This window comes from Chenopodium quinoa, unplaced genomic scaffold (assembly GCF_001683475.1).
Source record: "Chenopodium quinoa cultivar QQ74 unplaced genomic scaffold, ASM168347v1, whole genome shotgun sequence".
Classification (NCBI taxonomy): domain Eukaryota; kingdom Viridiplantae; phylum Streptophyta; class Magnoliopsida; order Caryophyllales; family Amaranthaceae; genus Chenopodium; species Chenopodium quinoa.
The window spans coordinates 5,210,330-5,276,126 of record NW_018743175.1 but is presented as its reverse complement, the minus strand read 5'-3'; the positions used below and the strand labels follow the sequence as shown (position 1 = coordinate 5,276,126).

Sequence of the window (65,797 nt, the reverse complement as noted above, 5' to 3'; positions counted from 1 at the left end):
ATATATATTCTTCACTTGTGAATGAGAAAGTCAAGCCGTTCAATCTAATTTGACATGGTATCAAGAGCCTAGGTTGAAAAAAAATATAAATAAAAAACAAAATAAAATTTACGTGAGGAAACACAAAGGGCCGTGAGAGATGGCGAAGGATGACGATCAATCTCCACCTCCACCACCGGTTGACTTAGACTATTATTTAGGGTCAAGTGATCACCTGGGAGTGGTTATAACCCCTATGAAATTGATGGGACCAAACTATGATGAGTAGCCTAAAGCGGTTCGACGTTCGATGATCGCAAAGTTCAAGTTTGGCTTCATTGATGGCTCCATATTAGAGCCGACTGATATGGTGAAGAAGAAGCATTGGGTTGCTGTAAACTCCATGCTTGTTTCGTGGATTACAAACACACTTGAGGATGGCATACGTTCACAGGTTGAAGACTTTGATATTGCTAGTGAATTGTGGAAGCATCTCAAGCAAAGATATTGTGTGGTGAGCAATCGTTAGGAGAATGTAAACAGGCTTCTTCCGAGTCTGTGACTGATTATGTTGGTCGTTTGTCAAAATTTTGGAAAGAGTTGGTGCAATATTGTCGTGTTCCGCAATGCTGCTGTGGTTTATGTAAGTGTAACATTGCAAGGCAGGTTACGGAGATTCGTGAGGAGGATTATCTCTATTATTTTTTTGATGGGACTTGATGATCCCTATGAAGCAATCCGTGCTCAATTATTAGCACAATCACCATTGCCCCTAGTTGACAATGCATATCAAATGGTGATTAACACCAAGAGAATGCGGGTTCGAGATGGGAAACCAAAAGAAAATGTCATGGCGTTAAAGGTGGAGTCTCGCGCTAAAGAAGAATTTGGGGATGGTGACCGACCTTTTTGCACTCATTGTTATCGTATGGGGCATTGGAAGAAGGGGTGTTATCAGATCATCGGTTTTCCGGAAGGATGGGATGAGAATCGGAAAGGAGGAAGGGGTTGTGGTACTCGTGGAGGTAAAGGAGGCTATGGTCGTGGGAATACTTCGTCAAGTGGATCCTCTGCTGCTGCTCGTGCTAATGCAGTCCAAGGGGGGATGAATTCCAACTCTGGGAGTGCATCATCCTCACAAACAAATCCCACTAAAGGCCTTGTAGGAGTTTCAACAGAACAAGCACAGCAAATCATTGATATTCTTAAGCCACGGTTGGAAGGTAATGCCTGAGTATTATGGATTGTGGATACGGGAGCTTCTAATCATGTCACTAATGACATATCTCTCATGAGAAATGTCAAGACAATACAGAATTGTCCGGTTGGTTTACCGGATGGTCAAACGGTGAATGCGAATCAATTGGGTTCGGTCACCTTAGACGGTGGTTTGGTGATTGACAATGTTTTATTTGTGCCAAATTTGAATTGTAACCTGATTTCTGTTACTCAACTTAGCGATGAGTTACAATGTGCAATTTAATTTACTAACAAAATTTGTGTTATTCAGGACTAGTTAATGGACGGTGATTTGCGTGGGTGAGAGACAAGATGGACTTTATTTTTTTTGAGGTGTGCCGCAAGTGAAGGTGCTAGCAGTGGATTGTGAGGTAGACCTTTGGCATCAACGTATGGGACATCCGTCGGAAAAAGTGTTAAAGTTACTTCCCCTTGTTAAAAACTTAGTTAGAAAAAATAAAAGTGTTTGTGATGTATACCCACGTGCAAAACAAACTAGAGATAGCTTTCCTCTTAGTGAAAATAATGCTAGTAGTTTATTTGATTTAGTTCATATTGATTTATGGGGTCCATACAAGGTGCCTTCATCGTGTGGGGCGAGGTATTTTTTAACAATTGTTGATGATTATTCCAGAGGTGTATGGATTTATTTAATTCACAATAAAACAGAGGTTGAATCTACATTTCTTAATTTTATTGCTTTAATTAAGCGTCAATTTGATAGACTTATTAAGATTGTTCGGAGTGATAATGGTACCGAGTTTAGTCATCTTCAAGCCTATTTTGTTCGAAATGGGATTATTTTTTAGTCTTCTTGTGTGGGTACCCCACAACAAAATGGGAGAGTAGAGAGGAAACATCAACATATTCTCATTGTTTCTCGTGCTTTGCGGTTTCAGGGACGATTACCTATAAAATTTTGGGGGGAATGTGCTTTGACTGCTTGTTATTTGATTAATCAAACTCCGAGTTCGGTTATCCAAAATAAAACTCCGTATGAGATATTGTTTGGGAAGATTCCATCGTATAACTCGATTAGAGTATTTGGTTGTTTATGTTATGCTCACAGTCAACGAAGTAAGGGAGATAAATTTGAGTCTCGGAGTAGGAAATGTGTGTTTCTTGGATATCCGTTTGGCAAAAAGGGGTGGCAACTATTTGATTTAGTGACAAAGGAGTACTTCGTGTCTCAAGATGTGCAATTTCATGAACGGGTGTACCCATTTGGGGAGTTTGTAGAAGATAATAGTGGGAATTCGACAATTGTGAATATGGATGAATTTGTAGTAGGGGACGAGTTTGATGCGTGGCATGGTGGAGACTTAGTAGGAGGGTATGAGAAGATTCAAGGAGAGCAGGCTGGTGGGGATGAACCAGAGCCCGCAGGCAGCCCGCAGCATCCCACGGCTGGTGCGTCTGGTCAGCCCGCTGGAAAACCAGTGCCCACAGGCCGACCAGCGCCCGCAGCCACCCCGCAGGACATCACAACTGCTGCGTCTGGTTTAGACGCTGGATTTCCAGCGGGAGCATAGCAGGATACGACCCCATGCAGTCCCGCAAGGCAGGCCACGACCTTAGGGAGTCAGCACCAGCCCACTGCAAGTGGTCAACCGCATTTCAACTCCGAACAGCAGGCCTCACAGCTCAAGGATAGGGGGGACGAAGGAATGAGAATAAGTACGGGTGAAGAGGAATATAATTGGGTCGGGGGAAGAGAGTGAAATTTCCTTCGACGAAATTGCGAGATTGCGTCACACATACCATTCGGAAAAATAAAGTCTCATCTTCATCCACGACATCACCGTTCTCAGGTACTCCCTATCTAATAACATATTTTGTTAATTATGATCGTTTTTCCGAAAAACACATAAATTACATTGCTGCAGTGACAGAGGCACAAATTCCTAGATCATACAAGGAAGCAATGCAACATACAAGATGGAGAGATGCTATGGCGTTTGAAATCAAAGCACTCGAGGATCAAGGAACATGGAGTTTAGAAAAACTTCCAGAAGGAAAGAAAGCACTTAGTAGTAAGTGGGTATATACTGAGAAGAGAGATGAGGAAGGAAGTTGCTCAAATTAAACTTGTGGTGTTTGGTAATCATCAGGAAGAAGGATCGATTACAATGAAACATTTGCTCCGGTGGCAAAAATGTCTACGGTACGTACTTTCTTAGCAGTTGCAGCGATTAAAAATTGGGATTTACATCAAATGGATGAACATAATGCTTTCTTGCACGACGATTTAGAGGAGGAGATTTATATGAAAGTACCACCGGGATTTCAAAAAGGCAACTCAAATAAAGTCTGCAAGATGAAGAAATCCTTATACGGATTGAAGCAAGCTCCTAGATGTTGGTTTAAAAATTGTCCACAACTTTGAAGAAATATGGATTTAAACAGTCATACTCCGACTATTCTTTATTCACTCTTTCGAAGGGTGGAATGCAGATGAGTGTCTTGATTTATGTGGATGATATGATTATTGCAGGAAATAATACATTTGCATTGGAAAGTTTTAAAGCATACTTGAGTGAATGTTTTAAAATGAAAGATTTGGGAGCCTTGAAATATTTTTTGGGGCTAGAAGTGGCACATAGTAAACATGGTTTCTATGTGTGTCAACGTAAATATGCTTTGGATATTATTTCTGAGATAGGGTTACTAGGAGCAAAGCCGGCAGACTTTCCGATGGAGTAAAATCATAAACTTGCTTTAGCAGAGGGGAAGGAGTTTGCAGATGGTGAACAATATAGGCGGTTGATTGGCCGTCTGATATACTTGGCAGTCACAAGGCCGAATTTGTCTTATTCGGTTCATATTTTGTCACAATTTATGCAATGTCCAAAAGAGGCACATTGGGAGGCAGCATTGAGAGTAGTAAGATATTTGAAGAAATGTCCGGGTCAAGGCATCCTACTGAGGTCTGATAGTAGTCTCCAGTTGGAAGGATGGTGTGACTCGGATTGGGCAAGTTGTCCCTTGACTCGTAGATCGTTGACTGGTTGGTTCATATTACTTGGGATGTCTCATGTGTCCTGGAAGACTAAGAAGCAACACACAGTTTCTACAAGCTCCACCGAGGCAGAGTATAGGTCAATGGCAGGGTTGACATGTGAGTTGAAATGGTTGAAACAATTAGTTCGAGCTTTGGGTGTGGAACATAAGCAAGGTATGAACATGTATTGTGATAGTCAATCAGCACTCCATATTGCTAATAATCCGGTGTTCCATGAGAGGACAAAACATATAGAAGTAGATTGTCATCTTATTCGAGATGTTATTAAAGAAGGTGTGATAAAGCCATCATATGTTTCCACGAAAATTCAATTGGCGGATATTTTTACAAAAGCCTTGGGAAAGGCGCAATTCGAGTTTTTTCTTGACAAGATGGGCATTCGAGATCTACATGCTCCATCTTGAGGGGGGATGTTAAGATAATAATTAGGTATATTGTATAATATCTTTAGATTTTCCAGTTATGTTAATATTCTATCTTATTCCTAATCTTGTTAGGGTTAAGAATATCTCTTGTAACTATATATATTCGTCACTTGTGAATGAGAAAGTCAAGTCGTTCAATCTAATTTGACATATCTCATTTTTATCTATGTACCACCATAACTCAATCAAGTTGTAAATTAAACTACCACCTAACTCGATAAATGATGTCACCACCAAAAAATTAAGCTGAAATCGGTACGTTTTTAATATAGATGCATTAAATGTAACCAATTAAATACCCCATGAAGTGTTGGATGGGATGGATAGTCTCTACTGTTATAGCAAGGCATTTATGGCAAATAAGCCCCAAGACTTAAGTCTCATGTGCAAATTAACCCCCTTACTATTAATTGTTGCAAATTAAACCTATATCTTTTGTAATATGTGCAATCAACACCTATAGACGTTTTTCCGGCCACATCTTACCTGTAATTTTTAATTCAACTGGATTACAATTATATGTTTTCAACTTTATCGGAATACAACTATATATTTACCACTATACAATACAACTCTTATACATTTGAACTACGAAGAATTTATATACTTAGTACATACATGTAAAACTTCATTATAAATAGAACATCATTGAATACAAATCAGTTTATACCTACATAAAATAAAATTTTGCAAGAGTAGCCACGCAGCAGTCGCAGTACCGTTATAGTCTAAGATCTCCATCCTCTTAATTTGTGTAAGATGAATACCTCATAATTACAATAACACAATTGGGTTTCTTCCCCTCTTCTTTAATCTCTCAGTCTACTACTTGATTTATTCTTCTATTAAACATTAATTTGAGCTTGTTTTAATGGTGGAAGATGGAGAAGTAATTTTTATTATGAATTGAGACATAGATGGTGAGATGAGAGAGAAAATGGTGTGAGATTGAGAAGACCATAAGGTTGATGGAATATTTTATTTTAAAGAAGTAGATGGATTATTTCTAGACAGCAATATTAGATAGTTCTCGAGCCATGCTCAATTTTTAAAATTAATGGTAATTGAAATTTAAATATAGTACCTAAAAAATGTAATTTAAAAATCCATTTTAACAATTAATAATTAAATGTTAAAGTTCTTAGGCAGATTAATACTTCTACAAAAATCTTTAAAAAAAAATAAAAAAAAAAAGGAGTAGAGTTAGACCCTGTTTTTTGAGCTTCTGGGCAGAGCAGAGCAAATTTATTGCTAATTAAAATGATGGTTGTTTCCCCTCAAAAAAAAGTCTACTTTGATATGTAGAGACATTATAATCTATTTGTGTATAATTTATTTATTGCTAATTAAAATGATGGTTATTTTCCGATGGAATTTGCATTTAGATTACATAACTGTTACCGGTAATTAAGTTGCACAATTACATAGTACTTAAGTCTTGGGGCTCATTTGCCGCATATTCCGTTATGGCAAGGAATAACATAGACCTTCGTAATCATACACTTTTTTGTTACAAAATTAGTCATCCAGAATAAAAATGAAAATGAAAGAGACAACAATTTGGGTCAGTTTTGTTAAGATATTTTTAGAGGATAAGATCAAGAGTGACGCTTGACGAGTGTACAAATTAATCGTGGTTCCTACTCCACTATTTATCCTTAATTATGCACCTATAGCTTCTAAAGCGTCAACCTTAGTTGGTGGCTTTTTAAGGTCTCATTATTCTCAACTTTGTTAGTAGTAAATTTTAATTGTTGTGTAGTACTTGATTTGGTGGTCTTTTATATATGTTACTATGTTAGGGGTAAACAGAGTCATAAAAGGTAAATAAATCGTTTGCATTATTCGTGGTACATTCATCTATTAATATTTTGTGACTATAATTGGTTGAAATTTTTTACATTGAAGTCAACCAATATATTATCATGTTTATTGTGGTTGACATAAAGGCGGGTAGGTAATTAGGTATGTAATTTGTTTCGTCGTCAACCTATCACATATTCAATTTATTCGCTTCTTCAATCCATTTACAACATAGTTATGGTGATGATGATGATGATAAAGTGATTTGTACTAACAATGTGAAATCTAGCTAAATTCAAACACAAAAGAAAAAGATTTAATAATTACTTTCACTTTCTCTTTTACATACACCAGAAAATTACTTTCGCTTTGATATATTGTCATATTGGTAACGTTACTTTCGCTTTTACATACACCAGAAAATTTTAATTTGTCGCGAGCTTTGGACAAGGTCTTTTTCTTTTAGAATTTTAATTATATTTTTTTCTTAGTTTGAAAAACCCATTAGACCCAATCTTAATTTATGAGTTTGGGACTTTCGGACACAAATCTTGGCCCAGCCAACAAAGTGAGCTGCTTTTTAAACTTCAGCACGACCTGAACACAATTCGTCTCGGCCTAGGATTACCTCTAGGTTGTGTGCCATCTTGGTAGATGGAGTAATGACTAATGAGTCAAGGTACTACTCGTAACTAATTACTTCCCCGATCCTCTTTTATTTGTACCATAAACTTATTACTTTATGTAAGAGCTTTTTAAATTACATGATGCAAATATTAATCGCCTTATTGCCAAGGGAAGGAACAACACCACAATGGTCATTTGACATTTTGACAATACACGAAGGGTGTGTTCGTGTTCTATTAACTTGATTTCACTTAGGTAAAATTATACTATATGTGAGCTTATTTTTATCTAAATTTAATTTATTTGTACTTATTATTCCTTTATAAAGCTTATTATTCATGTAATTTTGTTTTTATATGTGATTAGCCGACTAATAACAAAAATAATATAGGTTTCGTCCAATTTGATCTATTTTGACCTAATTTCTATATTTGAACATATTTTTTTTCTACTCCTAAGATAATTTGTCCTCATCCAATAAGTAAATGATTTGGACATAAAGCTAAATTAACTCATTCCAAATATAACTCCATAATCTTATACTTCGTATAATACTCTCTCAAATCACAATATATATAGTTTTTGTAGGTAAGATGAAGGGTCTAACAGGTCGGAGTTCCTCACAGGTCAACCCACCTCGGGTAAGCGGACTAGACAATTTGGGAGAGTGGGGGGGGGGGGAGGGGAGGAGATAAGGGAATTTCATCCCCAAATTGTCATTAGTAGGGATTGAACTTCTAACCTCATGGTTGGAAGGTGTTCTCCTTTCCAATGTTTAACCTGGTTCTCAAATCACAATCTATCTATTAATCTATACTAAAATCAAATCCTTCCATGACACTTGTCATTACCTTTTGAAAAAAATTCCCGCCTTTTTCAGGGGTTTTTTTTTTCAAAATCTTTAAGTAAACTATATATATGTTATGATATTTTCTTTCCAGTTTGACAATCATATTCCATATATACCCAAATAAAATATTTCTGAATATCTTTTATATACTTTATATTTTGTAATATTATTATCAAAAATATTTAACAATCGTGCATTGTACGGGATTTTAACCTAATATACTTATAAGAAGAAAAAAAACACACACACATGTACAATATATTTCGTATGTATAATGTTATCCTGTATTTTGAAGTGCAGTTTCATTTTTTAATTTTTGGGTAAGGAGATTTCCCTTACAAGTTGGGGGGAGAGGAGGGGGAATTAGGGATCCCACTTTTTTGGGGTGAAAATCAACCCCCTTTCACAAGGAAGGAAGGAGGACCTCTAATCACTAAGCCAACCTTGATTCTCAAGTGCAGTTTCATAATATCAACTTTCTTAATGGAAGAATGCATAAATTGCTACTCCATAATATAATACTTCATACAGAATAATAAACAATAAATTTTCTGTGCGACTAGCCACACCGTGTGGTTGCAAAAAAATAAAAATAAAATACAGAGCAACCCTTATAACACCAACCCCAATTATATAGGTAAAGTAATCCCTTATAATATTTATTGAATAACTTTAAATAACCCCAACAACATTGACAAGTAACTCTTATAATTTTAAAAGAGTAGCGTCTATAACATTTACATAACAACTCATCGTGACCGGTTATACGATGTGGCCTACCACCTACTTCCTCCGTTCCTATATGTTTAATATGTTTCCATTTTAGATGTTCCTTTTTATTCTTTACATTTAGTAATTTTCCTTTTTTAGTCATAAATTTTGGACAAAATTACCCTTGTTTTACAATTTTAATACTCAAAAGTCCTTACTTTTCCATGTGCTATTGTACTTTTTGTACTATTTTAATGGTTTTCCAATACTTATTGTTACTTTCTCTCTCCTCTACTTTCTTTGCCCCACATGTAAAATATTGTTTTTTTCAATAGAATTGTACTTTAATCATTGAAATATTCCAATATACCTCTACTTTACATAATTTGTTAATAACCGCGCATAATTCCAAATGTAAGTAGTATAAGCAGGACTAATCAAAGCCAAAAAGGGTGTCAAATTTTTAAAAGGGCCCATTTGGACCACAAAAATAACATGACCTTATGCCTAATTAGACTTTAGACCTCATTGAGATTCAACATTTAATCCTAATTTTAATTTTAAATTCTCCAAAAACTTTGTTAAATCATCGTCATCATATTTTTCATATATTAACTGACATTATCTTGATTTCAGAATCACAGATACTTCATCACTTCACGACTCATTGACTACACACTCTTTGAGATCATGACGTTTTCACCGAGGTATGTTTATACTTTACAGATTAATTCAATGTGAAATGTTATGTATTTATGAGTATTTTCGATCCAATTTTTTTGGGTTTTTATTGAACATTATCAATGTTGTTTGCAGTAATTTTTCAGTGTAATTTTTGTGGGTAATTTGATAATCCAACTGGAAACTTTGTATCAATCATTTCTTATATGAATTAATTAAACTAGGATTGTATTCGTAGAAAGAGTCTTGCTTAATTTGCCTGCATTAATTCATTGACTCATTTCCAGGCATTAACAGCTTATTTACAGGTCATAGTGTTATGCTGTTATCTCTCTGTCTTACCCATTGCTTCTCATATTATTAAGCTAAAATCAACTAGGAGCAAAATTTAAAGCTTGACTCTCAAGTTTGCACAAAATTTAGTTTAAGGTATGAATTTTGGGTTTTTCCGTTATGTGACATTACATTGTTTCGATTTCGAAATTTCGGAATGATAATGCACTCAAATTGCATTTTTTTTTTTTTTCGGAGTAAACTTTAACTATATCACTTGGCTATCTTTGTATCCATAAATGTGAACTAATTACATTTTTTTTTTTCCCTATATAATACTGTGTTCACTTTTTTAGAACTGCATAATAAAGAAAATATATTAGGTTATAGAATATATCTTGAAGATACTCCCTTGCACTCTTATCTTCATCATAGTCCTTTGATTTTTTTACTTTCAGAATTTTGTACTTCATAAAAATTGAATCTATATATTCGCATTGGAATTTTTTTCCATTAATCTGTATTTCCTTTGATATTTCCAAAACTAATGTTAGACTAAATGGTTGAGACATACCATTTATGGCAGTATATGAGCACAGGCGGTTGTTATTAAAGCCCATTAAGGTAGCCCTGCTGGAGTGCTGGGGGGGGGGTGGTGGCATTTGCTGCATATGATCTATGCAAACTTTAGCTGCTGGGTTGCACTATCTATTTAATCACATAGAATTACAACTAAATATCAATTTTCACCAAGTTCTCTTCTCCTTCATTTCTACTTTTCTGAACTTCCAGTCTATGACATCATGCTAGAATTCTTTGCCAGTAAGCTGAAACCAAGAATCCATTCGAAGAACTAGCTTACATATGGAACATGGTTTGGGGTCCTAGGATTGATCGCAGCTGGAAAGAACTATGACAATTGCCCCAGCATTCGTAAAGCCTGTGACTATTTGTTATCTAAACAGCTTTCTTCAGGTGGCTGGGGAGAGAGCTATTAGTCATGTCAGAACAAGGTTAGGTTCAAAATAGCGTAGAGAACATAAGTTCAATGGCAAATGGCATCCAGAAGTTCAACTCACATGATATCTGCAATATCTAGTCAAACGTTTTATAAATGTGTGCTGTTCTGCATTCCTCTGATTAAATTCAGAGAGACAATGGCACAGATTTGACAAGATTCAGGATTGTTTTCAAGTTTTAATACATCCACATAGGCAAACTCTAGCTTGCCATCATTCCTTGTCACTAATATTAGTGTTGTGCCACCATAACTTCAAGAGCTTCAGGATAGAGATGGCATCTTTGTTTTGAAAAATAGATTTTCTGCACATTGACTATCCGATCATCACTTTACCAATGTATTGTCAGGTCCCTGTCATCACAACTTTAACAATATATGTTTGCGTGACAAGCTGAACTGTTCCAGGAAGCAAATCAAGCAACTTGAGTTAGTTAATGATTTGAGCATCTAAACGCTGTTGCAGGACCTTTCTAGCTCAGTGGCATTCATAAAAATCATTTATGTTAATCTCCTCTTGCCCATACTTGGCCACACCAATGAATGACCTATCCACTAGGATTGACCTGGCATGCCCCAATCATTCTTGTTACAGTTTCTTCAACCCTCCTAAGGTTGAAGAATACTCAAGGAATTCCTTCAAAGGCAGGTGCTGCCTTTTGGGAAAGTGAAAAATTTCCAACTTAAGCTCCACACTACCTTTTCATACATTATATTTTTTTTTATTGACTCCACTGAGTTTCTAGAACTAACACAATTTGTTCTATTTCTAACCGTCTTTTGTTATTCAATTCACTGACATGCCTTACAAATCTCTTTTGGTAGCCTTTTCCACCACATGCAAACTCCTTGTCTATATATATCTCTCAACAAGCCTCCAAATCTCTCTTGATTACCAAAGCTGTATGTTTTACATTACTCTTCCTTCACAATACCACCATCTTCATTTTATTTGCATGAGGTTTGCTGGTCTTGTTTTTCAGGTTTTCATGTTTCCCACAGATTTGTGTATGATTTAAACAAATTAAAACTTGTAGCTTCTTTTGAATTCAATTCATGAAGGAATATACACCAAATGCTCATTATAGTACTAAATCTACTAATTTCACTTGAATATATGAAATAGAGGTCTGGAATGATCATATCAATGATCTGCAAATATTCTTCAGTGGTCAAGGAGGTTTATCTGGACTAAAATTTATATATGTTATGTTCTTGTAAGTTCCAAGGATTTTCCTTTTCATTGTAAACTGCTACTTGGGTGCAGGCTGAGAGAGTTCCAGTGCCATTGCATCGAGCAGCTAAAGTGTTGATCAATTCTCAAATGCCAAATGGAGATTTTCCACAGCAGGTAATCTTTTGCATTTGTTATTCGTGTAGCAAAGTATCATCATATGGTGAACCCAAGCTGATTCTTCTTTAGAATTTGGATTTGTATTTCTTCTTTTGGACACGCCCTCTCCATTAGTTATGGTAAGGGTAAGATTGCATATACTTCCTCAAACCCTTCTAAAATGGATCGATGTTAGGAAATTTGGAGGTTGTATTTATGTCTTGCCTATTTTATTTTGTGTGATTTCAGTTATTATTGTTCCTAATTTTGACATTTCTGTATATTTTCATATTATACAGGAGATCATGGGTGTTTTCAACAGGAACTGCATGATTACTTACGCCGCATACAGAAATATCTTCCTGATTTGGGCACTTGTTGAATATCGCACTAAGGTGCTTAAGATCTTATGACAGTATGCCCATTTGATCAAATAATGTTCTTCCGAATGTTTTGTATCGTTTAAAACTTGAAAGTCTGAATGAAGGTTCCCTTGCACTTAAATTAGAAGCTGCCAATATTTCATAAAATCATGTAAATAAATTAACTATTCTTCCCACTTTGAATGGAAATTATTTATTCTTTCCCCTTCATTTTGTTTATTCAAATTGAGAAGTAAAACGGGGAGAGTGCTTCAGGAAGTAATCAAGTGAACGGAAAAGAAGGGTCTGCATTAGACTCACCATGCTAATCAATTTAATCCTGTACAAGAATCTGGTTATATTGCACAATCCTTTCACCACACCACATATAAAATCAAATATTAAACATATTGCAACTCATTTTCTTATACATAAAAGTACTATTTATACAACATTCATAGACCTATTTGTTTTGTGCAACAATTAACAAGTACTATTTATACACCATTCATAGAACTACTTAGTATTGCTACTAGTCTATTGTATGATAGTGCCATGTTTAACTAACTTTGGTGGAACTTGATTTGATTTCATACATTCGCCTATCAGGTACTCGACGATAAAAAAACAAAAAGAGAAGCTCACATCAATGATGTCCAAAATTATAGTCACTGTCATCATCACTAAGATTATCATTGATGGAAAAATCCAACCTTGCAGAAGTTTGTTTAGCCCATTTAACTATCTTTTCTGCTTCTTTATTAATCTTCTCTTCTTCTTTCTTTGCAATCTTCATCAAATCCTTCTGCTTCTTTGCCGAAAATGACCTCAAATCACTCAATATTTCATCATGTTTTTCCCCAATCATCACCCAACTCAAACGCCCTGTTTCGAGTACTACCACCACTATCACTCTTCTTCCTCGAAACCCGTTTCGGAGAACACCAAAAACAACCCGTTTTCACAGATTTTGTTGAAGTTTTCAACCCGGAATTCGATGACCCTGATGAAAAGTTTCCATCTTTACCCTTTTTAACACCCTGTTTTCCCCTGTAATTGGGAGAATTCAAGTACCCAGATGAGGAATTCGATGACCCAGAAGAAGATAAATACCCAGAACCAGATTTTCTGTCAGATTTCTTTTCCTTTTCTGGCTTAGGATTCAAATGGCTTAGGATTCATAGAAAGCATCTAACCCGACGACCCTTTTATAACTGAATTGACAGTCAAAATTGTCACCCCTACCTATTGTGAGTCTTCTCAACTTCTCAGAAGAATAAACTCCTTTACAGTCTACACTAGTTGGACACCTGATCCAATAATAGTTCCAACATTCGAGAATTTAATTCCTTTTTTCTTTTTCTTTTATTCATTTTTATTTCTAAAAAATTTATTATTCCTGACCAATTATATTCTCAATAATAAATTCCAATACCACTCCACTCCCAATAATAATTCTTCACTTTTTTCAACCTTTTTCCTCCGCAATCCCAATTCCCAACTTCTATTAAAAAATGCCTTATTCAAGTTCAAACCTTTTTCTAATTTTTAAGGAGAGAAGTCTTATGCTATAAATTTATTTCCACTTTAAATGATTTACACTTGAAATTAAAAGAGTATAAATCAAAAGGGTGTTTTTTTTTTTTTTTTTTTTTTTTTTGGGAGAGATTGAATGGAAGCCATTAAAAGGCAAGCTAACAAGCTCAAAGATCAAGTTTCTAAGCAACAACAGGTAATCTTTCTCAAAGATTTGATCTTTATTTCAACAATTTTTTACTATTCAACTGTTTTAACTTTATATAATTGTTTATGTATTTGCAATCATGATTTCTAACTACTTATGATCTGGGTAGCAAAATCTTGAATGATGTATTTAAATTGTACAGTACGGTTTGCTTTATATGGGTGTCTAGCTTTTAGTTTTTGCACTTATTTTGGTGTATAACTAGCTACTGAGGACATGTTATGTAGACGGGATTCAATCCCGGGTTTTAGGTATTATGGAATTACCAACTAAACTTGGTGACACACACTTTAGTTTTCGGAATTTAAGGAAGTATTACAGTTGAAGGAATCATCTTACAATTGATTAGTTTCTTAAAATTAATAGGGTTTGTCTGGTAGAATGTGGTTTTAAGAAGGGGAAAGGATTTACGAAGAGGGTACCAAAAAAAAGCTGGTAAAATGGTGTTTTCATTGTCCCTTTGATGACACAAGTTGAAAAGGTGATGCTAATTTTGTGGCAGAGAAAATTTGTTAGCAAGAGAGTTAATACTCATAATTAGTCAAGTAATAGAACACATTCTACTTTTTTTTTTTTTTTTAACAAATTTAGACCATGAATCCATATTTTATTGTACGAAGAACTAAATAAAATGAAAATTTAATGAATTTATATTCACAGAAATGGAATTATAAGATTAATTTTAAGCTGAAAACTATTAAAAATATGACTTATACTGTGAACTCAATTATTGTTGGAGTATATACATACATGAACAATCATTATACTGGCCAAATTAAATTTAACAAAGATTGAGGACTAATGGCATCTTCTACAGGCTCTTCTAAGACAGTTCGGGCACTTTGGTACCGAAGCTTTTGTAGTAAATGAAGCAGAGATTGCATGCCGTGACCAACTGCACAAGTTATATGCATCTACGCGAGAAGCCAAGGTATATTATATTGGCCTCTTGCCCTTTTTGTGAATGGTGAAATGATCTGCCTTCTAATTATGAACCCTTTGGAATCTGTGCTAGAAAATTTTCCTACAAATTCATTTCCATTTCCATCAACAAAAGTAATTGTACATTTTTTATGATGTTGCTTATAATTTTGTTTTGTGGTTAGCATTTTGAAAAGAGCTTAGTGCATGGCATAGAAGGGATTACATCAGTTACTTCAAAGCAAATTGAAATAGGTGGGCTTAGTTATACCTCCACAATTGTTGTTGTGTCTATGTGCAAGGTTTAAGATGGTAGTATGTCTAATGCAGAAAGAAAATTTGCTCAAGACTGTTGCAGATATGGAGCAGAAAGCCATTGTAGCACATCTCCTTTGACAGAAGCTGCAGCGCGTGTTGGTACCTCTCACAGTTCAATGGTAGAAGAGAAGGAGACCATGCTAGCAATATTTGATGAAAAGGTATATAGGGATAGCTGTGTATATTTCCATTGTACAAAACATGTTATGTAATCCATCCTTCCGTTCTTACATGTTTATCTAGTGTGCGGTGTAGAAAATTAACATATTTGAGTTGGTTTTCTGATGTAATTAAGTGCAATGGAGTTATTTTTTCTGATTGATCTTTTCTGGACTTGAAATTTGAAGATTCTGTTTCATTTTGATTATCTAGGTCTGTAAGTCATTGCAAGCACTGGTAAGAAGTGCTGAGCTTGAGGATGCTCGGCTTCTTGTACGTCGATATGACAAGTTATGGCAGGAAGTGGAAGCTCAGGTTGTAATTTTTATCTTAGTTAATAACTTTTCATTGGTTGATTGGAAGTCAATTAAGTATCCGCTATCTCTCCTCTAATGATATAATTGCCAGTAGTCAACGTACATTCTGAATCTTATATGGCTTCTCAGTAGGCAGCTGATGTACTAAGACTGAGGTCAAAGTCCACTGAGGGATCAAAATCTGAGGAAAACTCCATCAAACTTGAGAATGCAGAGGAAAAGTTGGATTATCTTAAATCTAGATTGATGGCACTTGGAAAGGAAGCAACATCTGCAATGCTGTCAGTCGAGGCACATCAGCAAAAGATGACTTTCCATCAGCTTGTTGTTATGGTATACTCTTTCTATTCCCCATCAACTGTTTCTAGCTGCATATTGGAACTCTGAATTCCTGTATCTTTGTCAACTTCAAACATCGTCAATAATTATTGAGTATAGTTTTATGCACAAGTAATCACATTAATTAGATATACCTTACATGACACTCCTTCCATTTCTCAATGTTTTATACATTTCCGAGATATTCCTTCCATCTTTGAATGTTTTACACATTGGGATTGAGCATGGAGTTTAAAAAATATAGCTAAATGTAGAATTATTTATTGGAAGTGCCGAAGTGGATAGAGAGAGAAAAATGGTTAAGAGAAAATAATGGGATGGAAAAGAAGAAATTATCTGTACCTCAAAATAGAAGTGTGAAGAACTTTTTCGGACAACCTTTATGAGGAAGTTTAATAACATTGAAAAATAGAATGATTTGGGATCATGTTTTAAGAGAGTGTCAGAAAGAAGCCACAATTGCACGTGCAGGCGTGCTTGGTTTTTTGTATTTTAGTAGCTACTGGGAGCGTGACATTATATAATGCCTCTGCATCCTACTGATAAATAAAACATATGATCAGAATGCTTTTGAGGCAATGAGTATATATTAGGTTAAATCTTAGGGATTAAGACTGAGGTCAATTGGTAATCTGTGACAGATGTGACCCCCCTAATTATGATCATGCACCTATCATCAGCTAAAGATTCTGATTTACTTCCATCAGATAGCATGAAAGGACTCTAGTAAGACTTGTACATTTAGCCTGTCAGAAATTTATCAAGAATTTAAATTGGAACAGATTAATGCTTCACCCTTTTTGCTTATTCTTTCTTGTTCATCACGGGATATATCAATTGAAGAAGATAGAGGCACTCAAAAACTGGATTCCCAGGCCTACATTTAGCCTTTGAGGCACTCTAAAAGATAATTATTTATTTATTTTTTTTTGTTTAATCTTTAATGTATTAGAAGATTCAGAGGATTCTCCAGCTTCTTTGGGTGGATTGAAATGGTTATTAGCCCCACCAGTCATGGGGAAGATTCATTTATTGAATTTACTGTTCCTTTCCTGATCTTTGTATCTTTCTAAGTTTCTTCATAAATGATTGCGGTAATGTATTATGGGTGTTGTAACTTGCAGCTGAATGCTGAAAGATCTTACCATCGCAATGTTCTTGCTATGTTGGAAAAGGTTCTTCCTGAGGTATGTAATATATCTCTTTTCTTATGCATTCAGTTGCTTAGTACTGTTGAGGGTAAAATGATATTGGAAACTTCTCTTGCTTAGTACGGTTGCTTGTTACCTTGCATTGATGCATGATGCTACATGCTTGTAAAAAATGTGTCTTAATCTTTGTTGTAAATTATTCTGGTATTTTAGATTATTCAACTGGAACAATTGTGCGAGTCATCACTGCCAGAAGATGCTACAGAGAGCCATTCAAATGGAAGCAAGGAGCATTACATAGAACAAGAAGATGATGCATGCTATGTTGCAAAAGTGAGATTGCTAAACTTGTCAGTATAGCTCTTCCCAACACCCCCCCCCCACCCCCCCTTCTCTTAATTCCCACAGAGAATGTTAATCTGCAATAAAGATGTAGTTATGCAGAAGAAAGAGAAACTAACAGCGGTAACACTTAAGATTCTCTACAACTATTATTAATGGTTCTAACACATCCTCTGCAGAACAATACAGTACAGCTTCCTAAGCTGCTTTTCATTTGGGGTTTAATTTCAAAATTTCAGCCAAGAATATCACAACTATCCTCACTATTTATTTGAATTTGACATCTCCACCAAATTTAGTTTTTATTTGGAATTCTTAATTGGTTTTCAGTAAATATAATGTGAGAAAGTTCAAAGTTTAACTTACTAGATTTATATATTCTGCTGTCAAAAACTATATATGTTCATTTTAAGCCATGTCTTCCCTAAGCTTTATTTTTTTTGTTAATGTCTTCTTTGTTTAATCTTATCTATTTCACAGGTTGTACACCCATTCGATGCTCAAGCTGAAGGGGAGTTAAGTCTACTAGCTGGTGATATTGTCGTGGTGCAGCAGGTATGTACTTCAATTGGTGGAGGTTTAATTTCAGTGACTTCGTACATGCAGTCATGCATATTACCGTCATGAGTATCAATTTGATTACATGTGGTGCTTTGTTTGTATTAAGGTGATTCCCGGTGGCTGGTCCAAAGGTGAATGCAATGGTAAGACAGGATGGTTTCCTACCCCTTACGTACAAAGGTTGGATGAAGTTTCAGAAGGCAACGTATCCTGGGCAAACCTTTAGCAGCCATAGTTCCTAGTTACCACTTAATTTTTGCTGTAAAATAAGTTATATAGCTTATTGTTTTTTATACAATATTCACCATCTTTTATAGAAGGGATCACAATATTCGAGGAGAAACTGTACAAAATCATGGGTTTTAAGTTTTGATGTTGTCTAAACATTGTGTAGCACAGTCTATGTACCAAGAAACAAGTAATTGGAATGATGTATAGTACACACCGATGGTATATAATTATAAATTTAGGGGCCAACATCTGAAAGATGTACTGACAAAATTAGGTGTATTTAATCATACATATGAGTTTTTCGCTTGGTTGAGCTTACGGCTTGGTTCAAGTTCATTAATGTGTGTAAAGATAATTAATCAAATAGACTAGTACAAGTATACATTGCTAATCACTAAATCATTGTGTTTGACAAGTTGACATGAAGTCTCTTTAGGGCTATGTTCTTCGGGCTTGCTCCCCCTACAAACCTTTACCAAAAATTGGTATTAAGGCCCGGTTTAGCTTGGGTTCATATGAATTACAAAGTACTCCGTTTATTATAGGAAGACTATGATATAGCAAAATTAGCAATGAATCCATGATTAGATGTTAGCTCATCTAACTTTATAACTTCTAAAAAGTTATCAGGTAAAAATAAGGCTTGTTTGGTTGAAGGTAGGAATTGCAAATTACTTGAAAATTTAATTTTCCGTTATTTGAAATTCCAAGGAAATAAATACTGAATAGTGTCTGGTTCATCAAGAAATTTTCTAAGAATTTTTACTTTCCATGAATTTGTCAACCCAACACCACCAAAAAGATTTTGATTTCTAAAAATTTTAATTTTCTGTGTATTTTTTTGTCAACCTAACAATACCTAAAACTCTATTCATTTATGAAAAATCTTCTTGATTGTAAGAAAATTTGTATTTTAAGTTGCCGAAATTGTTTATGAATATTTTAAAGATAAATGAGAATTAGTTGGAAACTTAAAATCATATCATTAGTATTTTTGGTGTTCCATCCAGGTGAATTGATTCACCCTTTGAGTTAATTCGAATTCAATTTTGAATAATTAAGATTTAGCCCCCTCCGAATTATTATCGGGATGGAACACGCAATCCTTTCAAAAGTTAACGCCTAGTACCCTATCAGTGAGTGGTTTGTACTGTATATTCTTTTACCCGCATTCACTGTCCTTCAACTCGATGATTTGATTAAATTTCTCTTGCCCTTCAAAATTTAACCCCAAGTTCAAGGATTTCAGTAGCAAACTATTAGTGGAAACTCCATTGTTAACTCTCTCTCATTTTAGAAGAGGTGAAGGTAATGCGTTGTTTTTTCCTCCTTTTCTTTTGTTGGATAGTTGATTTTATATGGAATAATTTTGAATTTAGATAAGAATTTCAGTTCTTTAATCTATGTAATTTTAATATCGGACAAAAAAAAAAATTTATGTGATTTTAATGCTTCAAATTAGTAGTTCATAAAAATGTGAAATCATTAGATGAAGTGTATTAATAAATTATGTTTGTTACCGAAAATAAAAGAGGTAGTTGCAAATTGCATTGAATTGAGGTTGAAGATAAAATGATACAGTGATTTCTGGGTTTTTATTTATTTATCATTACCAGAATTGAGGTTGAAGATAAAATGAAATAGTGAACTTGAACTTGTAATTTTTCTGGGTCTTTAATTGATTATTTTTTTTATTATATTGCAGAGGTTATTGTGAAAACTTGTTTTTGGAATATTGGGTTAAAGTGTTCATTGCAAATCTTGGATGAGTGTCCAAGTTTTTGATGGCCTTATTCTCAAATAATGGCTGCATTGATAAGTTATTACCTGTGGGTTCAAGAATGAACTCAGTAAAGCCACCACTCAATTGTCTATATCCTGCATTTGCTTGCCGTCGGCCTACTATTGTGTTTCCTCACAAGAGTCTTAGCTTTCCTAGGATAAATGCTTCATCAAATCGGCGATTGGATGTGAGTTCGTCAGTGTCTACCTCTTCCAACAAATGCCTGTGGTTCGAATTGCCTCGAGCATTTGTTAAGGCTTCTACCTCGTCCTTGATATTGGTCGCGCTTGGCATCTTTACCTTTTCATTTTCTAGTAAGACATCTAATGCCCTTGCTGCTGTTGATCCTGCTACATGCCCATCAGTTCAAGAGGAAATCGTTGCTGAAGGTGCATTTTAATTCTTGGTGTTCTCCTTTAATTTTTTTATTTCCATAGTTATTAATGTAAAGGTCAAAAGCGTGTAAAGGTGACATGGATTTGTATCTTTGCATCCTGATAATACTTCAGAAAGAGGTGTGCAAAATGTGGATAGTGAACAGCAGCGTGAAGAATTTGAAAAATGGAAATCCAAAACATATGCTTTGACTGTCCCTTTGAAAGTTGTTGCTCTACAAGGCTCTGTACCACCTGCCTGGATCAAGGTCTGTTGGTTTGTTTAGTAATCTGGCTGCACTGGCACCACCCCCCCCCCCCACAAACACCCACGCATCCAGTTGACAACAGCTGTGTACTATTTGGAACAGTAGATCGCTTACCATATATTTTAAACTTGTAGGATTTCATTCAGTCTCAAGGAAAGAGATTAAAGCTAAGTGTGCAGTTCCGTGGAACCCTTGAAGATGTTTATTCTGAACTTTCAAGGTCCATACTTAAGGAAGAAGATTCTCCAAAATCTGCCATCACAGCTGATCTCATTACTGTTGGTGACTCCTGGCTTGGTCTGTTGATCGACAAGTCTATAATTGAACCAATGCAAATGGCAGAGAATCATGATTGGTTTAAAGATCTCCCAGAAAAGTGGAAGGTAGAGGCATGCTTTAACTGGGAATTCTTTAGTTATGTTGTTTTTCCAGAAACCTTGAAATAGAATCCAAGTTGCTTTCATACATTTCTTCTAGTTGTTGATTGTTTGAGACTTTGAGTTAGGCTATTTTCTAATACTTTTGGCTTGTTGACTAGCATGACATAATATTGCACTTTTCTTTCAAGCTTATTGTGTTCCGTTCCTCTACAATTGCTTAGTATTATATTAGTCGAATAAAGAGGAAATGGTAGATCAAATATATAGAGAGATGAACACACTTCTGCAACGATTCTCTTCTTTTTCTTTTTCTTTTTTTTGAAACATGCAACGATTCTCTTCTGAATTGTTGTTTGATTGTTGGTTGACTTTTACTATTTTGGATCATCGTGCTGCTTGACTGTTGTATGCATGATCATACCAGTACTTTTTAAGAAATTAGGGTATATTTTTAAAGAGAGATAAATCACCTCTAGCCAACTAATGTGTAGACTGATACCTTTGTTGTTGATGCTGTTATTGAGAGGAAAATTAGCAAGGATTTAATTCCACCAAAGCAGTAATGCTTGGGTGAAAGAGTTCAAACTAATTCTAAAATCTAAACTACCACCGTATGGGCTGCAGTACAACAAAAGCATTAAAATGTATATAGATAGTTTACATGTTAGGTGATTTGAGGCTGATCTGAAGAATTTTCCTCTGAAATTTCTCCTTCTATTTTTCTAGCAGGATGTTTGTTGCACAGGATTGGAATTTTTTGTTTTAATAATACTATATCTGTGATTTATTTTTTAAGGTAAGGAAAAGGAAGACATTAGGAAGCCCTCTTCACAAGGGAAATTCCTAATATATTTTATATTTTCTGACATTGGTAATACTACTTAATCAAGAAATCTTGTTGAAAAAATCTTGCCCAGATACTTGCATGAGTTGCATCTTTTTTCTGTACTGGTCAGTAGAGTGACTGATTGCATGCTCATTATTGCTTTGGAAAGTCCCGGTATTTATTTCGTCACTAATTTTTATCAGGGGATGAATTTTTGTGCAGGCATAAGAGTATATGGCCTGCTCATATTGTCATTGCTTACATTTACTTACGTAGTTGTAGGCTTTCTTGCGTAGGAATAACAAAGGGAAAATCGATCCTGAAGGTAGAATATGGGCGGTACCGTATAGATGGGGAAGCATGGTAATAGCATACAAGAAGAGCAAATTTGACAAGCTTGGACTTGCTCCGATAGAGGTTAGTTTCGAAGAATTTAACTGCTCAGTTTTTCATAGTGAAAATTGAAAACGAGTAAATACACCCTTGTAAAAGAAAAAGGGGAGGGGGTGGGGGGGGGGTGGGGGTGGGGGGTGTACAGGGTAATGTTTACTGAAGAAATGCTGGTAAATCTGCATTACTTTCTGTCATGGATTTGCTGTAGTAGTTGCAGTCTGTAAGCTGTGTTGATTTTAAGCCAAGACATCGATTAGTTAAAAAATTACCCACTTATGAGTTATAACTCGCATTTTTATAACTAAAATTCCAGGAACACTAATAACATATGATAGAGGGACAATATAGACTATCTGCATTCATGCTTGTAAAATAATAATTCAGGCTCCTACAGTGAACTTTAACATTCTCTAAATACTAGAAATACACATGCAATGCATGTCATAAACTTGCGCTGCCACTCTCTCATGCATATTTTCTCACAACTGTTGTCCATTGATACTTGCTAAGTTGCAATTTGTCACTTGGAGTATTTCAAATTGAATGTTCTCAATTCTCCTCTTTGCCCACCTCCCCTTTTTTTGCTTGTACTCTCAGCTTTCAGTGTATAGCTATTTTACAGTGAGTGCCGTTGCAGGATTGGAAAGATTTATGGCGTCCCGAGCTTGCAGGAAAGATTTCTATGGTGGATTCGCCTAGAGAGGTAATAGGAGCCGTGTTGAAGTATATGGGAGCATCTTACAATACTAGTGACATCAGAAAAGAGATTCCTGGTGGTACAAGTGCTGTACAGCAGAATCTAGATCTACTTGCAAAACAGGTATTGAATGCTTGGATTGGTGGGCAATGCTGAATGAATGATGTACCTTTTCTTGTTAATGGTGAACTATAGTCTATGTTCTACATGTGGCAAAATATACAAATGAATAATTGGATTAAGATGGCATTCATGGGCATGACTGTATACTATAAAAATATTGCCCAATTTTTTAGTAATTCACCCTTGTTTAAAATCTTAAAACATTATTTATGTAGACTAAGGCAGTTTTTCCTTAAACTATTAAGAGATCATGTTGGATAAGACAAATGATGGAGTTTTATAGGGTAAAGAAGAAGGATCTTCATATGGTCTTTATTGATTTAGAGAAGGTATATGACAAGGCGCCAAGAGAGGTACTTTGGTGGGCAATGAAGAAAGGTATCCCACGAAGGTACGTGGACCTGGTTAAGGATATGTCAACAAATGTGAGGACATGTGGAGGGTTGACAAAAGATTTTCCTATTACAATTGGATTGCATCAAGGGTCTGCATTAAGCCCTTTCCTTTTTGCAACGGTCCTAGATGAAGTACTAGACCAATTCAAGATGAAGTCCCATAGTGTATGTTATTTGCGCATGATATTGTTTTGGTGGATGAAACTAAAGATGGAGTTAATGCCAAGTTGGAGCAATGGAGGCAAAGGTTGGAATCTAGAGGGTTTAAGATAAGTCGGATTAAGACTGAATATTTGGTATTTTGCTTTGGTACTCAGAGGGGGACAAGCAATGATGTGATGAGTTTGGATGGAAAGGACTTGACCATGAGTGATTGTTTTAAATATCTTGGGTCGATCATCCAGAAAAATGGAGACATTCATCAAGACGTGGCCCACGAGATTAAGCTGCGGTGGCTTAAATGGAGAGCGGCCACGGGAGTTTTATATGACCGAAGCATTCCCTTACAGTTGCAGGACGGCCATAAGACCAATGTTGTTATATGGTACAGAATGTTGGGCTTCTAAGAAGGAGCACATTAAAATGATGAAGGTTACGGAAATGTGCATGTTAAGGTGGATGTGTGGGAACACTCTAAGAGATAGAATCAAAAATAAGGTTATTCGCAAGAAAGTAGGTGTGGTAGGCATTGCAGATAAATTAAGGGAAAATCGTCTGTATTGGTTTGGGCATGTAAGACGGAGACCCAAGGGTGCACCAGTTCAAAGAGTGGAAGAGTGGGACCATGGAGGGGTTAAATGAGGGAGAGGGAGACCGAAAATGACTTGGTTGGAAGGAGTTAGGAAGGATATGAAGTATATGCATTTGCATGAGGATGAGGCATTAAGGGATTGAGGAGGAGGATTTTTGTCGATGACTACACGGAATAATCAAATTTGGTTCATGTAGCCGACCCCACTTATGGGATTAAGGCTTTGATTGATTGATTGACTGACTGACTGAAAGGGCATCCTTACAATTTTAAAACAAGGCTACAATGCTGCATACAAATCTGGATTTACACCAACTTTATCCTAGGTGGGATCCTGATTATTGGCATTAGGATATTGGTAGCTTGACACCTGTTTTTTATAAGCTCCAACACTTAAGATTCTGTTTCATATATTCTTCTTTCAAAAGGAAGTTGTATTAATTTCTCCTATATATAATTGGCTTGTGATCTGCTGCTTTTAAGCATCTTGGAACATACTCCCTCACCTGGAAATAATAGTCACATTCCCCTGACCCATCATAAACGAAAGACCCTTTGTAACAGTTAGACAATTCTCAATATCTCGTACTCTTCCTATTACTGAATCTTGGTAAGGGAATAATGGTAAAAACTAATTACAAACAATCACAACGTTAGGAAATATGAAAACTATTTTCTGGACGTCCTAGGTGGTATACATGAAATTTATTATTTTCAGGAGGAGGGAGTAGCTTTATTTTCCCTTTTGCTGTGTTATTGAAGAATGGTGTTTCTTGTTTGATAGTATCACTGACGCCCTCCATTCTGCATCACTTTATATGTAGGTCTTGTTATTTGACAGTGGAAACTACCTGAAGGCATTCAGTGTAGGTGATGCTTGGGTGGCTGTAGGATGGAGTAGTGACATCCTTCCTGCTGCCAAGCGAATGTCAAATGTTGCAGTTATTGCTCCAACGTCAGGAGCCAGTTTATGGGCAGATCTGTGGGTATGTTTCTGCAAGAGTTATTTTAGAACAGTATCCTAAATTTTAATATCTTATTTGAAATGTGATGGTTTGCATATCGTGAACTAAACTCCCTATTTGATTTATGGTATTTATACTTAAGCTTACTGATCGTGCAAGTAAGTTTGCTTAATGTTTGATAAAAATACTTTTCAGACCTCCCAAATGGTTAACAGGAAGATTATTTGGAGATAGAGAGACTATTAGTTATAATTTAGCTTGATCATGAAATAGATATATGTATCCTCATACTGCTCTTTTGACTTCATTGCTAATATAAGTCATCTTGTATTCCAATGTTCAGTCTGTGCTAAGATTTTGACCATAATGTGATTTTGTTGCAACTCTGTCACAGAATAAGTTGCCTATGTGTAATCTTCTGATAATACTTTTTTGTACAAATCAACAATGTAGGCTGTGCCAGCTACAACTAAATGCTTGCCAATGGAAAAACTTGGAGGGCGTATCAGAGGGCCGTCTCCACTAGTTCATCAGTGGTTAGACTTCTGCCTACAACCTGCTCGAGAACTTCCATTCAAGCAAGGGGTTTTTCCTGGTGCAATGCCATCTGCCTTAGAAAATGTACCTTCTGAAGTCCTTCCCAAGGGCGCCCCAAAGCTGACCACAAACCTGATATCTGGAATTCCACCGCCTGAAATCTTACATAAATGCGAATTCTTGGAGCCATTATCTGAATCAGCATTGTCTGACTATGAATGGTTGATTGCTACTTTAGAGAAACCTAGGCATGGGTTCGTACAACAAATTTTCACAACTGCATTTCATGCTACCAAGATGAAGCTACTATCATTGAGAAAGAAAATTGATGATTGAGGTGCTCTATTTGTGTAAGAGCGGAAGGAAACGACATGTTGTATTGTACTTGTAATCCGTGTAAATTATTTATGATGTTTAATTCAGCAATTTTCAGTGATCTCTTCCTGTTTGGCTGCCTTAAAAATGGTGTGTTCATCAATGGTAAGGACTTCTCTTTTATATCATGGTGACAGGCATTTGTTATCTCACGAGTCTAGCTTCCCATACACATCGCATCAGCCTAAAGGGTGTGGATGTCAACTAATTTAATTGGCTAAAATTTGGAACAGTGGATGTTTTGGTACTAAAAGAGAAAATGACGAACTGCCAATCCCACTGGAAACAAAAAATAGGAAAGTACATCACTATCTCACGACCTGTTTTGTTAGAAGAAGTTCGATGACGTATTTTGAGCGGTCAACAAAGGATACAATATAAGGGCTTGCAATTTTACTCTTTGAGTTTTTTTTTTTTTTTTTAAACGGTAAACTATGGGGAGGGCCCTCCACCCTATTACAAGAATGGGAGGCTATGAGGAATTGAACCCCCATCACATGGGGGGAAGATGGAGGGATCTCCTCATTCCTCTTTTACTCCAGAGTTTGGCAGCCATTATTTAAGAATTATTTCAATAATGCATTTGGACAAACTCAGGTGGTTTTTGGATTCGGGAACGTCTTATACTTGTTTGATATCAGTACTAAATACTTCGTAGTTCTTTAGCATCTGAGACTCACGAAGGCAGATCAGTAGAAACTGTAATGGGACGCTGTTGATGGTAGGACTAGGTGATGTGATGCCAAAAACACATAATAGCACGGCCTTTTTTTTCTTTTTCTTTTTTTTAAGAAGACATAGCACGGGCATGGGGATAGAGACTGCGGTCACTGCGTGATATGTACCGAAATTTGCAGTCGCAAGATATGATATGATTATTACGAGGGGTTTGCAGAAAAATATATTGATGTTTGCAAGGGTAAACTCAAGAGGATTAAGGGATCAAGATAGTATACATGTTTTGTTATTGAACTCTGCAAAGAAATTTCTAGGAACCCGACATCTAAAATTAAGAGTATGGGAAGTGGATTAATAGATTTCTGTGAACTTTAATCTTGCTACTTTCAACAGAAAGACAATTGCTACTCCTAATGGAGCTGATAATGAGCTGAATTATATAAAGGATGCAAACCAACAATAACATCAACTGAAAAAGAGCGTAAAAAAATAATTGCAGCAGAGAGGATCAGTAAAGATTAAAGACAAGCTTGATAGCCGCCAAAAACTATGCAACTATGGCAATGAAGTACAGCAATAGTCGATAACTGAGTCCCAAAAACAAGAAATGCTGATAAACTAATTATTCAGGTAATTTCTACTTTACAAAGATGACAAACAAGTAACAGGGTAATCATTTATGGCCAGTAGTGTCTCAATTTGTACAATAAGTATATACACTTCAACAAATGTTGGAGGAAAAAAAAAAAACAAAACAAAACTATGGTAAATAAATGGATTAACTGCACTCACACAATTTGTCGATACTCAATTTATCCCAATCCTAATCACGAATGGCAAAATTCCACCAGAGAGCTTCCTGTGGGAACGTCATCTTGCGGAGAATGGCTACTTCCAATTGCCTCAGAGCTCAGAAAGAATGAACAAAATAGCAAATGCTGTTTTTGCCACTGCATCACTCCCTCTGCTCTATAAGAAGTCGCTAGAGAAGAGAAAAATCCCAACACACTGCTCCTCCCATAGCTCAATCAGAATTTGAATCATAAAAATCACTAGGACATGGCGTCATCACTTCAGATTCCAGTACTTGAACTACTCTATGCATGGTTGGTCGATCTTCAGGAGATGAAGAGACACATTGCATAGCCATTGACAACAGAGCGTCAAGGCTTTCCTGCTGCACCCCTTCACAATGTTGATCAACTATCTCTCTTTGTCTATCCTCCGTCACTAGAAAATTCAACTGCAATTAAAGTTGTGTATGAGTGTGCTATTCTACATGTGGAATCTTAGCAAAAAAAAAGGGGGGGGGGGGGGGGGGAGGGGGGGAAGCATATTGCATATATGTGCAAACCTTTTTAGATATTTAAAAAAGAAAGGATGCACATAACATAAAATTTATGAAGTTGTTGGGCATGTTCAATAAATCATGAACTGGACCAGAAACATAGTGGGGCATATCATAATATAGATAATTGTCTCATAGAAGGTTTGAAATAGCCACAGTTTTTAATCACAGATAAATGCCCAACAGCCAAAGTACAGTAAAAATCAGAAAACGTTAGAACATGAGCATCTGAAAGTTATTGCATACCCAACCAACGATATTTAGACCCTTTTCAATGAAAGAGGCATCTGTTGGACGTTTTCCACTCAAGACCTCTAGAACCAGAACACCAAAGCTATAAACATCAGTCTTCTCAGTAGCCCTCCCACTTTGCATATACTCTGTAGGACAAAGTGAAAATTCAGTTAATTAAAAGAGAATAGCAAATAAGTTTGCTGCTAGTAAAATTAAAACACAATTTTTATAGTCAATTATTACTTCACATGATACAGAGCCACAAAGGTAAAAACTATTTTCCAAGGCATACACTCATTTCAGTTCCACACAAAGTCATCACTAAACTCTAGATACAAACCAGGCTCCTCATATCAACAAGAAAATGCAATATCTAGGGGGTCGTTTGGCCATCAAATCCACAAAAGGAAGAGGCTTAAATTCTTGATGATGCAAATAAAACCAAACTCTAGGGCTGCCCACCACTCCACCAGCCTTAGGCTCCTTATTCATTTTACCCTCTTAACCTGAGCTGGATGTGCTGATTCATTATCAATAGTTACAAGCATGCAAAAAAAATGGATATCAAATTTATAGTCCACTATGTTATGACCACATGAAGCATCATTATATATACTTCCTCCGTTTTTTTTTAGTTGCATCACTTTGTAAATTGCGGACTCCTAGGTAATTTTTGGAGACGAGAGAGATAGAGAGAATAAAAAAAATGGACCCATGTGATAGGAAAGAGATAGAGAGAGTTTATTAACTAAAATCGAAAGTAATGCAACTAATTTGAAACTTCCGTTTTAAGAAAAGTGTGCAACTAAAGAGAAACGAAGGAATTACTATTATTGATCAGTCAACTAATTAACGAAAGAGAAATGAAGGGATGGGAAAGTGAGGGATACATTTTCCCTAATTTGGATATAACAAGGGAAGGGAAAGAAATGGAGGGATCCGTTTTCCTTCCCCTATTTATAAACCAAATATTTCCCTCCCCTCACCTCCCTTTCTTTCCTCTTTTTTACTTCCTCTACATTTCTCTTTACTATTGTTATCCAAACATAGTGGAAGTCTCAATTTGTAACGAATAGTCGAATACCACAAAAATGTTCTGTATTAACTATAGTATTGGATGCCACAAATGAACAAAAGAGCCATAAAAAAACAATTTATCCCAAAGAGCCCTCAAGCTAAGACATTCCAATCCTACCACCATCATTGGATTTAAGAGTCTCCAGTTCTCCACCACTGCTTCAGCCTAATATACTTGAAAGAAAAGGGGGACTGGACAGATCATTGCAGGAACAATGCAGGGTAGGAGGAGTGGGAGGGGAGGAGAGAGAGGAGAGGTGTGGGGAGTCTGTGCAAAAGAGAGTTAGGAATCAAGAAACAGGAATTGGATGCCTATTCATCTGGCTCTTGAGTAAACCTTGCCACAATTCAGCAGAACTGCTGGCCAAAATCTTAATTGCAAAGGACACTTGGGCATGATCCTTCCAGAATGATAGGTGGATCACCACGAACCGGTTTAACTTTCATACCATAGAGAGTTTATAGAATTGTTTTCTAAATAACATTAAGAATAACACCAGATTGGAAAGCTTCCATACCATTATAAGTGGGATTGAGATACATACAGCTTAGTATAAATCACGATGTATGTGGGTTAGGGGAAAACAGCACAGTCTAATACATATTTAGTCTATAACTAGTACAGAGAGTATTTGTGAAACACCCACACAAAAAGCATCTTCAGAAACAGAATTCCTTTGTATTGTGCAAAAAGAAAAATATAGGATACTAGAAGATATATAATGCTGATGATCTTACAAAATATATGCGCCAGAAACAACTAGTGATAAGTGTAAGTCTAATTAGATGTGATATCACATCAAGCCTTCACATGAACTTTTTCAGCATTAGAAAATTTTCATCAAATATGGTTGGACAGTTGGACACTGGCAACATAAAATGATAAAATCTTGTAGAAAAGGATAAGCAGATAATTTATTCATGATATTTAGGTTGAGTTAGTGTCTCAGGATTACCCACCAGGAGCAAGATAACCAAATGTTCCAGCAACAATTGTTGTGATGTGGGATTCCTCATCCTCCAACAACTTAGCCAGTCCAAAATCAGAAACACGGGCCTCAAAATTTGCATCAAGCAATATGTTGCTCGACTTAATATCCCGATGAATTATGCGAGGGGAGCAATCATGGTGCAGGTAGGCCAGCCCTTTTGCTGCCCCCAAAATTACATTCAGGCGCACATCCCAGTCCAGCAGCTCAGATTTCTCTGTAAATCCATCATCACCATCACAGGAAGTACAATTAGAATATCTAGAAAGCGCAAAAAAAAAAAAAAAAAAAAAAAAACTTTCACATAGCACAATTTTATATATATCTATATATAATTCGTAAAAATTGGAGGGTGAATATTTAGCACAATTTTAACTTCAGAATACAGAAGGTACAAAGGTTAAACAAAATAAATATAAAGGTTTAAATGTTTTCTATTATTGCTATCACAGATCCCAAGACAAACAGATAAATTGCATCACCAATGAAAGGACACATGTCTTCTATTGATCACCTTGAGTCCTCTTATGATTACATTCTTTCTTTTTTCACATAAAATTGCTGTCATCCCACCATTCCACCAACCCCAAATGACAGATGGGGATATCTTTTCAAGTGCTGTATTCTCTATAATTCTGTTAATGGACAAACAAAACAAGAGTATATGAAAATCCCTATGGTTAAGACCCATAATCAACATGACCACATGGAACATTGCTCTATCATTAGTTTAAAGCATTATATAATGAGTTGATGACAATCAGTCAATCATGACAGATTTGATTTGAGTTTTTTGATGAAATCCCTTCAATAGATTTCCCTTCATATATTTTATATCAGACAAACATACTTCCCTCTCACTTTATATTGTCAATACCACCAAAAATACTTTACAACCCCATTCCACAAATTATTCCAATAACCTCAAAGTATAAGCCCAGTTGTTGATCCCTCTACACAAGCTACCTGCCTCCCCCAAACTGAGTAACTCCCACTCTCGTCCTATTCCACAGATCCAAAATGTCAAACTCCACTATTGACTATTCTTCCAAAGGACATATACTTTGAATAACGAAACTGGGAAAAACCTAGCATTTGGCTTACTTAGGAATCCCGTGTGTATAGGTGAGATTGGCCAAGGAAACTCATCTATTTGCCAAAGAACAAGGCCAACAAGCTCCAAAAAAAAACTTGTCCCACAGAGTATTAACAAGGAAGAAATAAGGAAGAAATACTCTGCCAACAGTTTTTAAAATATTAACATCAAAATAAACCCAATGCTCTTACAGAGGAACCTGCCGATGGCAAGCTAAGGGAGGATGAAACATACACAGCTATAACCCTACAATGATACAACAATAACAGAAAGGTCCCATATCCTTAATCTGAAACAGAGTACCCATCTGCTAATTCATAATCAGGATTAACAAAGAACCCTAAACAGCTTGATGAGCCAATGTATTATAATCGATAATAATCTAAATACAAGAGAGTAACAAATAACTAAGCTCCAAAAGAGTTGGACAACCAACCCATCAGGTTTTTCTAACTCAAAACAAATGAACAATTTGCTTTAGCCTTTAGCACATGGACCCCAAGAGATTAAGAAACATTTCTGTCAATCAGCATACAAAGGGCTTTGGAATCATTTTCTAAACTGAAACCTTCTTCAGAGTCTACCTCCTTGTGAAGACCATCTTTCATCACTATTAACACAACATAGACTCAAAACCTGAATTTTGCTGTGAGTCAATACCACCCACAATACCCCTGGGTAATGCAAGTTGGTTTCAAGTCTTTTACACACGAACACATCATTACAGTATCATAGTCTCCAAGAGCACCATTAATAGGGTCCTAGGTACTAGTTAGCAATCTCAGTCATATAACAAAGTATGTCTTTTAACCTCCCACACCTCAGCAAATCTCCTGGTTCAATAGGATTACCAAAATATCTACTTATTCCACTTTTGTGATTTTGATCCAAATTACCAAAAATTTATTCCTCGCTTGAATAGAAGAGTGGGGTTCTAATTATATATATAAATAAAGCCTTCCAACATCCATCTCAATTTCAAACTATAGCAAAAAAAATTATCAGTTCACAGAGCAGCTCTACGAGAAAAATGGTCTATGACTTGTCTGGTTATTAGCACAACTCCAAATGTACATGAATAAGAAGAAATTTAGTTTTCAATGCATTTTTTTGGCTATCTAGTGGATGTTGTGGATGGATATAAATAACAGGATTTGTCCAGAGAGGATCACACATAGCATTTCTCGGTGGTAGTCTACTCTGCTTGACTTTTGCATTAGGAGCCAACATCACTCTCTCTAGAGGTTAGAACATTTTAGAGGCCTGCCCTATCATAACGCATAGCATACATTTGATCATAGTACACTTGAAAGCACAAGTTCCTTGATAGAAAAAACTCTTTATTTCCCCTTTCCTTATTCAAGCACTCAAACCAAAACACAAATTCATTTAAGGAACGCATTGGCCTAGCAAAGGCTGAGGTAGGTTTAATTGTACACAGTAACAGTCTTAAACAGAGAAGATGTCTTCAACTAACCCTTTATTTGAAAAGCAAACATCTGATAAATATATAAAAGCACTATATGTATGATATATTGCAAGCCATCAGTATGTTTGCATGAATCTTTATTAAACTAGGATGAACTAAATCCTATGCAAAAACATGAGCATATAAAACCTCAACAGTCAACATGACAAGGTGGATTACAAATTGATATCATCAGCCATTTCATGGGATAAAAATAAAACCCCTATATTGGTCCATAAACACAGGTAGTTTACATGTTATTAGACATGGTCCAAATAGATGAGAATGTATAGATATCTTACCATGAAGTGCTTCATCCAAACTACCTCCAGGTAAATAATCATATATCAACAATTTTGATAAGGGTGAATTGCAATATCCTCTAAGATTTACAAGATATCGGTGTTTGATGCTCCCAAGAATTTCGAGTTCCCTTTCAAAGAATCGGTCAAAACCATCATTCAACTTTACGATTCTCTTCAATGCAAAGACATTACCATCATCCATAGCCAGTTTGTACACGGTACCAAAGCCACCACAGCCAATTATGTGTTCCTCATTTAAGTTCTCCAACTTCTTAATAATGTCTTTTGAAGAATATGGAAGGTCTCCATGAAACATCACAATTGATGCACCTGAAGCAACAAAAAGCATGAATTTATACACTCAGAATATTGTAAGTGCAAATCAAAGATGATAAATCTCAACAAGGATACATAAAATTTGTAGATAGCCCACAACAGAACAGCACCTCCACTAACATCCATTGCAAGACCTTTGGCATCATTTTTACCAAGCTTCTTATACAAAAAGCATCCCCAGAAACACATTAAAGCCACCAAAAGTAAGGCTCCAACAGTTGCTGATGCGCTAATAAGTAGTCGGCCCGAATACGGCTTCTTGCCATCACCTTGACCTACATGGTATGGTTGAAAATGAACATACGCACAAGGGATGAAAAAAAAAAATAGAAGAATAAAAATAAGCTAAACCAAACAAATGTGATCTGCTCCATGACAATTGTGGCTTTGATTTAAACAGGATGTTAACCAAGATATGCCTTTTAAATGCATGAATTCTAACACTACAAATAAAATAAATGCTCACATTTGCACATTCAAGATTACCTGGAGAACTACCTGGAATTCCTCCCGTCCCTCCATTCTTGCAAGCCACATCAATTTGCTTACCGCAGAGGCCACGATTTCCTACAAAACTGCATAAGAGAAAATATTACGCACAGAAATTGAAAAAAAGGAAATATTATTTGTAGCTGAGAACTGCAACATCAGAAACAAAATTTCCTTAAAATTTAACCCACACAAAAATTAGAACAGTTGGATACATCAGATCGATGTGAAACATCAAGAAGCCTAGATACTGCAGTCCTGAAATTACAAACTCCCAAATACAGGATACTTGCAAGGTTGAATCATGGACTAGGTTGTTTAAAACAGGAGGAAAGAAGGGGCAAGAAGAGCATTAATGTCTTAGTCTCTTAGGTAAGATGTAAGAGTATAGTTAACCATGACAACAAGAGCAAAGCTCAGCAAGCAATGCATGATAACTTATAAACCTAAGTGGACAAAAAGAGACATAGAACATAGCCATCTGAAAAGAAATCAGGAACATCAAAGAATCTCAAATAGGAATTAAACAACAGCATACTTACGAGTCTTGAGCAAACTTGGCAAGTACACCATCTGACGGTATGGGTCCAACCAGGAAGTTCGTAGACAAATTGCTATGAACATAAGGACATCAGCTCAATGTTGATTCCATACAATTACATGAGCACCTATCTTTGAATTTGTTCAGATACTTACAAAGCAGTGAGTTTGTTTAGTTGTCCAAGTGAAGGAGGAATTGATCCACTGAGTGAATTGCTTGATATATCACTGTGAACACAAAAAACAATCACTTATTATTAATAGTTTAAGAAGATGCATCACCTATTAAGTGTTGGAAAATTCACAAGACAGAAAGCCAAGGCTCTACAAAATCAATTTCAAAAGCGGAAAATTGATTGTGTGCGTACAAATATTAGGTACAACCTATATAAAAGTTTTGAATATAGCATTTAGGAGATGGCACATCAGATAAAAAGACAAAAACTACCTAAAAGTTTCATTTCCTTGGTCACACTTACATACCATCATACATCACTATCCAATTAGTTACGATCCCAAAATACATGTATATATACACAATAAAAACCCAGTGTGAGCTCTCACTGAGGTGCAGATCAACAACCAGTTCACCAAATGACCTTGGAGTTGGTCACAATTATGACAAAAACATGAAAGAACTAAGCTTCTTCCACTATAGAAAGCAGCTGATGGTGTACAGCTTCAAGAAAGAACAAAAATTGAATCATATGAACAGAACATCCAGGAAACAAACATAAGAGTATAGTTGAAAATAACTTACAGAGATTGAAGCCCGGTAAGATTCCCCAGCTCGCTAGGAATCTGTTCACTTAAATAGTTGCCTTGCAGGTATCTGTGAATTTGAAGAGAGAAGCATTACCACACAGCAGTATACCACATATACTAAAAATAATTAGATCAACAAAAATAACTTAGCAACCAAATCCTCAACATTGACATTTCCCAACAAAATACTTCAGCATCAAGTTCATACAATCCGAAGATAACTAATGAGGAGCTATACTTTCATCACCCTCTTTACGTCTTCTGAATATTGTTACTCATGACAATTATGTGAAGAAGCATACGTTTGAACCCCTTCTACTGGACAAATTTGATGAATCACTTGACAGCGATGGCGGAATGGCTTAGAGATCAGTGACTTGAAAACAAGAACGTTACCCAGAGTATACTAGAAGTTGTTAATATCAGCAATTTGTATTTTTCAGTATATAATACCATCTAGTTTCAATATCTTGGCTCTTTTGAGTGCAATTGAAAACATTAGGCATTATTCTCTTTAGAAAAATATGCAGTCCCAGCTAGATTATTGCTAAGAAAATACGAACTACAGAGATACCAAAAACCAACTAGACCAACATCTTATCTGCATCAACTTTTAATAAAGCTCCAATTATCCATAGTTCTTAACCAAGCCTGGTAACACGGAAATTTGATATTCTTATTTTCTACTAAGGTGGGGTGGAAGGAGTTAGGAAGGATATGAAGTATATGGATTTGCATGAGGAGGAGGCATTGGATCATAAGGGATGGAGGAGGAAGATTTTTGTGGATGACCACACAGAATCAAATTTGGTTCATATAGCTGACCCCACTTATAGGATTAAGGCTTTGATTGATTGATTGATTGATTTTTTTTCTACTAAGCAGGAAAGCCACGGATACTGCACAAACAACGAAGAGAAAGCAAGACAAGCTACACAGCCTACAAACACACTAGATTACTTAGATACTTCGCCAAATATGCTTCATCCGCCACATGCTATCCAAATATAGACCAAAGAGGCAAAGAGATGCTCATAACCAACAGGGCCAACATTGAGAATCTACATCGTCTGTTAAAAGCTCCTATGATCCAAAGTTCCTAACCAACTGAGGTAACAAAAAATTTGAAATCCTGATGATCTCCAAAGCAGGAAAACCATGACTCATGCTAGATACTTCTCCAAATTCTCTTTGTCCAACACTTATAATCCAAAATCTTTCACTTGCAAGCAGCATTGTCAAAGTTGTCTAATTACATGATATACTCTCCAGCTGAACAGTGTCAAAAATTTCCTATCTAGTTGCATCCTTCCTTACAATAATAAGTCTACTCCCTTAATAGCATGTAAATGGACATTCGTCGATAAATGGAACTGCTCCGCAAAAGCAAAGGATCCTCCTTGTTTACTTATTACAGAACTTTTTAGACAAGAACTCAAGAATTATATACCTATTATGTGTCCTTGATTACACCTGCTTACACTAGGACACTAGTGAGCAGTCTCAACACTGCCCATCCAATTTGACACAGAATCTTTAACTTGATACCATACAGAGGGTAAAATGGCAGCCACCCAAATACGACAAATTAAAAGTAACAAAATAAATAGCTCTGTAACTTACAGTACTTGCAGCCCTGTACAATTTCCCAGTTCTGAAGGAATTTTTCCATAAAAATTGTTGTGATTAAGTTCCCTGGAAAACAGGCAAATGATGGAAATTAATTTTTGTTAATTACTAATATCTAAGACAAATGTATATGATAAGACAATTTATCTGCCATATTCATAAAAGTGTACAAAACAACATTTTTAGAAGACAAATCATCAACCAACATCCTAGCAAGCTAGCACTATTCAATTATCCGAGTATCACATATCATGACATTCAACAAAGCCCGATTCCTCTTTGTTTTTGCATCAAACACCCTCTATGCACTGTCCTCAAAATTACCATACCCAACAAGCATACATGTTCAAAAAACATTTCTCTCAGGCAATTCATTGAACACCTTATGTGCGTCCTCAATTGATTTACATTTCCCATAAAAATCATCCAATCTTGAACCCACATTTACATCATCCTTAATCTCCATTAACAACCCATGAAACCCTACCCCAAACAAAACAAAACAAAATTATAAAAATCTCAATTCCTTGGTATCTTAAAACTCACGATACTCGCTCTTTTTTAAAACAAACTAAACATAAGTATTTTAATAATTCATTTTCTTCTGGAATTGCATACTGAAACTGAACTTTCATCTAGTTTTCTAGATTTGCTGCAAAGATTTGAAAAACAAAAATATATCTTTAGTACTATTAATCCAAGCACCCACCAAAAGAAAAGGGAGGGTAAAAAATAACACGTTACCTATGAATTGCTTATATGAGTGAGTTTATTATGGAGGTTCCCATTGTAATTTGCAACAGAAATCCTTCAATTAGAGTTGAAATTTGAAGGCTGATAGGATTTAATCAATTAATTTGAGGATTGACAATGACATTTGAGGAGAATTAAAAAGAGAGAGGAAAACAAAGTAAATAAGGAGGGAAATCGGGTGGGAAAAACAATGATAAATCTTCATTTGGTCATGTGGCTTGCACAAGGGACGGTCAACGCCTGAAAATTTTTGGTCAACAACTAGAATCTGGATAAGGTGCCATAATACAACAAAAAAGTATAATATAAGGTAGCTTAATACATTTTTAATATTAAGTAGTTTTTCACAAAAACTAGTTTTTTTAAGGTACTTTCTCAAAAACTTTCCTAATAAGAAATTCATATATAAAGGTATATACACATATGTAGTTCTAAACAAAAGCAAAAGAATGAAAAGAATCTTTGTGGATGACCATGAGAGAAACATAAGGCTTTGGTTTTATTGATGTTGTACATAAAGTCACAAATTCATCAATACATGTGTGTCTAATTAGGTATATACATGAACAAATGCACATAAAATTATCCTAAATTAAATTATTAAGGACAAAAGCTAAACTAGAAAAGGAATAAAACCAATAATGAAAGTCAAGAGAGTTGCTTACAGGATCTCCAACTGGTCAAGCTTCCCAATATCAGGAGGTATTTGTCCACTCAACTTGTGGTGTGAAAGATTCCTAGAAGTAAAGGCATGAAAACAAACATCACTCATAACCAACAAAACCCGCAATAAGGAAATACACAATGTTACAAGGGGTGGAATAGAAATTGGACATGTTACAAGCACAAACATGTAAAGAAACAAGAATATGAATTTGATGCAAATTGTGAGCCCCAAATGAAGTAAACTAGGTCACCGGTACACGTCATAAATATAAGCCCATGAATCTTATCTCCTTAATTATCACAAAGTAACTAATATGATTGAAATTAACAATTCAAAGTCTAACCCTTAATGCAAGAGAGGAGTAGGAAAAAAGCTCCTCACAGAAAGGGGAGAGTATTTCAACGAAGCAGCTGCTTTTTCTGATGCCAAATTGAAGATTATATCCAAAACAATTACTTCCTTCATTGCTTTATAATTGCACTATTTGAGTATCACACTTACCAAAACACAAGTTAAACCATTTGATAAGTTTAATTAAATATTAGTAAAAAGTTGATATTGACGTAAAAAAATCAAGACAAATCGAACAAGATCCCACATGACTATACTTTTTTCTTGCCCAAAAATCACAAAAAATGGTTGAATTTGTGAATAGTTTAAATTTAAAAATCGTCAATATTCAAATAGTGAAGGTCTGAAGGAGGCACAATTTTTCTCTATCAGCAAAGATTAAACAGGTATATATACAGGAAACAAGGCAGCAAATTGAGTCGTATGAAAGTAATGCTCCATCCATTTTTATCTCAAACAACTGGGAATCCTAACCTCTTACCATGTACAAATATATTTAAAATCCGACCTCTCATATCCAGGGTTAGATGTCTTAAGCTCATGCTTCTGGTGTTCCGTAAAAACAAGCCACATGCAATACTCTTAAAGGTTATGAATTTATCATCAAAATAAAACAAAGTATCAAAACTTACAAATGTATAACCCGCCTGGATTTCTCATTGCATGTCACTCCTTTCCACCGACATGGATCAGGATCTTCAGGTCTCCACTTTTGAAGAATACCATCTGAGTTGGGAACTGATGTTCTAAAATTCACAAGGGCCTCACCTGCATGTATACAAACAGAACAACATGATTTTAGTAATAAAAAAAAAATAATGAGCAAGGAAACCCTTGGGTTCTCTAGGCAATATAAAATTTTCCAGTCAACAGACACAGATATACAGCATGCAATTCCAAGATAAAGTTCTAGTGGCAGGCAATACATGGACGATTATGGCAGCTACGACATAAAGTGACAAATTTCAAACGCCAAGATGGTATATGATCAATTTAAGTGATTCCACGTATTTACACTTGAAAAAAGCACTATAATTACTAAATGAAAAGATTTTGACATTTGCAAAGCCAAAATTATGAGCATATATCATTTCTACGTGAATAACAAATAGAAGTACCAATAATTGTATTAAATGTGGCAGCTAATGATGGACTCTATATCATCACAGACTAACAGCACATACTGAACAACAGGTTTATAATTCCTCAACATATGTCAAGAAGTGTACTATACAGGAAAGAGGAAACACCATAATAATTTGATGCATTAACAAATCCATTACAAAGTAATTTGTATATTGAGCAAACATGTGCACACTCATCTTTAAGTTCCTAAATCCCTTTACATTTTTTCTTAAGAGGAGGGGGTGGTAAAGATGGACTTGACACCACCTGATGTGAATTATTTATAATGTAGGAAATGAGGTCATACATAACCTGTATAAGGGGGGCATGTCCTGACAGGAGGCAAATAATGGGTGATAACATTTGAGACAAACATTTAAAGATTATTTATAATATATCTCATAGGAATAAGAGGTTGGCAGAGGATCAGTGTAAAGCTCAGATCCTAGATTCCTTACAAAAGGAAAATAAACTTCTGCAGGACTCTGTTAGTGGTAAGAGAACAAGAAATGGACAATAAAGAAACAAAACCTACCGTCAGGACTGAGAGCTCTGCTACCAGCGGCCAGAATGCATATCACTACAGCAAATACATTGTACATGTGACCAAGTCTCAACTGAACAATTTCCATGGCAGATAAAGCAAAGCATGATAAGAACACAGTATATCATCTGATATACCCAATTATAGTGTCTCTACCTGCTCCGCATATCGTCATCACAAGTTTTATCTATCAAATAACTGCAAAGAATAACAGTGACGATCAGCAATACAATAATGAGTATATGTACCCAACAACCATGTTTAAGATCATAGATGTCAAATAAAAAAATAAAACCGTTTCTACCATAATTTAATTTCAGAAAGATAACTGCAACACAAGGCATAAAATTTCCAACTGCATTTAATATTGTAGCAACCACTTAAACACGAATCAAAAAGATTAGGAAGCCTCCAACAGCATTAATATTGTAGCAACCACTTAACAATAATCAGAAAGATTAGGTAGCTTCCAATTGATCAAGTAAAAGACTCAGAGCGATCCAATTCTAACCGATAAACCGCCTCAAAATCCCATCAAAACCGCCGATTGCACTTCAGCATACCAATGTAACTTAATTCTTCAAATATGACTCGCAGAATAGCACTCAAGCTCCACAACCATTTACAATGACCAAAATTCAATAAACAGTAACTTTCTTCACTAAATTCCACCTACCAATTCAACATAAACCCTAAACCCCTAAAAATACTTAAATTAACCAAATTCACTATTCTCAGTAATTTCTACACTACTAACTAAAAATCAAGCACAATCACATCAAAATAAACAAAGGTTAACCCTAAAAACAAGAAAAATCATCAATTAAACAAAAAATCGAAATCCTTAACAAAATTAAACTCAAAATTAAGCAATTGATTCACAAAATATCGAGTAATTACCTCCTAAATTATCGAAATCTGAGATGCAATTTTCTTCACTGAAAATGCATCTCAGATACCAAAAAAATCGGTGGAAAAAATGCCGGTTCCAGAAGTTTCTCCGATAATCCGCAGCTAAGAACAAAACCTGAATTGTAGCGAATTCGAGGAGAGAGAAAATCGATGATGAAGATGATGATGATAATGGTGAAGAGAGAGAGAGTTGAGAGAGTGTAAAGTGAGAAGAGAGAGAAAGTGAGTGAAGAAGATGCTCTATGAACTGAGACGAGCCAATAAGAGGAGAGAAAGTTGGCACGTGCAAGGAGGATGTTCCGCACGTGCAACCGACGTCGTTTAAGTACAATCATTTGCAGTAAGTAGAGTGGATTACTGTATTATTATGTTATGGAGTAATGATATAGGGGTGAGCATGGAACGGGTACTCGTACCATTAGTACTAACGGTTTGGGTAACCGTTAACCAATATCACTAAAAGTGATATCTATAAACCAAATTGATAAGTTCGGGTACCCAGATTTCAGGTATCCGGATTTTCGGATCGGTTATCGGGTACTCAATAAGATGTCCAATAATGATAATTAAACTTAATAATGTAGTTATTATGATAACATTTAACACTAATTTACAACAATACCACGTAATCTTGACCAAGTTATTAATAATATTACTAATCATTGATATTATAAAGTCATTATGAAGTAAAGTAAGAGTTTAGATTTTGGAAAAATGGATTTAAGTAGGAAAAAAAAAAACAAAAAATTGCTTATCGAATCGGATCGGGTAACCGTTATTTTTAAAATGATACCCAATAACCATACCCGATAACAAATTATCGGTATTCGGGTACTCTAATTTTCGTAACGGTTACGGATCGAGTTTTCGGGTTTTTGGTTTTTCGGTTAGTTTTGCTCAGCCCTATACTACTAATACTATAGTACTCCGTAGTATAAGTATCCAACTATCAACCATTGGAAATGTCTGTATTGTCCTTTGACTCTTGCTTCAATACTCCTATGTAGTATGATTACGTAAAAACAATAATCTCTACCCATTTAAAAGTGAGAACTTGGTCAACATCCCTAATAGTCATTTGAGTTTAAGTCAACGAAAAACATTGTTCGTAAGTTTTCCCTGTGAATAACTTTTTTCTTGGGGGTGTGAAAGCCGAAAGTAGGCCCTATACGTCGTAAGTGAAGATATGGCATCTTGATTAGTGTATACAACGATTATGTTTCACCTTTGTTTTGGCTAGCTTTAGGCATGAGATAAACCTTCACACATTGGTACATCATGTGTACACCATAGAAATTCTTTTTCTTTAAAATACCTGTTTTACTATTTTTGAAATACAAATAGGAAATTCTAAGACATTACCGCCACCGTGAAAACGGCTAAGACAATTATCAAAGACGCACAGCGGAAGACTCACTTTAAAACCATTCAAAACAAGTCAACTTAAAAAGTCAAACCAAACGAAAGTAAAGTCAAACAAAATTAAACTACAACTTGGAACCATTGTAGGCCCTTATCAAAACTCAAAACGAATGTTAAAATCTTTGTGTTAGTCTCACAAGCAAATATATAATAATCAAAACGAATAAACACATCATATTCTTATGATATTCTTATAAAAACTAAACAGGAATCGCTCTTTATATTCCAAACCAAATTAAACATTTAGTTTAATTAAACAAACCTTCAAACATGCCAATAATAAAAGTGTGTGTAATACTCCGTATTTTCATATAATTTATAAATTATTTAATTAATTATAATATATATTTTTAAGGGCTAAAGTATTTTAAATTAGTGAGTTTTATAAAAGTATAATTTATTTTGGGCTAAACGTTTATTAATCTTTTAGGCTCATTTAAATAATAGTATGTAAACAATCCTTACATACTCCTTGTGGCCCAACCCATTTTATTTAAGTAAACCCAATTCTTTTATTTGAACCCTTGTGGGTCAAATATTTCATAAATAAAGTCCATTTGTTTATTAAGCCCAACCCTAATCTTTATTCCCTACACTATAAATACCTCTCAATATCCCAAAATTTTCCCACACAAGAGATCAAAGATCAGATTTTGGGGTAAGTAATCTTTTCTTTTCCCTTATTTTTCTTTTCTTTTTCTTTCTTTTCTTTTCTCCTTTTTCTTATTCTTTTCTTTCCTTGCATGCTGCTTTGGTTCATGTGTGAATGCATGGCCAATTGCTGCTTGCATGTTTTGCAGCAACCTCACGCCACTCCCCAGCCAGCCGGCCACCTCCCGCCGGCGACCCACGTCGGCAACCATCCCCACCGTGAGCCACCTTTCTCTCTATCTCTTCCTCCTTGTTTTAAATTATTGTTTTATGTAGTATATATTTTTGGGTTTTGATTCTTGTTATTTAAATATGATTAGTATATTTTATAATTGTGTTTTGATAACTAAAGAGTATAAACTTCTGATTTTGTATGGTTTCAAATTATGGTTTTTATAAAGTATTAAAAGGTTAGGGTTTTAACTATTAAAGTGTTGATTTTTAGGGTTCTAATAATCAATTAAATTAGGGTTTTCATTCCTATTGAATTTATAAAGATTAATTAAATATAAAAACTGATTTTCGGTAATCAAATTCCGATCTCCGTTCTTAATTATTTTTAATCACGTTTTAATCCCGCTGAGATTATAACTCGTCTGATTTTTACAAATAAATAGTGTTTTTCATGTGTAAACAACGTTCTAATCATAACATATTACCTTCGGCAGTAATTACCACCCTCTCGTGGCCAAAATCAGCCTCTAAATAGGGTTTTCGGACAGTTTTTGATTTTTGACGAAGGTTTAATGTTTTAAAAATAATTTTCAGATTTATTTGGGGGGTTTAAATTATAAAAAGTGTGTTGGAATTTTTATATAAACACCATGAATGAGTTTTTACTTTGTGGTTTTAATTACCCACTTAAAGAAAGAGTTTTAAAGGTTTTAAACCAAAAATTTCAGCTTATTAGAGAAGGTTTAAAGTGTTTAAAGGTTGCTAAAAATTTGTGTAATCAAGGAAGTAATTGAGTTTATGTATTTGGTATTGTAGGAGACTTTAAGTTGAGTAATTTCTAGCATTGTGGCTAGTTGGAAAGATGATTTAATTAAGGTACGTACAAGTATACGAAGAACCTTGACTTTAGAAGCATGTTTAAGGACTTGGAAAAGACCTAGAATCATGTTAGGAGACTTGTGGATTGGTTGAAATTGTTTGGTAATAAGTTGATTGTTGATAAATGTGATGATTGCTTTAATTCATGTATGAGAAATTGCATTGATGTTTCCTATTGAGCATTATTTATGCAATATTTTGCAAGAGAGCTTAGAAGCAAAGCTACAAGTATATATATATGGAATGAATCGTTTTAACTACTTATTCAATTGTATTGAATTGGAATGAGTAAAGAAAGAGTTAAAGTCTGATAAGACATAATTGTGGATTTGAGGTGCCTTATGCACTTAAGGTGTTTATACACCGAGGTAGTTAAAGGATGCAATAATACATGTTGTTTGTCACTAATAAATTAAGAATTGAATTGGAAACTTGAATGATTTGTATGATTGATGTATGATTGGTTGTGTTGATTGCATGTGAGTCATCACCTAATCTAAACTGGTAAATCACGTAAAGTGCAAGAAGGATGAGCAATAAAACTCTGGATTTGTGCACATCTAGAGTAATGACAAACATGGGTTGGGGTTCACAGGGTATTAGCCGTGTACTTTTCAGAGGTCGTCTGATCTACGAGTCTCTTGTTTAAATTCTTTTAAAAATTATAATGAGTTAGATGAGATCTCATACTAGCTATGGCCACGGAGTCGCGCCCGTCTGCCATTGGATGTTTATTAATGTCTTCCGAAAGGAGGCATAGGGTTTTCTTTATTAATGTTCCGGAATGGAGCATAGGGGGACAACCTGGTCAATTGCTTAATCCGATCAAGTTAATGAAATGAACAATGCTATTTAGTGAAAACTTAGTAATGATCGACAATTGAGTCATGTGTTCCAGTCAATGATTATATTGTGAGTGTATGAAATGCTTGATAGTATCATGCTAAGACTCTTTACTATATTTCGTAGCTTGTATGTACTCAGCGATGCTAATTGCGTGCTTTTGTGTGTTTCTCTTGGTCATGGCCTTCGCCTTCAATGACCCTGTAATGATCCAATTCTTACACTTGTAATTTTGGGGAGCAGATTAATCACAGGTTTTTGCATAAACTGATTTGCATCAGGGTGATGGGATTTGAGTGGAGCGTTGGTTATTCACTTAGCTTATTTTATATCATAGATTGAATTTTATTTTGGTTCTAATTCCATTTACTTCCTATTATACTGGATTTTGAATAAGGGTCGTTATGGTTCCTAATTGTAAGACTAAGTTGAGTTTTGACTTTTAGTTTTGAAACTTTTATTCTTTTTAAAAACTAAGTTAGTTTTCCGCTGCTGATTTCTGAAACTAGCCTTAACGTTTGAACACGTGGCGGTAGCACGCCAGTAATTCTCTCATAGGTTATTAAAAGTATTTACAGGTTATTACAGATTAATACAGGTTTTAAAGAGAGAATTATTGGGGTGTTACAGTGTGGTTCTGACATGCCAACATAATTATTCAAATCACCAATTCACCACAAATAATTCATACTTCACAAATCAATCACCAACATCAATCCAATCAACAATTCCAACCAATACCTATCATGATACTACTTTGGAATTAATTAAACAAAGCCTAGCATGCTTCTATACACTTAAATAATTACCAAGTATGCGAACGTACCTCGAATATGATCTCAAAATCGCCACAACTACACGAAATCACTCACCTGGAAATTTCCTACAACCCAAAATTACAAAGAGACATTAATACATATTCAATATAAATTTCCAGCAATATATACACTCTTTATATCACTTATAAACCCTCTAAAACATGCTGAAAATTAATTTAAAACCCCTACTTTTATTCCCTATTAATGAGTAATTAAAAATCCTTTCAAGAAACATAATTTTAACATTTATATAAAAATTCCAGCTTTATAAAAACATGTAAAATTGTTTAAATGTTTAAAAATACCTACTTCAATAATTCCAACTAATTACAATCAATTTCCATTAATATACATTAATCTAAAAACTTAGGGTCTTCAATTTGGGGCTTTTTAATTCAAAAAATAAATCTAAAAATTATATACATAATAATCATAATCAAACATCATAAAAATCATCACAAAACCCAAAAATAACAATTGAATTAAGGCTAGATTAGAATTAAAACAAGAGAGTTTTTTTTTTTTTTTTTTTAAACCCGCACAACCGCACGACGGGGTGGGGGTTGCTGCCGCCCTCCACGCCGGTGGCTGCTAGCGGCGGTGGCCGGCCAGTAGGAGGTGGTGGTGGCGGCCGACCACCTTGTGTGTGCGTGTGGGGTGTGTAAAAATAAAGGGGAGGGGGAAAAATTAAGGGAGAGAAAATAAGAGGAGAGAGAGTGTTTACCTTTGGGTATTCTCCACCCTGGGCAAGATCAAACTTTCTCATAAGATGGGTATTTATACCCCTCTCAAAACCCTCGAAACCTTAAATTCCCTTTTTACCCTTAATGATCCATTCTCCTATTCAAACTAGACATTTGACTTCCTTTAAAATTCCATTGACTTTAAAATTTTCTTTTTTAAAATAATGCGCCCCAAAGTTTCTAAATAATAAAATAAAATATTTTCAAAGCAATTAAATAAATAAAAATGGACCTTTTCTTTTTTAAATAATGCGCCCCAAAGTTTCTAAATAATAAAATAAAATATTTTCAAAGCAATTAAATAAATAAAAATGGACCTTTAATTAAAAAAAACCTTTTTAAATAATAAAATTACCATAAATAATTCATTTCAAATTATTTAAATGCTTCATAAAATAATAATTTAAATTAAAATATGTATAAAAATACAGGGTATTACAATAAAAACTTATAAACCTGTTGTAATTTTGATTAAAAACATTAATTCAATAGTTTTAATCAACTACAATCAAATCCCATCAATAAACAATAAATTAGAAACCTAGGGTTTTCAATTTGGGGCTTTTTAATTCAAAAACTAAATTTGAAAATTATATGCATACTAATCATAATTAAAACATCATAAAATCATCACACAACCCCAAAACAATAATTAAATCAAGGCTAGATTAAATTAAACAAAGAAGAATTTTTTTTTTTGTTTTTGTTTTGTCGGAGTTGCGCACGCACCACCACAACAGGGCTGCTGCCGCACGCCGGCCAGTGCTGCTGCTGCCGGCGCCTGCTGGTGGCGGTGGCCGGCCGGTGGGTGGCTGTGGTGGTGGCCGGCCACACTTGGGTGGCGTGTGTGGCGTGGAGGTGAGAAAACAAAAGGGGAGGGGCCAAAAATTAAGGGGCAAGAAAAATAAAAGGAGATAGAGAGATTTTACCTTTGGGTATTCTCCACCTGTGTCAAAGTTTAATTTTCTCATATTATGGGTATTTATTCCCTCTCTCAAAACCCTCCTAACTTAAATTCCTTTTCTACCCTTAATGATTCCTACTCTTATTTAAAATGATATTTGACTTTCTTTATAACTCCATTGACTTTAAAATTTCCTTTTATAAAATAATTATGCCCCAAAGTTTTCAGATAATAAAATAAAATATTTTCAAAGCAATTAAATAAATACAAATGGACTTTTAATAAACCTTTTCTAATTATTAAAATACCATAAATAATTCATTTCAAATTATTTAAATACTTCATAAAATAATGTTTTAAATTAATATATGTATAAAAATACGGGGTATTACATCATGAGGGTTAGGCTAGCTAGACACGAACGCCCAAGCACAAAAGTTTGTTTGTTTGTGTTTTTTTTTTTAAAAAAATAGTGTACAATTGAGATTATTCTTCATAGAATAACTGAATGGATAATTTGTAAATTACCACCCAAAAATGGATCCATTTTTGAAATAACCACCCGTTTAGTTTTTATTTTTATTTTACCACCCCTTAAATTAAATAACCGCTCAGATTACCGCATTTTTCAAATTTCCGGTAAGTTTTCGACAGTGGGCCCCACTTTTTTTTTATTTCCTTCCTTTTTTTTTCTTCTATTCTCTCGATTTCCCTCTTTCTCACCCCGATTTTTTCTCTCTCCATTCTTCCTACCTTCTTCAACCTTCTTCCTACCTTCCATTTCAAGCTCACTTCCAAATTCTTCCTCTTCTTCTTCATCTACAATTCCCCACCGGCAGCACCAGCCACCAATTTCCTGGATAGCCACCATAATCAACCTCACCGCCCTTAACATACACCACTAGCCACTGCAATCTACCCACCACCCTCAACACACCTCACCGACCACCGCCTTTAACTTCACTGCCCTCCACACACATCTCACCGCCTTCAACTTCAAATTGCAGAAATCAAATTAGCCGACCCCACTGATCTTCTTGTTGTTGCTATTGTTATTGTATTTAGGGTAAATTACTAAAGAATTGTCCTACAAATTTAATCAGAAAATAAAACTTTGCAATTAAATTTGGGGAAATTAGGTTGATAATCAATTGAATTGGGGCTTTGTATGCTGAAATTGACAGGTTGCTGCTATCTTAATTGAAGTGGGCTGGTTGTGATTTGCGATAGGTGCTGGCGTGAGGAGCTTCTGTTTGTGGCGAATGGTGGCGAGTGCGGCTGTGATTTTTGCTGGGCTGCCGCCAATTGCTGTCGTTGTTGTGGTGTTTGTTATTGTGGAGCGACTAATATGTGGGTCAAATCGGAGCAGCGCAACTGATTGCGCTTCTTACGGTGGCTGGTGCGGCTGTGCGAGGTGGAGGAGATGGGTGGGTTGGTGTTGTTTGCGTGAGGATGGATGTTGCGAGGTGAAGCAGGGTGCTGTTTTGAGAAATGGCGAGTAATCTGGTTTCTGCTACTGCTCTTGAGCCACTGCTGGGCTCCACTACCAATACTTACCATCCTACTTTTAATTTGCTTTTAGTTGTTCTTTTCTTTACTGTTTTCGGGAGTAGCATGCTCCATGATTTGCAATTTGTCAAGCTCTAAGCAAACATGAAAGCCCATTTTGGTCACAAACATTACTTGAGCAAGGAGTTTGATAAAAAAAATTCAGAAGAAAAATGGAGAAAAGTGGGGGAGGGGGGAGAAGAAGAATTTGTCAGAAGGGTAGAGAAAAATGGAGGATTGAAGGTTGAAGAAGGTAGGAAGAAGGTTGAAGAATGTAGGAAGATGGAGAGAGAAAGAATCAAGGGAAAATATGAAAATATGGGGAAATTTTTTAAATTACCACCCGTTAGGTGGGGCCCACAGACGGAAAACCACCGGAATTTTGAAATGGGTGGTAATTTGAGTGATTATTTAATTTAAGGGATGGTAATAAACAGGTGGTTAGTTTAAAAACAGGTACATTTTTGGGTGGTAATTTACAAATTATCCTAACTGAATTTAAACGAGCAAAAAGTGCTACAAACAAACATAATTTTAGATTTATTAAGTGGCGTAAGGAGGAGCAAAGGTGAGCCTAAGCTTAATGTTTGTATATACATTTCGAAATTATTTATTAATTTTTATTTAACTACCCTTTATTTACTTGCAAGTAAGTTTTTCGTGTTAATTTAAAACTTTTAAATTCAATTAAATAGTTAATTTTATACTATGTTTTTAATGCATTGTTTTTCAATTAACATGCGGCTTTACAAATCTACTCCGTACTAATGACATGATGCCATAACAATAACTATTGAGTTTACGAATTTACTACCAATCCAAACAAAGTTAGGCTAACATTTGTTTTTAGTACCAATTTAACCATTGATTACGAGTCCTTAATAAGTTGATATCTATTTTCTACGGAGTATATACCAACTTTATTTTGTTAATTTACCATTTACAATACACCTTACGAATACAAGTCATATTGACAATTTATCCCAAATCCATAAACACACCTTGACAAAATATTATAAGATTTTACAAGTGTCATTTTTACTTTAACTTTAGATATTACGGAATATAACACCTCTAGTCTCCTACCTACACCTTACTAGCCAACTAACAAGACTTTCTTCAATATAAAACATGAAGTACTTATGCATGTATTCCGTAAAAATTATCGTGCATCACACGAGACAAATTGAAGGTGGTTCCAAGAGATATAAAGGTCATCCATCCTTCAACTACATAATAATTCCCCCTTATTTAAGTGTTCCGCTTGGTGGGGGTGTCTGGTGGCGAAGGCCGAAGGGGCAGATCAGAAAAGAGACACAAAGCTGACCACAAAGATCGAAACTTGAAACCAACGCAACCCTTTCTTGGTGTTCCCCAATTCAAGAAATGACAAGAGGAAAACAAAAGATCGAAGCTCAGAAAAAAAATGCTGAAAAAAATTCTAAGTCCAAGGGTTCCCAGATTGAAGCTCGTGCTGTTGGCCTCAAAGTTGTCTGTCCCATCTGCAAGGTTCGCTTCATTCTATCATTTTTCAATGAAAGTTTTCATTCTTTGCAATTTGATCTTTTATGAATGTTTTTTGTAAATTTTTTCTATCTGGGTTGTCTGAATTCTGTGTCAATTTTGGAGTATGAATGTTTTTCTGATTATTTGAATTGTTCTTTTGTTGTTGAAACTTGAAATCAATGTGAATCTGATTTTAATTAGTGGGTAATAGTTGGTCAATTTTGCTGAATTTATTAGCAAAGAAAATCAATTGTCATCCTTTTTTGATAGAATTGTACTCCTCTGCGAGCAAAATAGTTGTCAGCAGTATTCTAACCCCTAGTGAGCAAAAGGTCTCAACTTTTTCCGGACATCATGAAATAGTATAGGTGAGAGACTGAGAGTTTTTCAATGAAGTATGTTGTGGTAATCAAAGGATTAATATGGGCTAGATAAGGGGAAGGTTCGTGTACCGTGGCTGTTTTTGTGGGATGCAAAAGTTATGGTTGGTTTCTTAAGAAAGTCCATGGGATGGTATGGTAGAAGGCTAGTTGAGGCGGTGAGAGTGATATGGTAATGTTTGCATGTCAATTCATATTTCAACCTCAAAAACTAGAACTAGAAGGTCTATCTGTAAGACTAATGAAGAAAAAATAAGCATTTTTAGCACAAAGTGTCCTGTAAGTGATTGGCAATTTTTGAGGTAATGTTTGGGCTTTGGATAAGGTATATTGAGTGATGGACCGGAAAAAAAAGAAGTAAGAGAAGAGAGAAATAAAAAGGGAATGAAGGCTTGAATCTTATCTGAAATATCCCATTAAGTAATCAAGTTTTGATTTCCTATTCTTTTGCCAGTGGTTCACATGAGGAGTAAGGGTTTAGGAGTGCAAGTATAATACGATACAGATAAACATACATTATATGTGTCTGCAATTGATAATTTCATTTAGCTGGTGATGATGATATCCTCTCCTTTTCTTAAATTATAAACTATACACTAAAAATTGGTATAACCGTATGAGTATACTAATTGTGTACGAGTAACATGAGGTATCAAATTAATCCTTTGTTTTTTTTTTTTTTTTTTTTTTTTTAATTTTTTTATTATTACGTGTTTTACTTCACCCACTGATATAATAGATAGTTCTAGTTATTGCCTGTGGCAATCACTTTTTTGTTAGTAACAATGGATCACCGTTTAGTGACATCTCATACATTTCTTATTATGTTAATTTAAGAAGTTTCTTGTTCTTTTGTCATGTGAACATGAAAGGTAGTAGAAAATATGTGATGGGATGTTGGATCCTTGTATTTTTTGTTCAGAGTATTGATATTACCTATGCCAATGTCATTTGATAGCAAGACTATGCAAGCCCTTAGAGGAGCTCATGAAGTGTATTTCCTTGTCTTGCACAAGTTAGTAGAATCCCTAGCCCTCTTGAGATGGTGCTTACAAAGTGGTTGAAAGAAGCTTTCTGAGGTTGAAAATGTTTTGGAGTGCACTGTTTCATTATTATACTGCATTCAAAGGTGGATGCCACTGCTTAGTTAAATGAGTTGCATCATTTAGTATTCCCAGAATCCCAGCTGCAGACTCCTTTGAAAAGAATATCATACCAAAAACACTGCATTATGAATGGTGGATGCCACAGTGAATGTGAACAATGAGCTGCATCACATAGTGCTCTTCACATCTATAACCTCCTCTGGTGCACTTAGCAAATTGCAACCTTGGTCTGTTGTTTGCCCCAAATTTAGTGCAGCCTCCTTTTTTATGTAGCGTTGTGGATATTTGTTTTTGTCATAAACTTTTTTTCTTACTATCGCCTCTTTTGTATTGTGGTATAGACTTATTTAAACAAGAAGTGTGCATGCCTTAACAGTGGCAACTGTTAGACTATTCCTCACACACTAGATGAATTGCCAAGATTGTATTTTTATCACCCTGAACCCGGCTTCTGGTCTTGCACATCATAATGTAAACAGGCTATTAATACTCCGTATCTTATTAGTAGAGATGTGAAAAAAATGTGTTGGTCAATTTCCTTGTGTTGCTCTGCTGCAAGGACTATGACTGTTTATGAGGTGCTCTATTTTTGTGTTGCTTGAATGACGGAATCAACTTGCTCATAGTTTTAAGGGAGACACAAATCTCTAATATCGTGATTTGTGGCAAATTGGCAATATAGACAGATGAACGTTGTTTTCTTTGATCCTTTGCTTAAGAGGTGTATATAGTATGTAATGACTATTTGATGGTTAAACTGAAAAAAAATCCTAGTGCTTCACAAGTTTGTGTTAGTGTGATCTCTTTACTGCTCTTGATCCCCCCTTGTTCAATTTTGGCTAAAGGAGCAATGGGTTTGGAGACCCTCTGGCAGTTCATTGCAAATCTCTCTTTTTGCCTCTTGTTTTTCCTTGTACCTTTATCTGCTGTTTTGTTCCTCCTCCTTAGCCGTCAACCCATCCTTCTTTTGGTGTTTTCCATAATCAATTCGTGGTTACCTTTTTTTTTTTCCTTCTCCTGTGGGGTAGGCATTATTAGCTACTCATTGGCTTTAACAATCAATTTGATCTTGTGAGAACGTAAACGATGGACACCTTTTTTTTTTTTTTTTTTTTTCTTTTTTCCCTATGATTTAAATGTTTTGATTTGTATGTTTTCTCTCATTCTTTACTATTTGTTGTTTACCGTGGAAGTAAAAGTAGCTGATGCTCTAGCTTTCCATTCCATGTTATTCAGTGTGTGTGTTTGTTTCTGGCTTTTGCAGGCACTGCTAGCAAATGAAAAACAGCTTGTTGATCACTATGGTTCGAAACATCCCAAGGAAAAGCCACCAAGCAACTCAAGTTGACACAACAGCATAAACCAGTTTTTATGGTGTAGAAAATCCTCCATAATACTGGTTATTTGTCTAAAGTGTACCCGAATACATATGCTTCGAACTATATACAATTACTTTGTGGTTGTTGTACCCGAATACATATGCTTCAAATACCATTACTGTTTTTGAAGGAAGACTGATCAGCATAAATGCATATATGCAATGCCTTTCTGAACAACATGCATAAAATATACAGATCTAGTTGCATATACAGATTTTTAAACATTGATGCTCTATCAATTAAGAATGGTAAACTATGAAGTAATATTCGTATGATTGTTATTACTGTACTATTTTAACACATTAAATTGTAGGAATAATTGTCAAAAAATAAACATTTCGACATTCTGATAATAAAACGTCGGGGTATCGGCGTTAAACAAGTCAACAGACATGTAAGAATTTCAAGCTGGATGACCTCATTTTGGAAACCGATTGCAAACTCATTATTGACAAGCTTTTGTAGGGGGCTAGGTTAGTCTCTGCTGATATATTGATAAAGTGCTAGGGGATATCCTTCCCTTGGGTTCTAGTTTCTAAGTTTGTTCTCTGGTCTCAGGTAAAACGTGATGACAATTGTGTAGCGCACGCTCTAACTAAATTTATTTCGTATGGTTTTGAGCAAATATGGGAAAACTATTGTCCCCATGAAATTGCTTCATATGTACTTATGGATTGTTTATCCTCTAATTAATTTAAGCATAGCTTCTTTTTTTTTTTTTTTTTTAAAAAAAAAAAAAAAACCAAAATAAAAAACAAAAACAAAAACGAAAAAAAAAACTGATGTTTCTAATAAGTAAATATTATACGGAATAGGAAAAAATCAATTTTATTAAGATAGTACTATAACTTGATAATAAATTCAGTTTGAATAGCACACTTGTTATACAAGTTTGCCCATCAAATATAGAATTACTACTATGTATTTAATAAAAAATGCACTTCGTCTTTCAAAAAAAAAAAAAAAAAAATTGCACTTTGTATAAAAAAATTAATATTAAAAACATAATTCATACTGAGTATATATTTAGACTAATCTAATAACATATTATTCTAATAATTTATACATTACAAAATTTATAAATTACAAAATATTATAAATTACAAAATTTATCGATTTCAACCCCTGTTCAAATATCGCCGTCAATATATCCTAAAGCCCTTACCATCGAAAGAGTCATAAAAAAAGATAGAATTCTAGAATTACAAAATCTCTTCGAGAATATATCAGTTTCAACTCCTTTCCAAATATCGTCATCATAATAAACCTAAAACCAATTATCCACACAAGAGTCATAAAAGGGGTAGAATTCTAGAAATACAAATTTTTTCCTCGTCCCATAACCTCAACAAATCTTCTATCTTTCAAACAATTCTTCTCCTCCGATTATAGCTGTGAACCCTAATCAATTCCTCCCCTTTTTCAAACAATCATCACACATGTTGTCGATTATCAATCGAGGTTTTGTTTGATTTTCGTTGGAAACCCTAACAATTTCTTTATCCTACTTCCCCAGTTCATCGAATTTTCAAATTAGGGTTTTGCACAAAATTATAATGTTCATAATCTCCTTGTTTAATCAGCTACCTTGGGTTACGGCTTCTTCAATCATCCTTGTTAACAATCTTCGTGTTCTTGGTCCTGGTTTGAATCCTTTTGCTCCTTACAACATGGCTAATTACTTAGCTCTCTCTCGCTAATTTCAATTTCGTTGCGTTTTTTCTCCCTCTTTCTACTCTAAGTATTCTGAAAGAAGTTTGATTTTGATTTGGGTAGTATTTTTTTCTGAAAAATCATGTAAAATAGTGGATATTTTCATGTGGGTTTATCGAATTTTCAATCTTTGAAAGGGGGTTTCTGAGTTTTAGGAAACAAGGGTTGTTTAGAGTTTCATAAGTTGGTGATTGATTTCGGAGGAAAGGGGTTTTGTGCTGTTGAGGGAAATAGTAATTATGCTAATTACTCCTCAAGCTGAGCAGTTGGGGATTTCCCGGCGAAGATTGTTGAGGAAGCGGTCGCATAGGTCAAGTTTCGATACCGATGATAGAGGTTGGACTCCGCTTCACATTGCTGCTCGGAAGGGCGACCTTAAGGAGGTATATTTTGTCTGTCTTGATTATATAATTTTTTCACTTTTTTTTTCTTGCTTGTTGAAAATTGTAGTAGTGATGCGTATATGTGCGTCCTGTTTCTTTAGGATAGTGTTCTATGAAGTTTGGGAGTTGATTGTCTTAATTCATTCCATGCTTAGATTTTCTTGGTTAAGATGGGTGTTAGTTTTGTCGAAGGTCATTGCCTTATTATTATCTGCAAACCAACTGGAGCCTTTTAGGTGTGATATCTTGAAGGGTTCTTTACTACGGAAAGATCACCCCTTTCGTCCATACAATTACTTGTTGTCATTGTTGGCTCGTTTCCATCCTATTACCCGCATATCATTTAATGTGCATACTATTCTGTGCTTTCATTTGAAATCTGATTAATTGACAGTAAAAGATTCTAAAGGTCATAAAATATAACTAAATCTGCCACAATTTTAATGGGCATTCCAACATGTTTCCTGTAACTGCTGGCTTGTGAGGCCGTGACCAACTTAAGCTCCTATGTTGGCAGCTTATCCCCCTTACAGCTCCCTGTTTTTCAAAACAACAACAACAACAACAAAGTCTTAGTCCCAAAAGCAACTGCAAGTCTAAAATTTTCTAGTTGATAGAGTGATTGAGTAGGTATCAGAAGTAGATCGAATTGTAATTATGGGTATGTATGAATGTGATAGAGAGGGTGAGGTGCTGGATAGAGGGGGCTGTGTCCCTCCCTTGAACAGTTGAACACTATTGCTTGAAGAAGGCTTCATGTTTCCACTCTTTTTTTCCTCTAGACCATAAATTATGTAGACTCTTCTTAGTCCTGTCAAAAAAAATGGAACAGATAGATTGCCTCTGTTGGCCTTACAAGCAACGGATCAATCAGTGAATTATAGTTGATAGAATTTTGGACTACCCTTTATGTTTCTGGACATTGTTTCATCATCTATGTTAGCTATTTTTAGTACTACATGTCCTTTCTTCTGTGATTTTTTATTTACTTCTAATGGAATAGTTGTGTGGAGTAAAAGTATCATAGTCCCAGATGTAGTCTGAAGTGACTGATAGACTGATTGTATAGTATAAACTTTTTACCTATTTCAGGGACAAGAAAAGGTGCAACTATAGAATAGCTGACCAAAGAAGAGGGGGGGGGGGGCAAGGGAAGTAGTTTTGACATGAAAGAAGGAACTGGTAAAAGCTAAATAATGAATGAAAGAAAGAGAAATGGATGAAAAAATTTTCTGAGGTTGGGAAAGAGTACGCTTTGAGATGCTGAAGTAGTGTGGACAAAGCTTTTTAGATTTAGAAATAGAGTTCTGGTCTTTTGGCTTTTGTTCTTAGGAACAAAGTAAGATTAGGGTTTATCTTCCTTTTTTTAAGGTATTTCTCTGATTAAGGTATTAATAGGAAATTAAGGTTTTTGTTGCCCTGTGGTATCCATATTTCTAATCTTGTCGAGTTGTTTTCCTTGGCATCATTATACTTTGGGTTATCTATAAGTCTACACACAGCAGGCTAGATCATATTCTAACCTATGCACGTCGCTGTAAAAATTTGGTTTCGTTGAAGTGTAGGGTGTGTATAACATAAGAGAGTTTATAGAATAGTAAGCAGCATTGATGGAGCTTTTACTCCCATCTCAATACTCTACCATCTGCCATTGATAGAGGAAAAGGAATGGGCAAGTGGGCATTTTGACTCTGTTTTTAAAATGGTTTTTTTTACTGAACTTAAGTTCCTTACTAAGTCAATATTTGCTAAACTTACCTTATAATTGTTGCTAAATTGAACTTGTTTTTGATTTTGTAAGCTGGAAAGAATCAGCCTGAGCATTATTTAGATCCTGATGGCCCTAGCCCCTAGGATTATACAGTGTGATTCCTATAAGCAATTTGATAAACTACTATGTGAAAGTAGTCCATATGAATAGTTCCATGTCCAATATGTTCAGGCCTGAAATGCTGCTTAAGTTACTCCAGCTTGATGTGATTGCTGTGATATGCTACTTGATGTTCTTTGAGTTCATCCTCTGACTCATTATTATCTAGCCTTGAGTTTAGTATCTTTTGAACTGGTATGAAAGGGGTACCAATTTCAATTTTGTCTTTCTTTTGAGTTCAGGATTGGGTTATTCTTTGAGATCAGGAGCTCTTCTGGCTTCACTGTTTAGGCTTTAGGAACTAAGTGCTTGCTTTTAAGATTTTCTGTGGTAGAATTGGAGTTGATTTGATAATTACAGATGATATTTGCTTATATAGTTGGGCAATGGGTCAGACCTTGGAGTTCTTTTGGAAAGTAGTACTAATTAAGAACCCATGAGGTTTGATGAATTAGGAATCTATTTCTAAGGTGCCTAAGAATATTCGAGGTATGATATATATATATATATATGGTTTCTGCTTGGTGCTAGTTTGCTACCCTCAGACTTAGAATTTGTGTTACTCATGAGTCACATATTGATGTAACCTACAGACTTTTGCTTGTGTGCCGCTTGGTGGTACTCAGTATTCGCAGACTTAGAGTTGGTATTGTACCATATTATTGGTGTGACGGTAGGTTCATGAACCTTTCTTTGACTATGTGAAGCTGCCATATTTGAATGTCAACCATCTTTTCTAGAGTTGTAATTTCTAACTAAATTCTGTTTCATATCTGTTTTTTCATTGGAATGTATCCTGTTTATTATGCAGTGTTTTATGCTGCTTTTGTTTTCTAGTAGAAGAGAATTGTTTCTTCATTGTGGTATAGTACCTCTGCATAGTTGAATTGCATTTTCCTGATGGGCTTCAAACTTGATATTGAAGTTTTAAACTGTGGGCCTACATTCAGGTTAAACGAATGCTTAATGAGGGAATGGATGCAAATGTGGCTGCTTGGGGTGCCAAAATGCAAGGTGTCACGCCTCTTCACCTTGCTGCTGAAGGAGGCCATCTCAAAGTCATGGATGTGCTGCTTGAGCGGGGTGCTAATATTGAAGCCAGAACCAAGGGTCCTTGTCGTTGTAAGTAATTCGGAGTAATCTATTACGCTTTATGGCCTTTAACCAAGCTTAATGTATCCGCTTTCATTTCTTTTAAATTCCTAGCTGGGAGCTATTTATCTTTAATCTTTACTTAACTTGAAGTCTGATTATGGTTTTTTTGGGCATTACAGGGACACCGCTCCACTTAGCAGCTAAAGAAAGGAATAGGGAAGCAGTCAGATTTCTGGTTGAGAATGGGGCCTTCTTGCCACCTGATATTAATGACAGCCGATTTAACCCACCATTACACTATTGCCCTGGCCTTGAATGGGCTTATGACGAGCTAAAGCGTTTGCAGGACAGTTCGTCTTCTGGTGAGATATCATACTGTTCTGATAATTGAAGCTGCCTTCAGTCACACATTTCACTCTCAACATTTCTATTTAGCTTTTTAGCCACCTTTATCGAATGCCTATTATTTAGCTGTTGATGTTTATGATAGACAGTTACTATGCTCTGGTATGTGGTATGTAATGACTGACTGCTAAGCTCGACATTTGGTTGTGTTATATGATGATGTAGCTTTGGGGTTGCATCATAAGTAGTATATTAGGTAATATGGAATTGTCATCGTTGTATGATCTGTTTTGTCATGGATGGTTTGCATTAATGAAATAAAAGTAGACTTGGTTTACATTACTCTTCTGCAATGATTTAAATCTCTAGAATAGGGGAAAGTATCAAGTCATCAGAGGTTATGCCGATATGGATGATGGAAAGCCCTCCAGATGTAAGCTATCTTGTAATCTTGGATAAACCGAGTAGTCAATAATTAAGTTCTTTTATTTATCGTTAAAAATATGATGTTGGCAAAATTAGCTAAACCATAAATTGTTTACTGTGCATCTTTTTGCATCTAACCAAAGTCCAATTCTTATTATGGATGTTTAGATCTTCTGTAACCTTGATTAACCGACATCAATTGGACATGATTACATGGTTTGGCTGAAGAACAATGCAAATTAAACTATTCTACCATAAATTTGTCAACATAATGCTATGCAAGTACATCACTATCATTTGGACATTTGTTATCTTTGATACATAGAGTGTTACTCTTGTGTAATTACATTGGTTTTGGTTGCTCACTAACCATGTTCTAATAACAAATAAGGATTTTCTAGTTATGAAAATGTTTGTATCTCACAATTAAGAGGTTATGTGATCAAATTTCAATAACGAACTCTTAAGGGAGGTTATTCTTACTGACCCATACTGAGTTGACTCGTGCAGAGTTAGAAAAAAATAAAAATAAAAAAACCAAATCCAACCGGACCGGGCCCCCCCTCATTATAGTACTGTACAAGTTAATTTAGAAAAATACTTGTGTGATACTTGTGCACAATATCTAATTTCCTCTTTATTTTTATCTTCTTACACAAATGTATATGAATAGAATCCTTACTTTTCATTAAATTACTTCATATCACTCTATCACTGAACTGTCTTTGGATGTGAAGTGTGAACGAGTCCATTTTAAGTTTTGTTTCCTCCTCAAAATAACCATTAATTTTCTTATGAATGAAAGATTGTATAACTATAAATATATAGATATAGTTATACATAATCTTTAATTTGAAAAGTATAAACTTGACCTTAAAAATGTTTCTTTTGTTTTTATTATTTGTTGAATTGATTTACTACTTTTCCCTACCAAAAAAAATCAGCCGAGGTAGCAAAATGTAAAGCTGTGACAATTTGATTGACAATACGACAATACTTGAATCTGTGGACAATTTTTACATGAACTAAAAAAGTTTTCATTTGACTTTGTCATCAAATCTTTCACACAGTATTTCTTTCCATTCTCATACTTTCATTAAAAATCCAAGATTTTCTTACAGCCAAAAAATTAAATAAATAGAATACATCTTAAGATTTTTTTGATACTATCAAACTTGATTAGGTCCTACTCATTCTTGGCAAAACATGAACCGCAGCAACATTGAACCCTTGTGGTGGCTCAACCACCCACATTTGCGGCGGCGATGCCACCACATCCACCACAACTATCTCACTCCCACCTTTACAAACAACGCAAAGCCGGCCGCCTCGAGCCGCCATCTGCTGCGCCCCTCGCAGCCTATCACTCTCTACCACATCCACCCACCCATCTGTCTCCTCGTTGTACTTCCTCACCACTCCCTTGGATTCATCCACCACGTAGATCATTTCTTCGTCCATTGCGGCCGCTGGGCCCCGCCACCCGCTTAACATACCTTCCTTCATGTCACCCCATAAGTCTTGTTCTGCGCTGTAGACAGCTCCCTGCTTGGCAGTGTCACCTTTGACGTTGACCATGCAGAGGCGGCCGTGCCAGCCAATGGCATCAGTCGCCTCCCGGGAGAACCGCCCGTCCCGGAGGGAGCTGACCTTCTCCCACTTGTCACAGCCCCTGGATAGGTCCCACCGCTCCACGGATCGGGCGGTATCCGTGGAGAAATGAGGACCGACCCCACTCGCCATATAAAGGGACGTATCAAGTGCCCCGGCAGCACACCACCTGCGGGGCACTGGTACAGACGGGCCATACCGCCAGTCCCTCGAGATGGGGTCAAACACCAGGGGCCGTGACAAGGCAGGAGCAAGGTGCTCTGTAGTCCCCGCGACCACAGCCAGTCTGTTACCAACCGCAACAGACTGGACTGGAAGGTCGCGGGAGATAAAAGGCGGGTGTCGAAGGAGAAGAGACAAAGGTGGTGGGACTGGTAAAGGCTCCCATTTAGAACAAATGGGATCAAAAGCAAAGAAAGAAATAGGAGTAAGAAATTGTTGTGGGTTTGAAGGAGAAGATTTGATGGTAATATTGGGGATCAAAAGAGTGTAAAGAGAGTAAAAAGGAGGGTAAAGAGGGGAGTAGATGAAACTACGCCATGAATGAGAAATTGTATAAAGCAATGAAGGTGGGATTTTAGAGAGGATTAATTGTGCAATATGATCTGGGAGACCAGGAATTAGTTGTTGCTCATTTTTTGTGTTATCTGCGTTTTTTGTTGGTGGTGGTTGCGGTGGTGATCACGGCGGTTGTTGCGGTGGTGGTGGGAATTATCATGGTTGGAGAGTTTAGGGGTTTTTCTGGACATAGATTTTTAGTAATTTGGGGGGTAGGAGGGAGGGGTGTGTTTAAAAAGATAATGTGTGGTAGAGAAGGGGAGGTGGAAAAGGATAATAGTGGAGGACTTGAGCTTAAATTGATAGGAGCTTGCCCTTCTTTTTGGGGTATTTTTATTTATTTATTCTTAAAAAGTATTTTGTAAAATAAATCATAATTCATACTATATATTCTTTTACAAATTCTTATATGCGGTCGTGGCCAGCTATAATTGGGGATACTCGTTATTATTATAAAGGTTACTCAATCAGTGTTATAGGGTTATTTCGTCAGTGTTATAGGGATTACCCGGTGAGTGTTATAAGGGTTACTTAGTCAGTGTTACATGGGTTGCTTTGTTTTTTACAAGCAGCCACATGGTGTGGCCAGCTGCACATAAAGCGCATTGTCTTTCTTTTGATTTAATATAATTGCAATTGCTTTAAAAAAATAAAATATAATTGCAATTTGCAAGATTTTTTTTTCTTATGTAAATATACTTTTTTTCCCCCTTATTTTACATAGTATTTATTTCGTATTTTTCATGAAAAAGGCTCTTGCAATCCATCATGATATTCACATTAATTTATTTTTTTCAAAAGAAGGGTTATTATAATGTATAGATTGAAGGTGATAATCTATCTGTTGTCATACCAATTGTATTCAAATTCGAAAACTCCAATCCATGAAAAAATTGCAATTATTATTAAAGGTATTCACAATATTTATTAAGTGTTGTCTATTATATATATTGAAAAATAAGCAACATCTATGTGAATTCGTGATCACGAAGTAAAAAACAAAATGAACCTATCACAAATTCACAATAAATAGTTAAAGAGTAAATGTTATTTTTTATACTCCGTAGGATAAGAAAAGTCTTACTTATATATTTTTTTTTTTTGAGGGCATACTTAATTTTATTTGAGACTCTCATATTAATATATAACTTATCTATTCGATTTAATTTCTGTCCAATACTCCTTTTATTTCAAAATGACAATATAACACACAAAACATCTACCAGTATAAACATATTGTATAATGTATACTAATATAAACCTTGCCATTGGACTATTTGGACTAATCTATGATCCCATAACTTTTGTTGGATAAATTTTGTTTTTTTGTTTTTTGACAACCATGATTTTGTCTTTGAAAACAAGGATAAAATTGAGGAATGTAGCGTGCTACTTTAAATTAAATTGGGTTTAGTAAGTTAGGCAACCTTTATATTTCATCATGCACCGTGCACGTGCTACTGAAAAGTGAAAAGTAGGCATCTTTTTAAGTTTGCAGGAATTATGCTGCCTTTTGCCAACTTTTTAGGATGGAGAATTGTCTCTTTTTGTAGGCCTTTTTGCTACAACTTTATATTCTTTTTTTTTTTTTTTCTCATTATTATTTTTTAAAAATATGTTATTGGTGCTATTATCAATACCTTTGATTTGTTTTCCAAAGTGTTTCCATTTGATCGGTATATTTGATAGTAAGTGTGATGCGTGGAATTGAACTACACTATTGTTTTCTTTCTTAGTTTATGATCTTTAAAAAAATATCTACACCAGATCTTTAACTTTGTTTTAGTATAATTAGTTTAGTTAAAAATTACTCTGTAAATAGAGCTAAAATACCATTGTTAAGATTAAAAAGACAGTGGACTAATACATTAGTGACAAAATTCTTTATCATATGATTTTCTCTTTCCGTTTCTTCTTACTTGTTACGATTTGATTTTTTGTAGTCAACTTTTTTAAAAATTGACTATAAACATACGTTATTTTAAAGATCAAAATTATTGCATGTGGGTATTGCTAAATTCGTCTTGAAATAAATTAATTTAAACTTTTTTTGTAATTATTATATACAATTATGTCTAATTGAACATTTTCATAATCAAATATATATATGGAAGAACATAAAAATCTAATGTAACAAATAAAAAAAAACGGAGAGAGTACTTAGAATGTCATGTAAGTTTTAATAAATTAAGTTTGGTGTAAGATATAAAGAAAATTTCTTTATTTTTATTTTTGTGAAGAGCAACGCAAAGCCAATTTATTAAGTCAAATCGAGTTCTTTAACTTTGCTTTGAATTTCATTACTATTATTGAACATTTGAGCTTTCCTACTTCCACTTTTAGAGGCCCACATACATATTTGTATATTGAACATGAGTAATTGACCTCGATATTTCCTTTTTTTTTTTGGTACAAACCTAAACCTTGACTTTGATGTTTGATTATTGACATACTATGTTTAAGAAAATACAAGAAAACTTTTAATAAACTAATGGTATAAGTTGAAACATTAAAAAGAAAAAGAAATTATACACTAACATACAAGTGCTTTCCATTATTATTATTTTCTTAGCATGTAGCACTTGGATATTAATTATCATATTTAAAAAACAATTGTTCTAGATCTATACAAGTGGTCCAATGGTCCAAATTTATTAGATTAGGTTGAGTAGAGAATTATCCTTCATTCTTAAGTCTAAATGTAGTGGTTCATACATTAATCGTATAGTACTAATGTTCATTTGATTGATTATGAGAGTGTAATTTGTATGTTTGCGTTATGTTGGAAAAGCTGTACTCTTACCACGTTTTCCATGTTATATTCACTCATAAATAATTTTTTAGACTTTCATTGAAGGGGATAATTAATAAAAAAAATGCGTTCTCCTTTTTATAATAATTGAAACAGTTTGACATACATGTCAATTCATGAGTTGTTTGATCAATTATATGTCTAATTAAACATTAGTAAGAATTATTAAAAAGTTTATAATATTAAAGTTTATGTTAATATATTTAAAATCATTTTAGGATACCAGTTGTTTTTTCATACATAATTACTCAAAAGGTATATATAAAGTTAGTATGTAATTAAATAGTAAAAAAAAAAAACCTAAAATGTGTCAATTATTATGAAATAATTTTGTGATGCTATCTCAAAATCTCAAATCAATACAGAAGTGATGAGTCTATTTAATGTATTAAGAATTAGCATTATTAACTTATTGGCCAATTGACCAGATTGGTAAAAAAGAAAGGACACTCAGCGACAAATTGGTAAAAAAATTACTTCGGCGACAAATTAGTAAAAAAACTTAACCTCAAGCTACAATTTGGTAAAAAAATAATCCCAGGCGACAATTAAGCCTAAAAATACAAAATTTCCAACAAACTATTTGCAATTGCTATCGTTTTCGTGTTTTTTTTTTAAAAAAAAATAAAAAATATATTTTCCACCTAAATTTCCAACCCTTTATAAAGAAAAAAATGGTTTATATACTAATTTTCACTTAATTTTCTTACCCATTATTAACAATTTTTTTTTAAAAAGGGTTAGAAATAAATTTATGTAATTCAAAATTAGCAAAATAAAAAGGAGATGACATAATAATTTAAATTTTAAATGAAAAAAAAAATTTAAAAACATAAAACAATTTAATTAGGACTTTTGAAGAGTTTGCCAAAAAAAAAAATAGCTTTTTTGGTCTAAATGTCGCCCGAGTTTATTTTTTTACCAAATCGTCGCATAATGTTAACTTTTTTTTTACCAAATTGTCGTCGGAGTATTTTTTTTTTTTTACCAAATTGTCGTGAAGGGTTTTTTTTTTGGTTTTTTTTTTTTTTTTTTTTTTTTTTTTTTTTTT

The 65,797-nt window shown here is 35.0% G+C and overlaps 5 protein-coding genes across 8 annotated transcripts; 3 read left to right on the top strand and 2 right to left on the bottom strand.

Moving 5' to 3' along the window:
* The first annotated feature begins 12,620 nt into the window (after nucleotides 1–12,620).
* On the top strand, nucleotides 12,621–18,730 carry LOC110732707 (SH3 domain-containing protein 2-like). Of its 3 annotated transcripts, none has more exons than XM_021912689.1 (10): nucleotides 12,621–14,055; nucleotides 14,885–14,998; nucleotides 15,174–15,243; nucleotides 15,337–15,467; nucleotides 15,679–15,780; nucleotides 15,915–16,115; nucleotides 17,246–17,308; nucleotides 17,486–17,605; nucleotides 18,095–18,169; nucleotides 18,282–18,730. In XM_021912689.1, exons 1-10 carry the CDS (start codon nucleotides 13,996–13,998, stop codon nucleotides 18,399–18,401), a joined length of 1,056 nt encoding a protein of 351 aa, XP_021768381.1. In that variant the 5' UTR covers nucleotides 12,621–13,995; the 3' UTR covers nucleotides 18,402–18,730. The 3 variants fall into 3 exon arrangements, with proteins under 3 accessions (XP_021768381.1, XP_021768380.1, XP_021768382.1); XM_021912688.1 differs by having other exon boundaries at nucleotides 15,319–15,467; XM_021912690.1 differs by lacking the exon at nucleotides 15,174–15,243 and having other exon boundaries at nucleotides 12,623–14,055; nucleotides 15,347–15,467; nucleotides 18,282–18,729.
* A 756-nt stretch (nucleotides 18,731–19,486) lies between these two features.
* On the top strand, nucleotides 19,487–26,335 carry LOC110732706. Its single transcript, XM_021912687.1, has 8 exons — nucleotides 19,487–19,714; nucleotides 20,112–20,578; nucleotides 20,699–20,832; nucleotides 20,967–21,215; nucleotides 22,321–22,455; nucleotides 23,069–23,251; nucleotides 25,222–25,383; nucleotides 25,816–26,335. The coding sequence occupies exons 2-8, from the start codon at nucleotides 20,191–20,193 to the stop codon at nucleotides 26,233–26,235; spliced, it is 1,671 nt and encodes a 556-aa protein (XP_021768379.1). The 5' UTR covers nucleotides 19,487–19,714; nucleotides 20,112–20,190; the 3' UTR covers nucleotides 26,236–26,335.
* A 1,129-nt stretch (nucleotides 26,336–27,464) lies between these two features.
* On the bottom strand, nucleotides 27,465–41,810 carry LOC110732705 (LRR receptor-like serine/threonine-protein kinase FEI 2). 2 transcript variants are annotated; one of them, XM_021912686.1, is made up of 14 exons: nucleotides 41,569–41,810; nucleotides 40,660–40,866; nucleotides 39,632–39,767; nucleotides 38,647–38,718; nucleotides 37,223–37,294; nucleotides 35,595–35,666; nucleotides 34,991–35,062; nucleotides 34,837–34,908; nucleotides 34,304–34,380; nucleotides 33,916–34,080; nucleotides 33,467–33,799; nucleotides 30,572–30,817; nucleotides 28,547–28,680; nucleotides 27,465–28,195 (listed from the first exon to the last, which is right to left on the bottom strand). In XM_021912686.1, exons 2-14 carry the CDS (start codon nucleotides 40,754–40,756, stop codon nucleotides 27,977–27,979), a joined length of 1,767 nt encoding a protein of 588 aa, XP_021768378.1. In that variant the 5' UTR covers nucleotides 40,757–40,866; nucleotides 41,569–41,810; the 3' UTR covers nucleotides 27,465–27,976. The 2 variants fall into 2 exon arrangements, with proteins under 2 accessions (XP_021768378.1, XP_021768377.1); XM_021912685.1 differs by having other exon boundaries at nucleotides 34,292–34,380; nucleotides 41,569–41,809.
* Nucleotides 41,811–55,121: 13,311 nt separating this feature from the next.
* LOC110732704 (phytochrome-interacting ankyrin-repeat protein 2-like) lies at nucleotides 55,122–59,687 on the top strand. The gene is made up of 3 exons (XM_021912684.1): nucleotides 55,122–56,029; nucleotides 58,850–59,021; nucleotides 59,174–59,687. The coding sequence occupies exons 1-3, from the start codon at nucleotides 55,886–55,888 to the stop codon at nucleotides 59,383–59,385; spliced, it is 528 nt and encodes a 175-aa protein (XP_021768376.1). The 5' UTR covers nucleotides 55,122–55,885; the 3' UTR covers nucleotides 59,386–59,687.
* Nucleotides 59,688–60,778: 1,091 nt separating this feature from the next.
* LOC110732703 (F-box/kelch-repeat protein SKIP25-like) lies at nucleotides 60,779–64,984 on the bottom strand. The gene is made up of 2 exons (XM_021912682.1): nucleotides 64,970–64,984; nucleotides 60,779–62,006 (listed from the first exon to the last, which is right to left on the bottom strand). Exons 1-2 carry the CDS (start codon nucleotides 64,982–64,984, stop codon nucleotides 60,945–60,947), a joined length of 1,077 nt encoding a protein of 358 aa, XP_021768374.1. The 3' UTR covers nucleotides 60,779–60,944.
* Nucleotides 64,985–65,797: the final 813 nt, after the last annotated feature.

Excerpts from the sequence above, each read along its gene's own strand:
- LOC110732707 (XM_021912688.1), top strand. The coding sequence starts at position 13,996 with ATGGAAGCCATTAAAAGGCAAGCTAACAAGCTCAAAGATCAAGTTTCT. Across the intron at positions 15,468-15,678 it reads TAGCAATATTTGATGAAAAG|GTCTGTAAGTCATTGCAAGC; the intron begins GTATATAGGGAT and ends TTGATTATCTAG. Across the intron at positions 18,170-18,281 it reads ATATTGTCGTGGTGCAGCAG|GTGATTCCCGGTGGCTGGTC; the intron begins GTATGTACTTCA and ends GTTTGTATTAAG.
- LOC110732706 (XM_021912687.1), top strand. The coding sequence starts at position 20,191 with ATGGCCTTATTCTCAAATAATGGCTGCATTGATAAGTTATTACCTGTG. Across the intron at positions 20,579-20,698 it reads AGAGGAAATCGTTGCTGAAG|AAAGAGGTGTGCAAAATGTG; the intron begins GTGCATTTTAAT and ends ATAATACTTCAG. Across the intron at positions 23,252-25,221 it reads TAGATCTACTTGCAAAACAG|GTCTTGTTATTTGACAGTGG; the intron begins GTATTGAATGCT and ends CTTTATATGTAG.
- LOC110732705 (XM_021912685.1), bottom strand. The coding sequence starts at position 40,756 with ATGGAAATTGTTCAGTTGAGACTTGGTCACATGTACAATGTATTTGCT. Across the intron at positions 35,063-35,594 it reads CTTACCGGGCTTCAATCTCT|TGATATATCAAGCAATTCAC; the intron begins GTAAGTTATTTT and ends TTGTGTTCACAG. Across the intron at positions 34,081-34,291 it reads AATTCCAGGTAGTTCTCCAG|GTCAAGGTGATGGCAAGAAG; the intron begins GTAATCTTGAAT and ends CATACCATGTAG.
- LOC110732704 (XM_021912684.1), top strand. The coding sequence starts at position 55,886 with ATGCTAATTACTCCTCAAGCTGAGCAGTTGGGGATTTCCCGGCGAAGA. Across the intron at positions 56,030-58,849 it reads GGAAGGGCGACCTTAAGGAG|GTTAAACGAATGCTTAATGA; the intron begins GTATATTTTGTC and ends GCCTACATTCAG. Across the intron at positions 59,022-59,173 it reads AACCAAGGGTCCTTGTCGTT|GGACACCGCTCCACTTAGCA; the intron begins GTAAGTAATTCG and ends TGGGCATTACAG.